Here is a 70,908-nt window from a genome sequence, read left to right as displayed (position 1 = left end):
TCACTTATTACACTGACTCAGGAATCACTCCTCTTCTCGGAGCGCTGACATCAGCGTGTGTGACCTCATTCCGGATTTTGTCTCACCTGATTTAATTTTTGGGAAATTGGCTCAGCACATAAACCCCAGTGACAGTGACCACGGTGTCCCTCTTGCCTTATCGACTGTTGGAGCTGTTAGTCGAGGTTTCCTGGCAGCCTTTGGGGAAAAAAATCTTCCCGGAAGCCCGTGATGATGTCACTTCCACCGCAGTGCGGCCGCAGTGCCGGTCTGATGTCACCGCAGCACCGATGCAATGCCACGACACTGCCATAACTGCCTGCTTCATCACCCAGACCCAGAACCACACCCTAACTCACTACATCCTGCTCCCCAAAAGGTCCAATCACAAACATGGGACCAAAACCAATCATATACTATCAATTACTTTCATAAATGTTGAGTTTGATTACTGCTGGACTCCATGTCTCAAATATTCAAGTCTGAATACATGACCCAAACTAGACACTTGCTTTCACAAACAGTGAGTTTTTTGGAAATTCTTGCATGCTTTTTCCTGCTTTGCAGCTGAGGGGTTCTGAGATGACCTCCTGTGAGAGTAATGTCTACTGCCCATGGGTCTGTGGTTCCTGTCTCCTCACTCCTCACACACACATCCTCCTCCATCTGCACACTCACATCCTGCTCCATCCACACGCTCACATCCTGTTCCATCGGCACAGGAAACCCGGCAGCTCGTCCCTCTGTCCTTATTTCCAGAACTCTGCCTTAACATGTCACTGAGCCACTGAGCCTCTAATCCCGAGCTCTATTTCAGGAAGTAAGAAAACATGGAAGCACTTAACCAAGTCCTGGAAATGTCAAATTCAATCTCCTTTCAGCATTCTGCAAAATATCGAACTGTATATTATTATTTGAGCTTATGAGTTATTTTCCCTTCAGAAATGCTTGTCTGTGATTTGCTGTTATCAGCAGCCCACCCCTTATGATGTCACATGAAGTCCGTACTGGATGATGTCGCCGATGCCCTGGCCGATAATGACTCAGAGCTACAGCCTCAAGGCTGCAGTACCAGCATGTTCAGCAGTAACAGCTCATATTGCTGGAGGAAGGATTCTCTCCATCAGACTGTGTTACCGATGGCGACACAGGGATGGACACCATTGTTTTGTTGTTGTTCAGCAGTTTGATGTGTATGTAACTGTTGTTTTGTGTAAGGTTTATATTCTGTTCCTCTTTCCTCCATCTCTACCCCACTATCACCCCCCTATTCGCATTCACTCAGAGCCTGTGTCTCTGCCTGGGGCTCTGTGGCGCCCCCTGCTGTCTTGGAGTTCATGCAGTTGATGGAAACATCACATAGCTGACGCGGTAAAGACCTTTTCTCTCCTCCGGTCATGAGAGAGGAGACATAACCAGGTGTCATCGGACACTGGGCCGGTTGCCTTGAGCCTGACAGTGGGACTCGGCTGTGATGTCACTGATGTCCATTGCCACAGGACGACGCTGGCCTGGCCTCTGTACCGATACCACAGTGGAGGTAGGAAGGAATTTCCCAGAAAGCGGCTCTGACCGGCAGCGAACCGGACCATCCCATCGCCCACGCCTCGCCCTAGCATCTCTCTGCTGTAAATCCACTGAGCCGCTGTCAGCAAGAGGATGAGGCTGAGAGCTAGCGAAGGTGACGCACGTACACTGTGGTGGGACAGAGGGGTCCCTCTGCATGAGACCATCACCGCGCTATTGGCCTGGGACCGTCGCGTCCCGCTCGGAGCTGCGTGTCGGGGTGCGGAGGGTGGTCTCCACGCAGGAGGGCATGACCCCTGCAGACAGAGCTGCTCTTCTTACGCTCGTTTCTGTCTGCTCCGTTCATGTGCCGAACTTGGTTTGACTTCATTCTCAGAGGACAGAGAGGGTTAGAGGAAACACAGAGGACATAGGGGGAGCACTGTTTGCACTAGAGTACAGGATTTATTGACCTAGCAGACATCCACAAAATGTTTATTTAAATTATACCTTCCATGTTCTGTGACCCATTTAAGGTAGATGATTTCGAACTGGAGAAACGGATGTAAAAAAAGACCCTGCGTAAGGGTAACAGCATGGCATCTGAGGTCTGACCTACTCAAGTGCCAAGTCCGCTCTACTGATGTCAAATATATGTGCTGAAAAAAACTGGAAATACTTTAGCATTGACCTTCAGGGACTAAAGGTCACTGACCCCCTCCTGACAGGCGAGGAGAGAAGGGAGCCTCCAGGGAGGCATTCTGATTGGATGAACAGCTGGACACACTTGCTGGACAGTCTCCTCTGATCAATCTTCAGTCTTGGCCTCCCTCTAGAGACCACTCCTGCTTGCACCATTTAATCCTTTATCACACAGAAAGATACTAACATTCATTCTCACGAATATCACAAGGAAATGAGTAAGATAATTCTGCCATACATTCCTTTTCCAGTTGAGAGCCAACATACTGTAGTGTAGCTGTTTTCTATTTTGCTTTCACTTTGAGGACACCCGTGGCATAAAGATTTAGTCTGGTTGTGTGAACCCCTGATGTTGATAGCATAATTTCAATTTCAATGACCATTATTATGAAGTGTAGACTAAATTATGACATGGTCCCCTGTGGTCTGTCTGTGTACAAGCACATTTTATCATTTGTCACTTTCAAACCGCACTGAGTTTAGTGTGATTTAAAAACGAAATGCTTTGCAGCAGCCAGACTTTGCTTTTTCATGCGACTCTTTTCTGAGACACACACATCAGCAATACCTTCCCCCACCCCCCCCCCCCCCCCCCCACCCCCCCATGCCCACACACAGACACACACACTCCCCTCTTTATTCCATAAGTACCCATTCGCCCAGACTGATGTAGGTCAGTTCCTCTGGCCTCACATTCAAATGAATACAATTTTAAGTCGATTTCATTGAGCTGAAATAACTGCAAGCCTGCACTTGCTAATGAGCTCTTGACAGTTTAAACAAAAGAGGAATGGATTGCTGACCATTAGAAGACTGTGACAATTACTGGCCTAATTGAAAGGAAAATATCCTTGGGACACATTAGCACAATACATGTCATTATAAGCGTGCCCATAAAGATGTGTTTTTTTTCCACAACCTCCCCCTCATACTCACACACACAAACACACACACACTCTCACACACACTCACACACACACACACACACACACACACACACACACACACACGCACAAGCACACTATCACATACACACACACACACAGTTGTAATTTAAATTGTACTGTATTGTACCTCAGAATTTAATATTAATATAATAATTCTGATTATATGTCTCAAAATTTTCAGTCAGATTTGAATGGGTTGCTATATTCAGCGCTCTCAGAAATTACTTTAATAAGCACGCATACATTAGATGATAAATTTTCTTAGAAATATTGTTTTAAAATCTGTAAAAATTGTACAGTATTTTGTAACACTATATTTATTTCAAAGTGGCTCATGACCCTAATAGCCATGGTCTTCAGTCTGTGGTATACACTGCACACCTTCAGTGATCAGTTTAGAGACCTGAAATACATGTGGGACCCACACAGGAACCAACATGCACAACATACACAGCATGATCATCACAAGTTTAACTACACAAACTGCCAGACTGTGTGAACTGTGCAGTCTGTGAGTACTGTGTAACTGTGTACAAACATAGTAAATACACTGCACTTACAGAGAGACAGTGTAAATACACAGGTATCTATCCTGTGTATTATCCTTCTATCCTGTTTCTGTTCCTATGTAATTAGGGGTATGACTACATATGGAGGGCACTATGTCTGTGTGTGTGTGTGTGTGTGTGTGTGTGTGTGTGTGTGTGTTTATGGGTATGTTATTAGTTGATTTTAATATTTTTAAACTGCAAAGTCAACTGAAAGTCAACCCGTGTGCAGGACCTTTGCCTACCTGAGCTGAAAGTAGCCGTGCTTTAGGCGTTCGAGTCACTGTCACTGCCAGGTCTGTCCTACTCTCCTCATTACCCTTATTTTGGTAACGTATCTATTTATGGCAGTGAATCTATGTTCATTTAATTGCCTATTTAAACATTTCTGTATTGATTTCTCTAATTCTTGACTCCAGTAATTAATTGACCTTTCATTAGGTTACAGTGTCTGAGAATTGGAGGGAGGACACACTATTTATAGTGCCATCTGTATGCCATAATCGCGTGAGATTGACATTATTTTGACTCACGTCAGATGAGGAAATGCATCCCCTATCAGCACCAGTCTGTAATTAGTCTCCAGAGATGGTAGATTTCTCTCAGGTACCATTATGCTGAGCACTGCCTTGATGCATTAGGCAGAAACCACACAATATTTCATCAAAAAAATTACAAACCTCTGTTTCCCTGCAATTAAACCCTTGCAATTAGCCAGTGAGCTATCCAAACCCCTGCTATAACCATGAGATAATTATGCAATACATACCTGAAATAATAATAAGAAAATGATTTAGATCCATGGTAGGGCTGTCATAATTCAGACACATGTGTTTGATTTATTGCATTGATTAATGTTATATATCAGATGTATGTCTGTGCATGTAGCTTTAGTGGTTTTGAAAAAAAAGGCAAATCTATGACATGAGACAGATTAATAGTGAATAAAATGCCATGAGCATCTTAAAGTAGATACACTCTGCTTGTGTGTGAAATGCAGTGTTTGATAAACTGTGTTCCCCTTGGTGTGGAGTGCTCCTGTCAGCTGCGCTGTCTGCCTGAGGCGAACAGACGAACCGCAGCCTCGGTGAGCGCAGTGGGCGGAGCCTCGCGTTTCATCCTGAGATGCAGCTCAAAGCTGACCTGCAAACAGAGGGGCCAAAGCGTCAGAGCAGATGTGAGGATTTGCAGATGGAAGCAGGGCTGGCCGGGGGGGGGGGGGGGCTTCTGCAGGTGGGGGCTCCACAGCCTGCTTTGTCTTCTCTGTGAAAGGTTCTTGTGAACACAGCTTCAACCACCTCGAAGATCCTTTGGTCCAAATGGTGCTCTGTGAGCAAGCTACTGAAAAAAGGTGTTTAAGAAGTGTCACCAAAAATTCATCCATATTCTTTAGAAATAGGAATACAAATACTTGGACAGCTAGCAATATGTAAATATGATGTCAAAACTCTTCTGCAAGATGTATGGCATGATTGGCTAGGAAGGGGTGAGGGAATACCTGTGTGCTTTTATAATGTGTTTTCTGTAGAAAATGACCACTGTCCAAGTGAGCCAAGTGTATGTGACCAGAAGACTGTAAATGGAACTATACTGCATAAAAATTTCATTGACTGAAGTATCGGGATCAGAGGGCACACTTTAATGTTTGAACAACAATATTTTTACTGTGTTCTGTCATTATTTATTAATAATCTGTCTGATTGTTTGCCTGAAGAGGATCCATTCCAGGGTCGGTTCTTAAAACATGTTACACCCTTGGGGGTGTCATCACCTCCAAGGTGTAAGGAAATATTCCTGAAAAAGCAGTATATAGATATATGATCTCTCTGACTGTCAGTCAGTGTGTGTACATGGCCAACAGAGGCTAATCATTGATTCTGCTCAGGAAGCTCAGGACTTTTTTTGTCAGGAACAAATGTGAAAAACAATAGTGTAAAAACTGTAGTGTTTATATACAACAACAAAGACGAGCAGTTTTTCACCCAGACAGGGGCAACATAAGCCCAACTACAATGGCATAGTGGATCAATTGTGATCAATACTACCAGTAACGAGCATTCTGGGGATATTGCACAACACATTCTATTGGGTTGTTGATTCTATTAAAACACAAAAAGACTGAGAAACTCTTGATGATCCACAGTAAAGTCAACCATCCAAAGTCAATACCTTCAGCAAATCTAACTCCATATAGGACATTTCCATTTAAGCTGTGGCCTGAATATCTAGGGATTTTAGTATATTTTCCTTAATTACTTAATTCTTAAATCCTTATATACAATATATTAATGGGAAGGTAGAACATTATTTCTGCAGCCAATGGAGAAATTGACCACATTAGACAAGCATTTGTACAGCAAAATGATAAAGGAATAGGACAACAGGGGCACGGCAAAACCTCACAGCTCGATATGTCTTAGCTGCACATTAGCGTGTCGGACGAAGGCTCTCCCGCGATATCTTTGATAAATAAATGGTGTGAGCGCAGATAAAGAGCAGGCCTTTTCATCAACGTCGCATTGCTGTCTGTGATTTACACGGCAAGTGAAATCCACGCCGGCGTAAAGGTCGTCAGTCGCGAGGCGTCGTCCCCGGCAGCGCGTGTGATATACGGCGCGTTAAAGCGCGCGCGCGGGGAATAATCTCACGCGACACGGGAGCGTGCCACCTGCGCGCGCGCTGACGGAGCGCACCTTTACTCTCCCATCAATCACCGCGCTTTACCGCCGCCGTCACCGCCACCCGGCGGCCGCCGTAAATCACCCGCCCGCGCTCCTGTTGCCAAGAACTTTTGAAGGAGAATCTCTCCGACCGCCGCTCGGATCCTGCTTTTTAACGGTAAGGTGAGGAGAAAGGTCTGGAATAAATATATATTTAAAAAAGTGTCAGTTGGAAAGCAGGAAGAAAAGAGCTTTGGTGGCAGGTTGTGCCAGAGGTTTTGAGTTTCTACGCTGTAGGAGGAACTGCCGTTGGCTCTGTGCGTTATTAGTGACAGTTAGCTACAGTGGTGTTGACATTCTAATGTAAACCAGACCCTGGTGTCTAGGACCACTTGTCCTAGACTGCTGTTCACTTAGCCTTTCATCTTTTAATCATTAAATGTCAGATCTTTGGTGATTTTTCTTTAAAATATATACAGATGCAGCTGCAGATTCTTGCATAAACGAGTTCGACCAAAAAAACATTGCTTTTTGTTGTAGTATAGCGTATAGATGAGACAGTTGTAGGAGGGGCCTGCAGGAGGTATGAAGTCCGGACTCCATGCTTGACTCCAGGCTGTAAAACAGGTGTGCTGAGATGACCTCCCCTGAAGGGCGGCTTCATGACTTCATTACGAGCTGAATCTGAAATAAACAAAGGTTACGGCTCAATCATTATATTCAGTTATAAAAAGGAAATGGTTGCTTATGATTAATGTTTCGAGGCAAAGGGGGGTGTGGAATCAACAAGGGGTTGATAGTCTGTGTGGAAGCACACTTCTTCCTGCAGTCTGTCATACTGCAGGGTGCGGTGCGGTTTAAGGCAGAGGATAAGAGAGTTGCCATTGTCTGCCGATGGCGCTGTTGCTGCTGCCTCTCAGAAACAAACCCTACAGATTTCCTCCTTCAGCGCATCTGTCCCGAAGACCAGTCTTTGAGAGATTTGTGTCTGCTTTGAATGAGCCATACTGAACCGAAGAGGAGATATTCAAAAACCAGAATGGTTTTTGGATGTCCTTGTCCTGTTAGTTTTGCACTTTGTCTAACATAACTACAGCAGCAGCTGAAATAGCACCTCTCTCTAGAGAACAACAAAAACACCTCCAGATGGGTCAGACCCCAGAACCCCTGGATCCAGGCCCAGGGCCTTGAACTGCACTCCCCAGGAAGGGACACATTTTAATGCAGACATTTAGTAATTAATACACAAGTCATTTTGACCTCCATGCGTGCACTGTGAAGTACTCCTCATGGTCACACTCTATGTAAATATATTACTTTTCCATTAATGTCAGACAGATATATATATACATTTTCATGTCATTTCATACTTATATGTTACATTATTCCTTCCAGTTCTTATATAAGTCTTAAGTCAAAAGACAAAAAAATTCTTTTGTTATTCACTAGCGCTTGTGTAATGTTCCTGTTTTTCGGTGTTACTGGAGGGACTGTAATATGAAGAAACCTTGCATATTCTGTCTCAGCAGGGATGTCTGGGTGTCTGTGCACATGACTGATTCAGTGTAGCGGCATTTACACGACTCCACCGTCGCCTGCAATCTTTGACAAACACCTGCGTTCTTGGAGCAGAGCTTGCGCATACATCAACAGATCCAGAGTGATTCACCATGTAAAACAGTGTTGCTTGTCTGAGACCAGCTGCTTCGGTCGGTAAACACATTTATCCACAGATCTAAAGCGCTCAGAGCGCGCGGGGCCGAGGAGCGGGCCCGCACGCCATCGCTCAGCCTAAGTAATGAGCGTTCGCAGTGTGCTGTGCGCGGAGCTGACGCTGAGACACAGTCCCACAGAGATACAGAGGGGCTCCTCCTGCAGGAGACGCAGTGTGTGGCGGTGATGGCGCCCGGGGTTGATTAAAGATGACCTTGAGTGGGGAGACAGTTCTGAGAGCAGCTAATCTGCAGAGGGAAGAGTCACCCGCACGAGCAGCAGGGGGGCGCAGGGAGAGAAACGGCAGCGAGGAAGGGAAAGGAAATCAATGTGGCGAATCCAGGGCCAGGATTTTTATCACAGGACGCTGCGGGAGAGGAGACCGATTGATCAGCCGTCCCCGAGCTGTATTGGCATATCTAACAATATTAATTGAGAAGAAACGCCTTGCTGACGGGCTGATCGATCAGCCAATATCATTAAATTGAAATAAACGGCTGCAATGAAGACAGATTTATGTAGTCTCGTACAGTTAACCTTGGTGTGCCCTCAATGTGAAAGTGTGGGGATTTCAGTGGCCCCTAAGGGTGACTCTTACGTCTGGATTCATTACCTTGATTCATTCATGCCCAGGGGCTTACAAGTGTTATCACAAATGTTATCATATATTTTTAAAAGCAACTTTTTTTTCCTGGTGAAACCGCCTTGGTGGGTGGTGGCGGAGGGGGTAGGAGGTGACAGGTTCTGTTGCCAGGTGTGGCACTGCACAAGGTGCTGTACTCTTAGACAAGGTCTCTGCACTAAATAAACATTCAACTGCATAAATCAACGGCATGAAGGAAAACAAGCTGTGTCAATCAGCTGCGCTGGATAATGGCCTTCTGCTTGGCAAAAACAATGTAAGGATGAAGTGTTTTTAAGGAGCAGAGCTTGTAACCGAAAGGTTGCTGCTTCAATCCCCACGGGGGCACTGCTGCTGTAACTTTGGGCAAGGTACTTAACCCAGAATTTCCTTAGGAAATATCTAATGGTATAAACGGATGTAAAAAATTGTAACCTATGTAAGTCACTCTGGATAAGAGTGTCTGCTAAATGACAATAATGTAATGTAGAAGCTCTTTCTATAAAAATGTGTAAAAAAAAAAAAGCCAAAAGTTTCCCCTGCAACCTTCCTTTCCTCTCCAAGAGGCAGGTTCACCTGGGCTTGTCCATCTTCTCACACCTCAGTCAGGCCTGCAGTTTCCATCCTTAATTCTTTGGCTTTGAACACACTGCCCTCTAAGGAAAGCGATTAATCACAATTACTTCTCTTCCTGACAGTCTGTCAGTTACCTGGACATGCTGCGGTATCTGCCTCCTCTGTTGATTTCTTCAACTTTGAAGGTAATCGATGAGTCTATCCATCGGGGGTGTTTTTAAATCTACAGAGAATGAATGCTGTTATCTGCCCAGACTTTGCTGCTAACCCATCTGCTGACGCCCGCAGATAAAGAAGCAAGGATGCTGTTTGATGTGTTTTGAGCATTCTGCGCTGTGTTCGTGTGCCCCGGGCCTGCCTCTCCGGCCTCCGTCTTGACTGAGGTGCAGTTGTAAAAATTAAGCTCTCCACGAGACCACAGTGCTGTCAGAATGCACTTCTCCGGGTAAGTCCAGCTAGGTGCTCTGATCCTGTTCAGAATCTCGTTTCACTTACAGAGGAGAGAGCAGCACGCTAGAGGACACTCCATAGCTCGTTAGGATGAGGACAGTGATTGTTTTGATTGCCAGTGGAAAAAAAAAAAACTCTGCATGCTGCTTGTGTAGATTTCAATGCTTTGGCCTTCTGCTCATCTGCAACAGTCGTACCAGCACGCTGACTCTGCTGTGTTTTAAGAATTTTTTTAGTAACAATAGTAGCTGGGCTATACTAATCTACTTGTCACACATCTTTAGGCAAGTTATACTAAACTGGCTTTCACAAACACACATAAGGTCAAGAGACTGTTTCGTATCATTAAAAAAACATCTCAGAGAAAAGGGATGGTATGTATTTACAGATTGAGTCTGATGCAAGGTGCTTTGTTGGACATTCAAAACACACAGCAAGTAACCAGTCTTTAAAAGGCAAATTTTATGGATGTCTGCCTTGTTCAAACAGGCATTTTCCCTAGGTTTCATTTTTTTCATGAAACTACCAAATGCAAAAGACTATATTTATTTGAGGAATACTAACATGATGAAATATGCTTTGCACAGTCAAAAGGACAGCTTGCAGCAGCACTAGGTTTTGGTATTTTGTAAACCACATTTCTGTTATTCTGAATCTGGAACTCTGTTAAGCTTTAAAGCATACTGGTAAGCATATTCAGGAAACAGTCACATGCGGACAATGTTTTAAAACCACAGAAACATTTCAGATCTCACAGCGGAATAACTTTGGCTGGTTCTCTGTCTAATAAGAATAACAGCTACACCTACACTTGTGCAGTGTTTGTTCTAAGCGTAAAATGCAAACCTGTTCTTCTTTCCTCTCTTCCTATCCTTTTTTTTTTTTAGATTGCTGTCAATTGTTCATGAGCCGGTAAGCTCAGCAGTTCCCTGGTGTCTCTTACAGCATTGAATTAATCTGCTGTCAATGCACCCCATACTTGGCCTATCAATCAGCAGAGAGTGCAGAAACTAATCATTTATTGATGAAATGGGCCAGCCGTGAACTCCAAACAGCATTCGTCTTATTTATCAAACCACATCAAACAGTGAGCATCCAAACAGGCTTGAAAGCAAAAAAAAAGAGTTTTTATCCTACTTTTTTGGCAGAAAGCAGATGGTTATTGCTGAAAAAAGGCCAGGGAGTAAGAGAGAGAAGAGAGGATACAGGAGAGGAGAGAGGAAGACAAAGCATGAGAAACAGTCAGAAAACCTCACAGAAGGTGATGGCAAAGCTGTAGGTGGAGAGGCCGTTGGAAGGAATAGTTCCGCTGAAGGCAGGTTTGCTTTTGCTGGGATTGTATTTGCTGTAGGCACTGAGGTAAGCAGCCTCTGTGCTTTTCTTTGGAGGGTTGGAGAACCAGACATTTCTTTTTTATGTGTGATCCCCCCCCCCCCCACTGTGGCGATTTTAGACTTTAGCTTGGGGAAGGTTAACTGATCTCCTCTGTGTCTGTAACGAGTGCTCCCTTCAGGCAGCGGATTCATTAGCCCTCTAATGCAGGTCTTTGTGAATAGCAGAGCATTACAAGCTGGGAATTTTCACATGCAAAAGGAACGTTTTTTGTATTCCTTTTGAATTCCAAGCACTCTGAGTACATTTCAAAAGACATTTGAACCCATGTTGGCAGGAGATAATTGCACAATTGGAGATAATGCATTTTTCCTCAGTGTACTAGACTTTCTCACTTCATTGTTGGATATTTCAAATTCGTGGACTTGCAACAAACCTCCCTTCAGCATCTGAGCTTTCAGTAAGACCTCTGCAAAGGCTGGGCAGTTTGTAGCTCTCTGCTTCCCCTCCCTGAGACCACAGGCGTGAGGTCAACATGGACTGCATCTGCCCAGAATGAACCAGAACTAAAAAAGCAAAGATGAACTATCAACGGCCAAACAGAATAGAAGCCTAAAACAACCTGCATAAATGCAAAACCAAATGGGAAACAGCAGAGTCACGGACAAATCACAGAGATAAAGGGTGGAGTTACCAGGGTTGAGCTGAAAGCGGTGTTTCAGGGGAGGAGAGGGCCTGAAGGGTATCCTCATCAACTCGAGCCGTACTTTGGAAAACACACACCCTGAGGCCTACTCTCACTTACCCCCACAGACTCCGCCTCCTGCAGCCTCTGCCCTGCCCGTGGAGAGTCCCTGCCTGCCGTAATGTCCGTGCACTCTCGCTTACTGATATATGCACAGAAACGCGTGCTGAAGATCAGCCAGTGTGTCCTTTCCTTCCCTGACGAAGGCAGTGTGGCATAGTGCTTAGGAAAGGGGCCTCATGACCGCAAGGTTTCCCGGTTCCCTATTGGGTACTGACATTCCCGCCATCAGCACAGAGCACAGCTCTAGCTACATACGTAGTTAAGCTTATGCAGCGGGAGATTAATAATGCAGTATGTAAGCTATGTTATCTGTGCTATACGATGTACCTGTTGACAAAAAATACCATTGCAGTAATAATAACGGGGGTGGAAAGGCACAGGTAAATTATCTAAGTGTCACTGTACTCAATGATACAGAGACAGGTAACTACCCTGTGATGGACTGCTCTCCTCTCCAGGGAGACTCACCTGCATATCAGACTGCTTCACTCCAAGGAAAGGGTGATATGCTCAGACATTACCTCATACATATTTAGTATTAACTACGGCTGAGAGCAGTATGAGGGTTTCAGAGATGCCTACAGTATGTGCATAAAATAACCTGGTTACACAAAGTGAAGGGAAGCAGTGAGACAGCCACGGAGCCTGATAACTCATGGATGTGCGTGAGGAAAGGCACTGGGTAAAAAAAGCTGTCTCTGTCTCCCCCCTGAGGTCAAGAAGGGAAAGCAGAATTGCAGTACAGTGTCTGTTTCACAATTTCACAGCTCACAGCTCAAAGGTGCCTCGCAGTGATCAGACCCATACAGAAGGAATCTATAAGGACAGGAAACAGAGGAGCTTTTAATACGCAAGCTGTGAAAAATCTCATTCCTGAGCAATATTTCTTGTCCTGTTTCAGCTCACATCTCGTTAAAACATGATGAGTAGTGAATATAATCATGCCTCTCACGAGTGGCACAAATGCGAGGCTCTAAATATTCATGAGTTGGAAATAACTCAGTTTTAACAGACTAACAAAACAAATGAGTTTTCCATGAACATGGCTATTAGAAATTTGCAGTGTTAGCTGCAAGCCAAAGGAAACTAACACAAATCCCTGATGGCTTTGAATGCCAATTTCCACTGATGTCCTACCAAAGTTATCTTCCATTTGCCCATTAATTTATTTCACATTTCAGCCGAGTTGATGAGGCGTGATCAATTAACTCAGAACGCGACACCTGAGGGAGAAGAAAAAACAAGCCTCTCCCTCCCGATAAATCACTGGCTAACACAAAGCCGTAATTTGTCATAGTTATAAACAGACGTCAGACATCTCACTTTGACCTTTTCCTCCGTACAAAGCGCCGACTCCGCATTTTTTCGCTCGTTGAAAGCGTACGCATGTAACGCTTGCGTTGAGCGCGGCTCTGGCCTGGACCGTCGACAACACATTCTGCCACCGCGACATGGACAAGCATGAGTGAGAATAAGCAAATATAATTAATCACAATACAGATGGTCCCACTGTGGACGAGTGAAGGATGCTGGCGTGATGCTGTTCCCCCAGTGAATCTGCACAAGGACATCCATGACTGCACTCTGAAAGCCATCCTCACACATACATTTCTAATTGGGTGGCTGAGATGCATCAGAAGTTGCCTGGATAAAGAACATCACTGAGGACTTGAGAGTGAAAGTGGGAGGGCATGTTCTGCTGGATGTAGCCAGACATTGAGGGGGCTGTGTGCCTCCCATCCGCTGTGGAGGGTGAACAGTGAGAAGGGAAACCATTAGCAGCCTGAGGAAGCTGGGACACTCATGCTGGATGTGCTGGCCTAATTACAGAGACTCCTGAGATATGAAGTGGAGCCTGCCTGAAATACATTCTCTATATTACGCACTGTGTGTTTCAATATGAAGCCACTCCACTGATTGGCCCTTGGGCTCGAGAGTCCTTACTGCTGTAAGGATCCTCGACTCCTCGAGGAACTCCAGCAGCCACTGATGTACCTCACACACTCACACACTCACTGCTTACACACACACACTCACACACTCACTGCTCACACACTCACAGGCTCACACACACACACTCACACACTCATTGCTCACACACTTACACCTAAGTACCTGTGATTAGGGGTCATCTGTACAGAGCCTTTTCATATGCTGTGGAATTAACCCAACACTGAGAACAGAGTCATATCCCCAGTGTGTCTGAGGCACCCTACAATGAGGCTGTCCTTCAAACTATCTACATCTCTCATCTCTCACGCTCAGCACCTACTGTCAGCTCATCCAGATTATAACAGGATCTGTGGTTCTGCATACGTCCTGCATAGTACAAGGGATATGAACCTAATTTAAAGAACACAGCAGGTCCCCTCGTCACACTGTAAAGGACTGAGCAATGTGTAAGGTTTTGTAGATGCGTGGTTTTTATTTCTTCATTTTAGTAGATACCTGTACTGTTCATTCCACAGACATTAATAACAATGTGTGAATGCTGACGCACCCTCACATGAAAACTGAGGATTGTCGCTCTGACTCTACAGCCACCGCCACTGTGCGCGGCCTTTTTGCTGCGACCGTGGCAGCACATGGTGGTGTCACAGCTTGGAGGCTAGCTTCCCAGCGTCTGAAGAGGGGGGCGCTTTGGGGTGACCCCACAGACGCAGCCTGCTGATACCCCCGTCTGGGGCGATGACCAGGCGGACGTGAGTGACAGCTTCAGCCAGCTCCAACACCTCCCCGGAGAACAGGTGCCTGTGGTGGGGTCTGAGCTGCAGGAAGGAGAATTTCAAAGAATTAACATCATTTTTATCAGTAGCAGCAGTAATAGTAGCAGTAGGAGTACTACTGATATTATTGTTATTATTATTAGTAGTAGTAGTAGTGGTGGTAGTAGTAGTATTGATATTACTGTTAGCAGTAGTAGCAGTGTTAGTAGTAGCAGCAGTCATTATTCATCATTATGTAAGTGGCCACAATTATTTTTTGTCTCACATAGGTTTAATGATCAAACCATTACTGTAAAGGCTGGATATATTGTGCCTTTGTAGCTATAGTAGTGAATGTATTAGAGAATGTGACTTCTGTGCAGTGATCTCCTCTGGAAGGTATTCCAAACTGAAGCTAAAGCTAGCTGTGTTTCGACACAGTGGGTTTGTGCTGTGGCCTCGTTTCATGCAGGTCTCTCAGTGAGCGCACGGGTCGACATCACTCTGCCTTTAGCGGCTGGCACATCTCTCCAGGGCTGGCAGGTAACCAACGCAACACAAGCTACATTTTACAGTGACTCGTCTGTAACTCGATTATTGGAGGAAAAAAGCGTAAGGCAGGAAGACCTACTAGCAGTCACTGTCAAATCACAAATCAAATATCCGCTCAGTTGCCAAGCGCTGATTTAATTCATACTTTCAATTTCTGCTTTTTAGTGTCACATCTTGATATGCATTCAAACGTGACAGATCTTCTGGCATATACTCATGTTTCTCATGAATATCTTAACGCTGCCAACTTACTCCCAGATATCACTGCTGTCACATAAAGCTCAGTAAAATATACTGCCTGCTTCGAGCTGATTTATTTTACAGTGTGAACTGAAGGGAAAGCCATTGCTATACTGCATCAGCTACAGTCTCACTCAAAAGTTTGGACACAACTTTTATTCTTTATTTTTACTAATTTCCACATTTTAGAATAATAGCGAAGACATCAAGACTATGAAATAACACAAATGGAATTACGCAGTGACCAAAAAGTGTTGAAAGCAAATCAAACCTATCCTATAATTTAGATTCTTCAAAGTAGCCAAAAGTTATTTTTTAAAAAATCTTATTTTTGGAAAGAAATTCATACATAGACATCAAACTCACCATTTATAATTATAATTCATTTCAACCATTTATGCATAAGTCTTTGGATAAAAATGTCTTTGAACGCATGCTTCTCATTATCTGAATCAGGTGTGTCCAAACTTTTGACTGGTACTGCATGTCAGGAGTCTGGGACAGAGAGAGCATGTTCCAAAAACTGCTCAACCCAAAGGGTTCGAGAGGAGACTTCTGTTCCTCTCCGGGTGAACAGTGCTAGCGCTCTCATCAGTGATTGTCCAATGAGAGAGGAGCAATCGCAGGGCGTGTCAGACCTTCTGGGGAGGCAGCAGATTCCGCCACTTGCTTCCCTCAGCGTCGGCCCACCTTCGGCTCAGGTGCTGCTCCTCTTCCTCAGGATTCAGAGCACACCCCTCAATTTTACAGGAATCCGGAAAATTCCCTGTTTGCAGCACAGGTGTGGACACCTTCACACCTCAGTGAGACCCTCAGTGGACTGCAGTATCCATACTGTACAAACCTCTCTTTCTCTCTCTCCTCCCCTAACACCCCAGCTCTCTCACTCTCTCACTTTTCATGCTTTAATGGGCTGTTATTTTTCTACTTACAGATTAACTTTGTATATATATATTATTTACAATGCTGAAAAATAGAAACTTTAAGTAAATAACTACTGTTAAGTGATACTAAAACTGATTAGGCTATCAGAATATGTTAACTCAGGTTAACTGTGATATTAGTTCACTGGCTCACCTTTGAAGTGGTTGGTGTCTATCTCAATACTGCTGATGACCCCAGGGTGACCCAGCCTGAACACCGCCCACTCGCTGCCTGGAACCTGCAGAATGCCCTTCTCATCCACCTGTGGAGTGGCAACAGACACGTCCCAGTGCGTCCGCTTACGCTAACGCTGCTAATGTTTCCAATGCTGCTAATGCTGCTAATTCTGCTAGCGCTGCTAATGCTGCTAACATTGCTAATGTTGCTAACTCTGCTAATTCTGCTAGCGCTGCTAATGCTGCTAACATTGCTAATGCTGCTATCGAATCCAGATCAGAGACACGGAGCTGCAGCTGCTTCCTGTACCTCCAGGACCTTCGGCCTGTCCAGCCGCCTGGCTGTCTCCCATCCGTCCGCCATGTTGACTGCCCTTCCTGAACCTGCCGAGACAAAACGCAGAGAGGGGCAGCTGGGACGCTGGGAGGAAACAGCACACTGCACCGAAGGCAAGGAGCGTCATCGCAGGAGGAAACAGCACACTGCACCGAAGGCAAGGAGCATCATCACAGGAGGAAACAGCCAAGAGGAAGTGCTTGGTTGGGCATACAGTACCGAGCCTCTATGATGTGTGGTAGAGGCTGTGGACTGGGTGTACCTCCATCAGTCACGTACCTATCATGTTGCGTGGGTGACCAAAGTGGGCGTTGCTGTATCCCAGACACACCCCACCATTGGCCAGTGCCACCAGGTCCACCTGGTCTGAGCCGGACCCAGCAGCCCGCTCCTTCTGACCTATGCCATAGACACGCAGGCGAGCAATACCTCCATCTGCAGAAACATTCCCAGCCTGTCAGCTAACTGAGATTAAACGGGAAAACGCTATGGAGCATACGCTGGCACACAGCATGCTGTCACGGTTTATGTGCAGATGCATATCCTGGTGCTGAGAGATGTGGAGGTGTTAGCGAGATGCTAAGGACAGTGTTTAGAGTTTGGGAGGTGCAGGGTGGTGCTACCTGGGTACATGTTGAGCCGCAGGTGAGTGACCTTGCGTGGGGGGGTTACAGGGAAGTAGTTGTGGCAGGAGTCAGAGTAGCCTGGCTTCAGCTCCGTCACCGGCACCAACTCCTCCCAGCTCTCTGAATGCAGCTGCCAGTTACAAACAAATTAATTACTGCGGGCACGCATGCACGCACGTACACACACACACAAACACACGCGCACGCACACGCGCACACACACGCGCACACACGCGCACAAACACACACAAACACACACACACACACACACACACACACACACACACACACACACACACACACACACACACACACGCCTGGCACTGCTTACCTGGGCAGCAGCTTGAAACTCCTGCTCTGAAGCTGCCAGGCCTGCACGGTCCCCCTCAGGAGCTAAAGCAGGGATCTCATCTGGCCAAAGGAGGACACACACTCCTCATTACCTGTCTGCCTCACACCTCAGTTCAGATGCAGTGCATTGTGGGTGAGGGGTGGCTCACCATAATATCAGAGTTACAGGGGAATCATTCATGCTGTTAGCCCCTGCTAAGTTATTATGTGACCTGTGAAGTTATGGCTTAAAAGGTGGCATTTAAAACGGTAAAGCACTTTTAATGATTGTTCATCAACTCTCTATATGTCAATAAAAATGGCAGCTACATATATCTTTACACAATGAAGGATGCAACATTACCTTTGACTCTACGGATCTAACGATGTAATAACTCTATGACAGAAGGTGAATCTGTGAGAACGGTCTGGTATAAAGCCCCTGACCAGTGGAGGCTGGTGCTGCATTTGAAAGACCCGTTACCTGGCCTGAGACAGGCTCCCTGAATGGAGACGGAGGGAGTGTAGTTCCCGGTGAAGAAAGACGTGTCCACATCGAACCCGTGCACAACCCCAGGAATGCCCAGCTGAATGATGCACCAGTCATGGCCTTAAGGGAAGATCACATCTACATGACCATGCAGACCTTAATGCATCACACTGTCATGTTCTGTTGGAACATATGGGCTGTGCTGCTGCCTGTATTTATAAAAAAAACCCTACACATGCAGGTGTTCGCTAATCGCCACACACCTGGGATCCTCTTCCTCCTGGTCTCCCAGCCGTCCATCCACTTCCCGAACTCGGTGAAGGCTGCAGCGATGAACACCGGGGGCTCCCTCTGAGACCCGCAGGGGGCAGAGAACACTGAGAGGCCGCGCTCACTTTCAGAGCTCAGCTCAGAGCTGTCAGCATTTCAGTTCTCTACTCCTCAAAACCAAACACGACACGAAGGTGTACTGTACCTTTAAGAGGTTCTGTGCTGGAGCAAACCATTCGTCTGTGGCAAAAATCACCTTGAATGAGAGTAACAAAAACATTAAACTAAACTATATAGTTTAATATTAGACTGAAACTATAAGGCTTAACTTTAGACTAAGCTATGCAGTTTAACATTAGGCTCAACTATACTTGTAAAGGAGGGCGGCCCCTTTAACTGAGGGCGGCCCCTTCCCTGTCCATGCAAAGCCATACGGACGATCAGCCAATCGGAGCACAGCAAGACGAAAGGGGAGAAAACAAGTTAGAGCAGGACACCAAATGGCGATCGTGAGAAGCCATTAAGTTACCTTTGCGTAGTTAGTAAAGTGTTACACCTTTTCCTGTGTGCGTTCATGACTTTAAAGTAAGTAAATTTGCTTACTTAGTTCTCTGTTACCGTGTGCTGTAAGCTTGTGTCTTTGTTACCCATGTTACTTCTCACTTACTACCGAGTACAGCGGGGATAGCCCCCCGAAGTTGTTTTCAGTTAGCGTAATTGTTTAGATGTTGTTGCGCTTAGAGTAATATTTTCAGACATCCACCATAATCAGTAATGTTGAGAAATTAATATTATAACGCGTAGAGACGATTAACACGCATAAACTCTACTCTACGTGAACGTAAATATGTCCCGGTGCGTAGTATGCAAGCTTACGCTGTGTGACTGTATCGCGCCCGTCTTGTATAGAAGTATGTCAGTTATGCCATTTCTGATTGAACGATTGTACATATCATAACCCTGTGTAGTTTGCTGTGTTGCTTGCCCAGCGTTATGTGTCTGTATAGTGATAAAGTTATAATTGTATAATGCTGTATAACTAATATTATGTATATCTGCCTTTTGTTCAGACCACACACACATACCCTCAAATACCTCCAAACCTGCAAAGTGATCAAGACTATGCCAATACCCATTAAACGAGTTTAAAGGATCAGATGTGCCCTGTTTCCCTGTGTTCTGACCGACACTCCGTGGCGACGGCCAACCCCCACCCTTGAACCAGTACACACCCTCCACCACAAAATTGGTCCTTCGAGCCGGATTGGGCCGTTACCATGGCAACCCCAGGGCACAGCTCCTTTAGCTCTCCACCTGCATCCTGCCAGCGCCCGCGCAGAGCAACCCAAAGGCCGGTGTACCTTGATGACTACCTCGTTAACTACGCCGGTACGCCAGCCATGCGGTCAGTTCGGCGCAGAGAACCTGCAATAGGTACATCCACCCCCTTCAGTCCCAAACCCCCACAAGGGGCAGCAGGTTCACCTGACGACCTCATGCAGCAGATAGTGGAGATCACAAGACAGCAGAGTGAGACTGCTAGACGCCAGACAGAACTCTTGGAGCGTGTCCTGCTACAAAGTACCCCAAGGGCATCCACTCAGTCCTCCAGAGCATCATCACGCCATCAGACACCTCGGGCCCAGATCCTGAAATCAGAGGAGAGGGAACAGCCGAAACCTGATGTAAGTCCACGTGGTGCCTCCTCAAACCTTCCTCCCTGGCAGCAGTCCCCTAAGCTTCCAACCTCACTCATTGAAGAGCTGTCTCAGGAACTGAGGAAGACCCACCTGAGTGGCCCGCATCTCCTGTCGCCACCTCCTCTGAGCAGAGATCCTACCCTCTCCGACCATCGCTATGCATCGCCATGCTGCACCCCATTGTCGGAGAGAATCCAACAACATGGTGAAGCCCATTTCCTGATGCGGCCATTGCCTCCAACCCCTGTGCCGAAGCAGAGCCCACTAGAGCCATCTCCCTTCCAGCCTTCAGTGGCCCCAGAGCCCCACAGTCAGTCTACGTCCGCACCTAGGTCAGTGCCACCACACCAAGCATATCCCGCTGCACCCGCAGCTCCTGTTCCAGTCGGTGGCAGTCACTGGCCACCAGATCCAGTAGCCTTCTCCCAGCCTCATGTTAACACCCTACCCTATCCATCCGCCCACTTTCCACCTTACTGGTTTCCAATGGTAGAGGGACCCACCTTTCCTGACTTCACTGAAGAAGAAAGGGCACAATATGTGGAGCTCCGAATGGCTCTGAGTAATCTTCTCCATCCCAGCCTGTCAGAGAGGTACAAGTACTCTCTCCTTCTCAAGCACGTGAAGGTTCCTAACGCCCACAGACTTGTCCTGGCACATGCAGAGTCATCCATGCCCTACACCAACGCCTTGCGAGCACTAGACAGAAGGTATGGACGACCCTATCAGTTCGTGCTTAAAGAAATAGAGACCCTTGAGAACCTACCACCCATCCGTGCTGGAGATGAACGAGCCTTTGACGAGTTTTCTCTTCGTGTGCAAGCTATAGTGGGAATGCTCAAAGCCCTGAAAGATGACGGCGTTGAAGAACTCCACAGTGGCTCCAATGTGAAGCGCCTGCTGAACAGGTTACCTCGCCCTCAGCAGCAGCAATTTCGTAGACAGCACCTTAAGAATAACCCTGACAAGGCGAAGTTTTCCCTCCTTGAGTTCGCTGATTGGCTGCAGCTGGAAGCCAACTGCATGGAGTTTGACCCAACTGACAAGGCCTCTGCAGAGAAAGGGCAGTCAAAGGAGCAGAAGGCTGCACCTCGGGGTCAGAAGAAACCCACCTCCATACTGCATGGAGCAGAGCAGCGGAACACTGCAGAGCAACCAGACAAGACTGCAGTGGTTCCGCCTAAAGCACCCACCAAATCCAAGGTCTTCTGTCCATACTGCCAGTCTACTACTCATTACCTAAGCCAGTGCACGGCATTTGGAGCGCTCACCAAGGACCAGGCTGGCAGCTGGATAAAGGATAACAAGCGTTGTTGGAGATGTGCTCGGTCTCACCTGGCCAAGGATTGTGACCTCAAGAAGCCCTGCCGTCTCTGTCAGGGAAAGCACCTTTCTGTCCTTCATGACATCAATCAACGGAGTAGTGATGCCACCAAGCAAAGTAGCAGTCTCTATAACTCCACCGTAGAGACTCTTTACCTGGACCAGCCCCGCTGTGGCGGCAGAGTGTTCCTGAAGGTCGTTAAGGTCATCCTCTACCACCAGCGGAAGTCACTGGAAACTTTCGCCATCCTTGACGATGGCTCAGAACGCACGATTCTGCTGGCCACGGCTGCACAACACCTCAGCCTTGGAGGAAGCCCAGAACAGCTGCAGCTACGGACAGTGCACCAAGACATCAGGACACTGCATGGTACGTCTGTGACCTTTGACATCTCCACCGCTAGCAACCCACAGAGGAAATTCAAGATCCGCAGAGCCTTCACAGCAGATCAGCTTGGCTTAGCAGAGTACGACTACCCAGTAAGTGCCTTAAAGGAAAGATACATGCACCTCAGAGGAATACCCATACCCCCTCTCTCCAAGGCACAGCCCCTACTCCTCATAGGCGCAGATCACCCAGAGCTTGTCACTCCAGTGGAGCCAGTGCGTCTGGGCCCGCCAGGGGGCCCAGCAGCAATCAGAACCCGCCTCGGCTGGACCCTGCAAGGCCCATCTAAACACCTACAGGAGCGGCTCCCAACATCCCAGTGTCTGTTCACATCCATCTGCTCTCCATCCACTGACCTACATCATCAGGTTGAAAGGTTATGGCAGCTGGACGTCTTGCCCTACCGAAGTGAGAAGCTGGTGACCAGGTCACGACAGGATCAAGAGGCTCTCAAGATGCTGGAAACACAGACCATCCATGTGAATGTGGACGGAGTACACCGTTACGCCACCCCACTTCTACGAATCAAGGACATGCCGGCATTGCACGCACCTAAGGAGGCAGTGATGTGTCACCTCCGTAGCACAGAACGTCGATTGGCTAGAGACCCACAGCTGGCTGCCAAATACAGAGAAGAGATCCGGAACCTGGAGAAAGCTGGCTACGCCATCCAAATACCACCCCAGGAGGTTGAGCTGTCCGGAGAGTCATGGTACCTTCCCCACCACATTGTGTCCCACAATGGAAAGCACAGAGTAGTATTCAACTGCTCTTACACCTACAATGGACAGAATCTCAACAAGCTGTTGCTACCTGGACCTACACTGGGACCTTCTCTCCTGGGAGTACTGATCCGCTTTCGTGAACATCGAGTGGCCATCAGTGGAGACATAAAGGGGATGTTTCACCAGGTCCGCCTGCTCCCCAAAGATAAGCCCCTCCTACGATTCTTGTGGAGGGATCTGAAGCCAGAGGCACAACCGGCCGTGTACGAATGGCAAGTCCTTCCATTCGGTACGACATGCAGCCCGTGTTGTGCGACATTTGCACTGCAGCAACATATCTTCACCCACTGCCAACCAGGTGACAAGACTCAACAGTCAGTTGAACGGTGTTTTTATGTGGATAACTGCCTGCAAAGCACTCCCTCCACTGACGAAGCACGTGAGCTGGTCAATGAGCTGAGGTCCCTGCTGGCCACAGGTGGATTTGAGATAAGACAGTGGGCCAGCAATGAAACCTCGGTTGTAAGCCACCTACCAAAGGAAGCTAGATCTGAGAGCACTGAGCTGTGGATCTCCCAAACCCAGACAGACCCACAAGAGATGACCTTGGGTTTAAGCTGGCACTGCCTGCCTGACACCCTCCATTACCGCCATCGACCCTCCCCCTACCAAGAGGTGACAATGCGGAATATATATCGCGTTTTAGCGAGCCAGTATGATCCCCTGGGATACATACTCCCCTTCACCACCAGGGCCAAAGTTTTGGTGCGACAGCTATGGGTGAAAGAAAGAGAATGGGATGACCCACTTCTCCCCTCTGACCTCCTACAAGCTTGGAAGACATGGGAAGCGGAACTGCAGCACCTACCCTTGATCACCCTATCCAGGTGCTTTGTGTCTGCTGACCTGGATGTGCCAGAAGTCAGAAGAGAATTGCACATCTTTTGTGATGCGTCAGAGGCAGCTTACGGATCGGTAGCATACCTCCGTACTGAACATCAAGGAGAGGTACAGCTAGCATTTGTCCTTGCTAGATCCAGGGTGGCGCCGAAGCGCCTTCAGTCAATGCCCAGGCTGGAACTCAGTGCCGCACTCACCGGGGCACAGCTGGCCAAGCTGCTTCACAGCGAGCTCTCCCTGGAGATTAATAACACAATCCTATGGACGGACTCAACAACCGTTCTTGCCTGGCTGCAGTCCGAATCGTGCAGGTTCAAGGTGTTTGTGGGAACGAGAGTCGCAGAGATTCAAGAGCTCACAGACGGCCACACCTGGCGCTATGTGGATTCAGCCAGCAACCCTGCGGACGACGTCACCCGCGGCAAGACTCTTATGGATTTAGCGCAGCCAAACCGATGGAGTCAAGGGCCTCAGTTTCTTCACTTACCGCCTGAGTCGTGGCCTCAATACCCGGCTACTGAACTGACAGTTGATCCAACTGAGCTTCGCACCGTTAAGTTCTGCGGTCTCATCTCGGCAGCATCTGACCCGTCACTACCAGATGCCAATCAGTATTCAACCTTTGAAGACCTTGTGGAGGCAACTTGCAGGTCCCAACATGGGGCGGCAGGCCAGACAGGCAACCCAGGAGCAGCAGACTACCAGAAAGCTGAAGCAGCACTGATTCGGCAGGCCCAGAGGGACAGCTTCCCAGAAGAGTTTCAGGCCCTCAAAGCTGGTAAGCGTATCCCCTCCTCCAGCCGTGTCCTCACATTGTCCCCAGAGTTTGATGTCAACACTGAGGTCATCCGTGTGGGTGGGAGACTGCGTCATGCTGTAGACATCAGCCCTGACACCTTACATCCCATAGTTCTAGATCCCAAACACCCTGTCACCCGTCTCCTCATAAAGCAGTATGACAGCAAACTGTGCCATCCTGGCCCAGAAAGAGTCTTTGCAGAAGTGCGAAGAACCTACTGGATTCTCAGAGGAAGAGAAGCCATCCGACAGCACCAGCGTTCCTGTGTCGAGTGCCAGAAGTGGAGAGCTACACCCAAGATCCCAAAGATGGCCGACCTCCCTCCAGCCCGCCTTCGCCTCTTAAAGCCAGCCTTCTACTCCACTGGAGTGGATTGCTTCGGACCCTTCATGGTAAAGCGGGGGAGATCCAGTGAGAAGAGGTGGGGTGTAATCTTTAAGTGCATGACCACACGTTGTGTTCACCTGGACCTACTCTATAGTATGGATACAGACGCCTTCCTTATGGCACTCCGACGATTTGTGGCCCGCCGTGGAACCCCGTTTGAACTTCTCTGTGACCAGGGAACCAACCTTCGAGGGGGCGACAAAGAGCTGCAGGATGCCTTCAATGCCATGAGTCCAGGTCTCCAAACACTACTGGCCAAGCAGAAGATCAAGTTCCAGTACAACCCCCCTAACGCACCACATTTCGGAGGTATGTGGGAGCGTGAGATTCGCTCTGTCAAGGCCGCTCTCCACACCATAGTAGGAGCTCAGACGCTGACTGAAGAAGTCCTCAGGACGCTCCTGACCGAAGTTGAGGCCATCCTGAACGCAAAGCCCCTCGGATACGTCTCCTCCGATGTAGCTGATCCTGACCCGGTGACCCCTAACTACTTGCTGATGGGGCGGCCTGATGCTTCTCTGCCACAGGTTGTTTTCCCAGAGTCAGAGCTACTAAGCCGACGGAGATGGCGTCACACTCAGGTACTGGCAGATCAATTCTGGAGCTACTTCATTAAGAATTACTTACCCTCTCTACAGCGACGACAGAAATGGACCAATGACACTGATGACCTCACTCCTGGGACCGTCGTGATGATCATGGACCACCAGCTCCCTAGAGCACTCTGGCCTGTTGGGCGGGTGGAGACCACTTTCCTGGAGCAGATGGCCATGTTCGTTCAGTGGACATTCAGGTCAAAGGCAAACGCTACCACCGCCCCGTAGCTCGGCTCATCAAGCTCCCTGCCATCCCTGACGATGACAACCAACGGGCACCTCCTACCCAGATCACACCATCTACAGGAAGTACATTCACACAGTGAATGTAGGGGCGGCTGTAAAGGAGGGCGGCCCCTTTAACTGAGGGCGGCCCCTTCCCTGTCCATGCAAAGCCATACGGACGATCAGCCAATCGGAGCACAGCAAGACGAAAGGGGAGAAAACAAGTTAGAGCAGGACACCAAATGGCGATCGTGAGAAGCCATTAAGTTACCTTTGCGTAGTTAGTAAAGTGTTACACCTTTTCCTGTGTGCGTTCATGACTTTAAAGTAAGTAAATTTGCTTACTTAGTTCTCTGTTACCGTGTGCTGTAAGCTTGTGTCTTTGTTACCCATGTTACTTCTCACTTACTACCGAGTACAGCGGGGATAGCCCCCCGAAGTTGTTTTCAGTTAGCGTAATTGTTTAGATGTTGTTGCGCTTAGAGTAATATTTTCAGACATCCACCATAATCAGTAATGTTGAGAAATTAATATTATAACGCGTAGAGACGATTAACACGCATAAACTCTACTCTACGTGAACGTAAATATGTCCCGGTGCGTAGTATGCAAGCTTACGCTGTGTGACTGTATCGCGCCCGTCTTGTATAGAAGTATGTCAGTTATGCCATTTCTGATTGAACGATTGTACATATCATAACCCTGTGTAGTTTGCTGTGTTGCTTGCCCAGCGTTATGTGTCTGTATAGTGATAAAGTTATAATTGTATAATGCTGTATAACTAATATTATGTATATCTGCCTTTTGTTCAGACCACACACACATACCCTCAAATACCTCCAAACCTGCAAAGTGATCAAGACTATGCCAATACCCATTAAACGAGTTTAAAGGATCAGATGTGCCCTGTTTCCCTGTGTTCTGACCGACACTCCGTGGCGACGGCCAACCCCCACCCTTGAACCAGTACACACCCTCCACCACAATACTGCTTACCATTACACTAAACTGTAGCGCTTAACATTAGACTCAGCAATACAAGCTATATGGCTTAGCATCAGACCACACTATATGGCTAGTATGAAATGCCAGCCATTAAAAAAGAGCCATACATGTGTGGGAATTTTTTCTTGTCATTCTTTGGTCTTTTTCAATGTATTTGTATTCATATTTATGACCTTTTTACATGTTTGGATGGAGAGCTTTTTACCAAACACATGGTGTTATTAAATGTAATAGTGTAATATTACATTTAAGAAGGTACTTTCCTGCAGCATGCTGGTGCTAAACTCCCCTGTTTTCCTCCTGAAACTCTCATTCTGTCCCCCACACACTCCCCGCCGCTGCTCATTGCTCACCTTTCCCCCAACCACCTCGCAGGCCAGGTTATTGAACTGCAGGAAGACAGGCTGGCTGGTGGCCGGCTTCTCTGCTGGCCGGGTTGCCATGTTTTCTGCAGTGACCCGCAGTGGATTACAGCCGACAGGAGGTCCACTGCAGTCAGGGAGACAGATCACCTTCCGTTCCCAAACTCACCCTCATGTTGACATGCAAAACAGCAAGCTCCAGCTACCTCAGAAACAACACCACCTGAAATGGACCTGAAGCCCTACAAATAATGCAAAATAACACAAAAATGAAGTGTTAGCGCTGGTCTGGTACCTGTTGCCCGCTCTCCCTGGTCTGTTACAGGAGTGAGTCTGATCTCTGACGGGTCAATGCTCGCTGTCTCTGTGCTGGCAGTCAGTGACTGAGAGATCACTCCTCTCAGGTACAGTGACGTCAGCTCTCTGGGGACAGGCTTTAACTGGGGGCCTGCCGCTGTGTACCTTTAATATCAGTGAAGTTGAAAACAGGCCTGTCTCACTGCAGTCTGACCGTAGTAGAATGAGAACAGAATGAGTACTGTTACTCTGTCAGGACTGAGAACAGAATGATTATTGTTACTCTGTAAGAACTGAGAACAGAAGGAGTATTGTTACTCTGTCAGGACTGAGAACAGAATGAGCATTGTTACTGTGTGAGAAGGAGACTTTTATATCTCAGGAAGGCTGCAGATCTAATTGTGGGTCTCCAGCCTCTTTATTTCATGCTTATTATATCCCCTCCACTTAGGGGACAGCAGATGTTGGTGGATTGGCCTTGAGACCTCAGGCTGCTGAATATGGATGACCATAGTGGCAGCTTCTCTGGATGTGGCAGTAGCCCTGAGTGTCCAGGCTGCAGTTCTGCTCCTTAACCAGCAGGTGGACCCGTGGTGTCTGCTGTCCTTCTTGCAGCAGCGCCAGCTGAGATGCAAATAGCAGGGAGCACTTGTATTTCTGTTAGGTATTCCATACCTAAAGTCCATGGTCCACACAAGCCAAACAGCAGCAAAGAGCCTCAAAGGGTCACCTTTCAGTTCAACACTGTCAATGCCACACACCATGTGACCATCTTACATGAAGAGGGTAATAACAGTCACATTTCATAATACAGCAGAAACGGTGACATGGCAGTTAGCCATAGCTTTCTCTGGTCCAGGACAGCATGCAGAGAAAAACATTGAAGTGAATGCAACATTGCTCTGCATTATTTTTCACTGATAAAACGCCCTCAGTGTGGTTACTCCTGGGGGTGAGGGGTGAAGGGGCAAGGCTCACCAATGAATGATTAGACGGCAGGTTTGAGCTGCTCGGGCTGCAGCGTCAGGCGACCTGTTGATTCAGCGCTGTTTGTTTTCAGGGCCTGCTGGTCCTGCACAAACACAGCGGAGAAGCACAGGGCAGAGTGTGCTGCAAGCACTGCTCTCTGCTGGAAGCACTGCTCTCTGCTGCAAGCACTGCTCTCTGCTGCAAGCACTGCTCTCTGCTGCAATCACTGCTCTCTGCTGCAAGCACTGCTCTCTGCATGTGCGCCACTTTTCAGAGGAAAACAGCGCTTTCACAGGGAGGGTCCGTTAAGGGACAGACATCTCCTGAATATGAAGTTAAAAATCTTACTTCTACCTGTTTACAAATTTGTTTCATTCCATTGCATAATAACTGGATATGAATTCCAGTTTCAGGTTCCACTGGATGGCTTTTTGGCAGAAAATAAAAACATCCCCACAAGGCATTTAATGTAGTATGTATTATCTGCTCAGGGAGTCAAGCTTTTAGTCTTTGTTTACATTTGTAAACACACTCTATAAATGTTAACATATAATAGTCAAAAGTGTTGAAAATAGTAAAAGGTTTAAATCTGATGAATTAAGAAACACATTCATATTTGTGTAACTCAAACTCTACAGTTTTACAAATATCAGAAACTGGCAAAAGGCATACACAACAACTGGCCACAAGAGGGCGGTAAACGCCACAGCGGCCTCACAGAGGAAGCAGCGGCATGGAGCGTTTCACGGCGCTGGCAGTGTACCGCTGGCAGCCCGAGCACCAGGCCTCACACGGACACGGGGACAGGGGTGGGGTCCGGTGCTCCTCAAGGCAAAGAGTGGTTCTGCTTTCATAACCGCCTGTTTACCTTTAAGCTCATTTACATTTCAGCTCATTTGCATTTGGAGTAACAGGTTAATCCTTTATCCGGTTCAGGATTTCATTTGGAGTGATCCCTCATCCGTTACTGTTCCAGTTGTCTGAGGTTCATATTCTAGACATCTAATGATTTCTTCAGAAGGATAATTTTAAAATATGAACTTTTAATTGTTATTATATTTGTAGTAGCTGTATTACTGTAATATATTAAAAACTTCATACTACGCACCATATACTCAACAGTAAGTTTTTCTTTCATGAATGTAGTACATTTCCATGATTATGAACATCATTGTATACTGCCTGATAACTGCACCACAAACTGGATGAAGAATAAATCTTCAGCAGGGAAATAGTATCACTGTGAAATCTAGTATTTACTTAATGCAACATTGGTAAAATAAACACAGAGGCAATGGTGTAATGTTCTTAAGTTTATTATTTAGCGGGGCAAGCATTTGCAATTTACATCACCACCACCAGATGGCGGCATTAGCCACAAGGCTATTTCGAGTTGAACCTCAGCACGGGGTTTCAGAGAAGTTTATTAGACGAGACCACAGCTGTCTACAAGCTACAGATTCCGCTGTCTATAAGAAGCGCAGATATTTCGGTCATCCATCACACATTTAACACAGAGGCTGCATGAAAGCTCATCTCTACTTTTGTTGAGCAGTACGCTAGTTGTAATGTAATGATGCCGGTGTTTAAGCGCTGCACTCCGCCTGGCTGACGCTGCGGCTCAGCGGGGCGCTCAGCGCAGAGTGGCGCAGCTGGCAGGACACGGAGCGGCCGGAGCTCCACTGCGCGGCCGGCAGAGAGAAGAGGCTGCTGACGGAGTAGGTGCCGTCAGACTGGCGCTGGCTCTCGCTGGTCTGCACCTCGCTGCCTGTCGCAGCGCGGCCGTCGCTCGTCCAGGACACGGTGACGGAGTCAGGGTAAAAGCCCTGCGCCAGACACACCAGGGTGGCCCTGCCCTCAGCCAGCTCCGTCTGGGACGGGGGTAACAGGGTCAGCGTCGGGGGAGACGAGGGTCGAGCTGCCAGGGAGGGAATAATGTCAGGACAGCAATACAACTGCTCTGCAGTGATATTTGGACTATTTTGAAACATATTTTGCAGCTCTTACATCAACAACCGATCGAGCCATCAAACCATACAAATATGATACCACAAGGATCACAGATAACAGAGAAGTTAAGACCTAAGTAAGTTTAAAGCGAGTCAAAAGCATATCTGTATATACGACTATATGATATACGGTTTTATTCTGGATGCATACCATTTTTCGCACTGTTGTAACTGGCTCCTTACATTATAGCCAGTTACAAGAGTGAGAAAAATAGTATGCAGCGAGAATAAAGTAGGAATACTTCGCGAAAAGGATGAAATAATATTTCTATAATGGAGGCGAAATAATCTTTCGAGACAAAATTCTAAAGGGTGAAAGGTTGAGGATTCCCCCATGAACGCCATGTCGTTCTCCTTGGGTTATGCAGAAGTTTGCTGGCGCTGCAGCTGAACACAATCACTGGAAATAGGGTAATCCTTTCGACTTAATTCTCGAAATATTAGGTATTTCATCTTTTCCTCCAGATATTTCGACTTCATTCTGAAAATATTGGCTATTTCGTGTTTTTCTCTAAATATTTCGACTTTAATATTCAGAAATGCATACCATTTGTTCCACTAATATTCTTCCGTGTTAGGAATATTCTGTATTCCATAATAGAAAATGTGGGATTTCTTGTTTTGTTGTTAATTTTAATAAAAAAGAACAAAAATAATCAGCGGAACGTGTAAGGTGAATAAGTGAGCTGCGTTGCTATGGATAACGGTAGGCCTATCTCCAGACCTTTTAATTAATGAACAAGATCTTTCATTGTTCAATTTTTGCCTTTCACTCATACTCATTCTTCGTGTAGAAATGTAACATTATGTCTTACGGTCTATTTATTATTTTTGCTTATTTTCCAGTTTTATGGGGTGAAGTACAGAATAAATTTGCATTCAATATAATGAAATGGAGTTTGTGGGAAATTAATATACATCAGCTATTCAATCAGTTACAAGACACCACCATCTACCAAAGTACTACACATATAACACAATATATACCTTTAGGCATTTTGTAACAGAGTGACATTAATGAATGACTGCATGTTTTATAAGTAAAATTTTAAAGAATATATATAAAGCACTATTTGTTTGAAAACTATATTTTGTTGTGGTTATAGTATTCCTGGTGATTGTGTTTCCATCATAAAAAACCAAACTCACCCACATTCAGCATGGTGCCCCCTCCGAAGGTAGTACCTCACAGTGATACACAGTCTGACAAAAACCCCTCTCAGATCTCCAGCAGAGAGCTCCATTCACTATCCCATACCAGTCTCTCTATTATTAGACAATCCTAACATCAACAATCAAACAATCCTAAATCCTAATTTTAAATTGTTTCTATTAGTTATAGTATGCTACCCTTCTCAGATTACAAGCATAGACCTCTATATACTGCTTAATACTAGTATCTCTATTACTACAGTGAGTAACAGCATTGTGTCCACTGTTAAGTGTGCCATCTAAAATGTTTTGTTTCAGAAAAGTAAAATTAGACATATGTAGTATCTACTTTTATATTAAATTTGCTCTTCCTATAAGGTATTTCAGTATTTAACACATACTTACTCAATATATTGATCTTGGTTCCTCCTCCAAAGGTAGTGCCCCACAGTTATGCAGCTCAGTACAAAAAGTCACCTTGTTAAACAGCTCCTCTCATCCTCCAGTACTTGACAGCCAGGGGAAAATGTGTATAAAAATCAGATCCAAATCTCCTGGAATAAGGCTGATTCCATGGCCGTGCTCTGAGGAATCCACATCCAGCTCAGATCAGTGTGTTCAGTTCCAGGACTGTGTGGATCCCATTGACAGTCCCATGATGGTTTTTGTACGAGTGTCTCTGTAAAGTGTATCACTGTGGCCCGAGACACAGCCACCCACACAAGCGCAGTAGTATACCGCTTCATCCTCGGCCGTCACCCCGTTGATGTGCAGGTACTCATAGCTGCCAGACTCTGAATACGTGAACCTGCTTGGTAATCCAGGTGCCCGGGTTGAATCCACCAGCAGAAACTTGGGACCGCTGCCAGACTTCTGCTGATACCACGAAATAGCCCAGCTACCAGAACTTACATGGCAGGATATTTTAACGTTTGATTGCAGAGACACAGACAGGGATTTCTCCTGTGTCAGCAGGGCATCCAACCCTAAGGATTTAAAAGAAAATAAATTTAATTTTGAAAACAATTACTGACCAGCATACATTTCAATACAAACATGATTTGTCTTTGTCTTTGTCTTACATTTGCATTAATGTATGTGGATGTCAAAATTGTCACTCTTCTTTAAAATAAAGAACCAAAGTTTTATGAAATGAGTTAAAAGTACTATCTGCTGTGAGCAATCACATGGTACAGTCTGACCTCCACAACCTCTTCCACTACATCTCCACAGCTGTAGAAGTATATTGCTGTTACGGCATTAGAAGAATGTGAGGTATTTGCAGCAGTGATCTCAGTGCTGGCAGAGCCTTACCAGCAAGCGTGAGCATCAGGACAGTGAACAGAGCCTGGACCATGCTGACAGAGGGGTCAGAGCAGTGGAGACGCGGTGGGGAGAGACACAGTGACTATCTGCAGGATGGCCGGGACCGCTGCTCATATAAACCAGCCCAGCCAACCGAGACCAACCCCCCCCCCAACCAACCCACAATCAACTGCATCACTGACCGACCCCCACCCCCAGGAAACACAGTGTGGTTATTCTCATATGCTGAAAGAGTTCATCTTTCGTACTTCTGCAACTACACTCAATTCTGAAAATATCTTGTGCAGTATAGAGAAAGAGAACTGTTTGAAATTTGAGATTGGAATTAGAAATATGAATAAAAACACTATGCAATGTATGATGTGATCAATGTCTGTTGATAGAGTTGTTTCAATATTATTAATGGTAATAATCATTTAAATATTCCTTCCATCCCAAATGTACGATCTCAAAGCATTGTGTTATAAAGGGGGCTCCCCCCTTTTAAACACCACGGAAATGGTAAAAATATAACATTTTTGGAAATAAAACCAGGAAAAGCAGCACATTTCTGGCTGCTTCCATGCGGAGGCCTTCCTCTCGTGTTTATGATTTGGTGCAGAAGATCCGGGAAGCTCAGAGGAGAGGGTGGGGGAACAGAGAGAGGCTCACTACAGGTCAAAATCATACAAACCAATACAGAAATTAAAGTAAAATCTCTGCAGATTCTCCATGGTGGCTCTAATGAACTGTCTTTACCATCTTCCATCCATTTAAACTGATCCTAGCATTGGCAAACAGGAGGAACAGCTAAGCCCCAAGCCTTGACTCTGCAACGAAGGAACAGTATGGGTAGATAACAGTAAGTACTGAAGGCAACCTTACATCAGAGAGAGGGGGGAGGATGAGCAGGTGCCAGGCCAGGGTGCTCTGAGAAAGCCTATCTACAGGAGGGCCAGGTTTCACTTCTGCTTCCTGTCTCTGTCTCAGTGCAGGTGTTCTCTCGGTCTGACTGTTCCAGTCCGGGGCTCTCCCCCACCCTTCAGCTGTGCCAAAAATACACCCCCCTCCCAGAGCACAGGCAAATGAAGAGGAAATCAGTGCCCTGCACCGTTCAGACAGACACTTACTGCAGAAACATGGTCAATTACCTCTTCAAACCATTAACCACTTACAACAGTGGCAATATGCATTTAGGAGAGTCATCCTCCTTATATAATAAATGTTTGAGGTAGAAGAACAATGTTATAAATGTGTGCATAAATTATTAAAATAACAAATGAAGTAATTAGACCTTTTGTTATAAATATTTTTTTTTTTCACAGATGATATCTCATTACATTTTTAGATCTTACAATTCTTAGAATTTCCTCTATGACTGAAGTGGTTCCACTAGTGTGAATAAATTATGCTTCTGTATTTATGGCAACACATTGTACTCAGATACATGTATAAACATATCTGTTACAATTCGTACAGTATCTCTGCTAAAGGGGCAATGGAGATCATTTTGTTTATTCTGCACCACATGTAAGATGTCTACGATTGAACAATGCAACACCAGAACATGCAAAAAAGCAAAAAAGTGAATCTGAAGCCAAAAACATACCAAATCTAAATGCCAAATTCTGTTTTTCTAAGGATGTTCTTATGGTTTCTCTGTATAATTTTCTTACATTATTCTTATGTTATTTTGTAACGTTGTACATTTTTATTTGAAAACACACATTTTCACTGACTAACAGCAAATTTGAACAAGAAGGTTTAACTTACAAACATTCAAATGCAGTGAAATGTGGGACTAAAATGTTCCCATTTGCCAGAAAATGTTAGTCAATTTTTTGCTGAATCCACATATACAATAAAGAATTATCTTCATCACCGAATGTCTGATGTCTACTCAGAAATTTTGCTGCCTAAGTCTGGTTGTCTCATACTCATATTTGTACTTATATTTTTGTACTGGGGACTTTTAAAGTGGGGTTACCATTCTCTGAAGACGAAAATATAGGAATGAAAACAGGTAAGAAACTAAAAATGAGGAAAGCTTTTGGCAAACAGGGAATTTAAAATTCAAATTTTAATCTTATATATATATATATATATATTCTTTTTAAATGTAACCATAAATCTTTAACACAAGATGATACAAAAAGTTGTAAGCAGCAAGAGAGGACATCTACCTAGACAATTTTTGCAGTGTAACAATATTGTACCCACAAGGTAATAGAGCAAAATATGCCAAATAAATAAATAACTATTTACTTGACTGGCATATGGTAACCTTTTCATGTGATAAAGTTTTTCTTCTGCATCATATATTAATCTGAATAAATTCCCAAAGTTCTTCATCCACTTAATCACAGCTGCAATGGTGACTTAGAAAAATACATACATGTTCAGACATGCCCCCAGCTTGAGTTTAAATGATTGGTGCTTGGTTTTGTTCAGAATGTACACACAACAATAGAGTTTCCGGTTCTGAATGAACATCAGTATACCTACTTACGGAAATTAAGTAAATAGTAATCACTTTCCCGCCATTTCCCGCTAGCTCCGGGTCAGTCCATTACACAGGTAGATTTACCTGTGTGTGTGTGAACAACTTTCCATCATGTGATCATGTGATAGTTCCTTGCATACATAGACCACAAGCGGCTTTAATGATTATTATTGTAACATTATGTTATACCGTTTTGACTCAGTGTCTTAGAGTTGAGAAATGAACTATTGAACTACACATCCCTCCCCCCTTTCCATGAATAATTTTCCCTGGACACAGGGTACAGTTGCAGGTACACATCAGCCAAGACACCCATCACTGTCGTGAATTAATACAGACAAAAGGCTGAAATAAACTGAATGGGAGAAACTCTGCAGAAAGGACGTCCTACGTGCATCACTTGTGTGGTTTTTGTTTTGCGTTACATAAATCACCGTAGACGTCCTCACCAGACCCAGGATGGCACCTGTGAGAGACTCCAGTACGGCCGCGCGTCGGGCAGGTCGCTGAATAATGTGGAGTTTTCGTTACAGAGTCTGTGCACTGTGGAAATGCAGGAAGCTGTGGCAGAGCCCTGAGGTCTTTGCAGTGGGTGTGGAGGGTTTAGGTTAGTGCCAGCTTTGTGGGAGGAATCCCAAAAATGCATTCCATGTTCCAGCTTGTGTCAATTTTGCCTCCTAATCTATATCAATGCTCTGATGAAGGGTTCCGACCCACATGTGAGCACTAATGAGAGTTGCATTTGTGCAAATGTAACAGTGTGTGGGAGTTTCGTTTCTCCTACGGTGTGGGGCTTCATGTGTATGGCACTGAGTGGTTATCTTCTCCAGCACACCTGTAAATAAAAAATGTCTCATTTCTTTTCGAAAGTGTTCTCTTTCTCTCTCTCTCACTTTTGTTTCCTTTCTGTGTGAGTGTGTGTGTGTGTGTGCGCACACGCGTGTGTGTGTGTGCATGTGTTGTGTTTTCGAATAACCCACTTAAGTCAAACACAACTACTGTATCTAAAACTACAGAGTTTCTTCCAGCCCAGCTGTTAGGTTTCTGTGTGGGGGTGGTATGGGGATAAGAATGAAATAAAATGCTTCTGCAATGGAGACAGCATGTGACTCCACACTAACAGGCAATTCAGAGCACACCATAGTTTCCTTTTGTTCCGAATTTGAATCTGTAACATCCTGTTTTTAGCTGCCCTCTAGTGGCCAAAACCAGTAGCTTCCACGTAAATTCAGTTTTTCTGCATAACATTGCAATATCCCAATATTCTCTATCCCCACCCCACTGTGGATGTGCAGAATAAGCCTGCATATTTTCAAAAGTGAATTACAAAGCTGCTAAACAGCTTTTTTTTCCTCCAGGGCAATATACATAACATTGGATACACTGTGCATTAAATTGATAGTTTTCTGAAGGGTACTGAAGCAATATTCCTTTCAAAACCCTCCTTGTTCCTCTCTAAGTTTCCTGACCACTGTTCTACAGCACAGAAATCCCTGCAGTCCTGCTCAGAAATATCAGTCTTTTGCTGTTTTGGTGTCACACAGTGAGGGTCAACAGTGTCTGTCCTAATCATGCTGTTTTCCTCTCACTGTAGCCTCTGCATTCGTGGAGACAAACAGGACAGAGATCATTGATAGGGTGAGGCTGGTGGTTCCTTTAGCAGACGACCTGCTTGGGAAAAATTTCATTAAGGATGAACAGTATCAGAGAATCCGCCAGACACACCCAGCCCAAGAACAGACGAGGGAGCTCTTTGACGCAGTGAAACCTGGTGGACACAGCGCGTACTTCGCCTTTTACCAGACCCTAAAAAAACACGAGCCCTTCCTCATCAGTGATCTGGGTAATATAACCCCCATTTCTCATTCCACATCCCATATTCTGCCATTCTGGTGCCACAAATGTACTTCTTTCAGTTTCATACTCTGCATAAAACTACCAGATCTGCTGAAAGAATGAATAATTATGTTAGTTGTCATAACAATTTTAAGTACCATTTGAAAAAAAAAATCAAATGGAGACCAAGAATGTATTTCTATTATTTCTATTTATTTTGATTATTGATACAGAGATTACCACTTCACTTCTGACTAGATCTCATGTTAATGTAAGTACAGTACATGACCCTGTGACTCCAGAAAAGATCTTTGGTCTGTTATGTGTTGCAGAATCTCAGGGTGAATTCACAGTGGAAAAGCCTGGGTTTCGAGGGAAGGCTTTCCTTATCCGGGTGGCTTCAGTTGCTGTTGCTGTTGCTGCTGTTTTCCGAATCTTTTCAGATTCTCCCCATGGCTCTGGGTGTACTCTGGGTAAATACTTTGGGTTCTTTGCATTTATAGTGACTCATAGTTACAACCAACACAGTCTGTCTGCATTATCAGTTTTCACAGGATTTTTATTATTTCAAAGGTGTTTTAGCATACTTGGAATACAGTTGCATGAAGTCACTGCCTTGCTCTATAGGCCCCATTTTGCAGCTGCTATTCCACACTTACCACCCTGTTACTTAAACCCTGGTAATCTCAATACTTTGCCCATATTTCCAATATATTTAGAAACTCTAGTAAGAATTAGAAGCCAAATTCTCATTACTATATGACTTATCCATCCTTGAGCAGACAGTTAATCTTTCCTGAAGAACTCTGCAGTTAATTGAGTTTGAAGTTTTTAATTATTGACCTATAATGCAACTGAGTTATTTGATATTTTTCAGATCTGAGAGGTTGCACCTTATCAGGGATGGAGAATGTTATTGATCAGCCAGGAAAGACTGAAAGTTTAATGCAAGCACTGCATGGAATACTGAAGGACACAGAAAGAGAGAAACTGGAGGCTTGGCTGAAGACAAAGAAGAAACTGAAACATCCCAGCATGCACCACAAAAGAGTCAGGCAGATATTGAACCACTATAGTGTGAGAGCATTCCTGGCAGATGGAGATCAGAAGGAATTCCCCTACCAAGTCATGGATCAGTTCTTTCTGGAGAAAACAGGTTCAAACCAGCACCTCAACACAGCAGAGCTAGTAACACACAAACAGCTAAACCCATGTGAAGAGAAGACCCACTGCAGAAACTCTACCGCTGTCAGTCACCGCCAGAAAACAGGGAAGAAACGAAAACAGAAAAAATCCTCGGCCCCTAAGGAGGAAAGCGAGAAAAGGGCTTTGCAGCACTGGGCACAACGGCAGATTGCCACAGGCAGCCTGGGCACCAGCCAAGAGGAGCTGTGCAAAATTGCAGGAAGCATCAAAATAGTCAACTACAGGGAGCACGAGCAGTACCCCTTCCTGGTGGTGGAAGACGTCAGAGTCTTCCAAAACCCCGAAACTGGCAAGCACCAAATTATACACATTCAGGAGGTCACCAATGAGAAGGTGATCAATTCAAAGACCAACCAACTGAATGTGGAGACCAGTTTTAAACTGCAGTTTCAAATGGGGATTTTAAACATTTCTGAAACAGTCCTCCTTTTGCCTGGTGGGAAAGAAATGTTAATCACTTATGATCATAAGGGCTTTGAAAATACTGTGGAAGCACTCCTGCGATTTCTGCAGGAAGCGTACCTTCCAGCTCTCGCTGTATTTAAGAAAATTCAGAGAGAAAATGAATTGTACTAAATCAAAATATTCCAGGTGACCCACAGAAGAACTGTTGTTTTTCCAAGTCAAGCCTAAAACACTGTGTTCTACTATAGGCAACTCCATTGAAGTTCAAGCTGCTTTTGTTTCTGGAACATCAGCACTTTTAGTATTTATGTTTTATATGCACAAGATGACTTGGATATTGTAATTATGGACATAATCTAGACCATAACAATGGTCATAAAAGTCTTTCCTGATTGGTGATTTAACTGTGAATTAGATCTATAAGATCATCTCAGGTGTCAAGTTTTTTTTATCTTTTTATTTCCAAGTCCCTTAAAATGATCCTGAATGTGAAAATATAATTAGAAGCAGAATGTTATCATATGCTCTTAAATTATGTGTAAAGAATATTGTCTGTGTTGCCCCATTTAAAATCTGTATTTCCTGCATATGTGAGGGTTTTAGCAAGTTCTTAGTGTGCAAAGCGAAACATTCAATGTGAGAAGTCTCATGCCATTTATTTCTATATGCTTATGCTTATTTTACTGTTAGAATACACTGTTGTTTCATATGCTATTGTTTAAATAAACACCTTATCATATACACACTTATTTTTTGATTGGTTTTGTGATTTGATTCCACTGGATGGTTGACATTTTGAATTTTGCTGTCCTGTGATTTTGGAGGACAAGCGTGTGATATTTTAAAGGAAAATTCAGGATCTGTGGACAAATAACATGACACATACCTATTTGTAGTCTCCAGACCTGTTTTCTAAAATGTAGACCTTTTTACATATTTGTTGTGTAATCATTTATGTGTAGTACAGAACGACAAACCATTTACCCGTGACGATAGACATTCAAATTAAAATGTCCTTTAACAAATAATCCAGTGATTATGACTTCACGTAGGAAAGTTAGATCAAGGCCAATCTAGTGTTATTTCTTCCAGCATGCTCTTTGTGACATTTTAAATGTATAGGCCTATATGGTTGTCAGTGTTTTTATATGGAGAGAATATTTGTCAGTGTAAATGATAGACCACTGTTACAGACCACTGCCGCCAGCATCAATCCAAGTCACACAGCTCCTCCACCAACATACAACAGAGCCCGTTAAAGTTCCGTGTATTTGTTGGCAAACCAAAACTGTCATGAGTCACAGTTAGCGTTAATCTAACGTGAAAACACAACTTTAAAACTAAACGACACTGGTAATACAATCATGTGGTCCTGACGGTGCTTAAGGCTTTTCTTCTCTGGCTGCCTGACTGCTGCACTCCGCCTGGCTCACGGAGGGGTGCGGCGGGACGCTCAGTGCGGAGCTGCGCAGCGGCTCATATTATGAATCAAAATTCAATATAAACGCTTGGAAGATTCAACCATATGTTGACTGACTTTGCTTCAAAACGTTTGACTTCCTCAAAAAATGAGTCATGTCAACATATTTCAGGTGAAATCGGACGACAAACATCATGCATCATTTAATTCAACACTGTTTATAGTCATCATTTCGGAGCAAGCGCCGTATAGATCTACTGATCTTCACGCTATTCAGATGGGCCGATTATAGACAGCAATGATCAGATTTTGCATCCATATAATACAGATAAAGGGATTTGCATCGTATCAGCTCTGACCTGACCCCAGCGAGCAAGCAGTGATCACCTGCAATGACAGTATACTGGCGCCACCCTGAGGCGACGCATGGTATTACCAAAGTGTCTGTCGTACGATAGCATCACGCCTTTTTACTTGCAATGAGGGTTTTCATATCTTTATTAAAACTTCGGTATTATATATTGCTTCCACATCATCAGTGACAGCAGCAGAATTAAACTGTCTCTGTCCCTGCTGGCTGCGATAGTACACCATAGCCTGGGGGACAGATAAGTGTCACATGCTCATTTAAATGATTAGTTATTCTTTTGCACTTTTATTAATACTATCCATAATCCCTGAAGTTTTAACTGCTGTAGTGTCAGTTAAAATATGAACTCTGCCCTGCATAGTCAGTTATTGCAGTGTAATGCAATGGGACATCTCAGCTACAGCCAGCTATTCATTTTTATGGCTTGCTAGAAAAAAAAAACTACATCCTCTCATTTTAATTCATTCATTTGTGACCTCAGTGAGCAATGAAACTTGCTAGTGTTTTGAACACTTTAGGAGTTTGTCACACCGTTTGGACTGACCTGCATCCTGTAAATTAACCCAGAGACAAACAAGGTCAACTCAACCCAGAAAGTCCCAATTCAGCATCATGTTACACGTCAAATAAGCTCTGTGAGAGCACCGCTTCAGCTGAACCAAAACATGTGAATGCCACAAAAAGGTGTATCACTTGCTCCAGAAGAAGAGTGTCAGTAAAGGGGGGGGGGGGGGGGGGGGGAGGGACAGGCGGGCCCGAGTGACCTCAGAGCCAGAACACTGAAAACACAGGGGCCACAGTCACAACACACAGGACTACCCGGTGCGTCCCACACACTAAAGCTTAGAAACCCCAGCTGGAGAAGACAGAAGTAACATTTGACAAACAATTCTGCGTTATACGATAAATGACAGTAAACAAATTTATTTTGTCATTTGCACTTTACAGTTGGAATTCCGGGAACTCAAATACAACATCTTTGCCTGTGAGCTTCTTGTAGACACCGGAGAAGGTCTCGACCTAAAAAAGAACATCAATCATGAGGCCGGTAATGGCGAAATATTTAACATAAAGCAAAGACAATTCCACCACAAACAAAACTGTCCACTACACTGACAACCATGTGACATTGTTTGTTACAGAATGTAAACTGACCATGTTTCAAACAGAAATAACAGATTAATAACTTAAATACTAATCTTAAGATTCAATCTGTGCACTGCATGGTTTACCTCCCCAGTCATGGCCCAAGGGCTCTGGGAAGATGTAGGAATATACAGGACGCTGTCCTCACCAGCCCGAAGGCCGGGGACATGCTTGATATCCAACGTCGTGGAACGGGACTGTACGTCATGGCACTGAAGTGCTGCGCTCCCATACGCCACACGGACAGAGCCACGTGAGAGCAACCTCACAGGATGTCCACGTTGGGGGAAGGAAAAGGGAAAAAAAATCTCTAGACCACAAAACTTGTGAACTTGGACTCACTTTGTGTTCAACATTGTTTTGCTGCGCCTTGTCGAGGTGGACTTTGATGAGCCGACTGCTGTCCAGTTTCACACGGATTCTCTTGCCAACGATTTCGCTGGGGAAAACCAGGTCTTCAAGAATTGCATCATGCACAGCGGTCAGTGTGCGGCTGGGGAAAAAAAAACCCAGATCACAAGGTAACGTTTCAACTTCAAACCTATACAGCTGCATTTGCATTTTACAGTTCTGTTACAAGCACACGTCACATGGTAGTTCCATATGATCATTGAGATTGACTCCTAAGTACAAAGGACTGACCACGTATGCGTTTCAGTACTAAACAATTGCAACGTTCTACGTAAATGCTTTTGCCATTTTCACTGCACTACAATCGATTCTGAAATGGTATTAAGGACACACATTCACCCAGCTCTTTCAGTCCAACAAATGAGTGTGCACTGCATGGTTTACCTCCCCAGTCATGGCCCAAGGGCTCTGGGAAGATGTAGGAATATACAGGACGCTGTCCTCACCAGCCCGAAGGCCGGGGACATGCTTGATGTCCAACGTCGTGGAACGGGACTGTACGTCATGGCACTGAAGTGCTGCGCTCCCATACGCCACACAGACAGAGCCACGTGAGAGCAACCTCACAGGATGTCCACGTTGGATTGAGCCATCACATTTTAAAACAATCAATGTGCTCCAAAAAGAACTGATGATCATATTATGCACAACAAATCAATTTCAGATCCCCACCACAATATCAAATCTGAAGGGAGCTCCTGACAGAACTAGGGACATTTTTCCTGACTAATACAATTTAAAATCTCACCTCCTGGGACGTTTCTGCTTGTTCTTCGTGCGGCTTTTCCTTGTTGGCTTTGGCAGAATTCTCCTCTGTAAAAACGTGTGGCAAGAGCAACTCAACTTACAGTACCACTCAAGACAACAACCATTAACAGCATTTGATCCCAAATGATGCCAAGGTCTAATCAGGGAATAGAAGCTTAATGTGCACTGCATGGTTTACCTCCCCAGTCACGGCCCAAGGGCTCTGGGAAGATGTAGGAATATACAGGACGCTGTCCTCACCAGCCCAAAGGCCGGGGACAAGCTTGATGTCCAACGTCGTGGAACGGGACTGTACGTCATGGCACTGTGAAGTGCTGCGCTCCCATACGCCACACGGACAGAGCCATGTGAGAGCAACCTCACAGGATGTCCACGTTGGAATCTAATCATTTTCTGAGCAAAGTATATCAATATACAGCGTCAGATCACACAGAAACGCAGGACATAGACTTATGAAGAGGTATGAAAGAGGTGCCATACTTCCTGCTCTGATGTGGAAGCTTCTCAGCTTGCACGCAATAAAAGAAATTAACTTTAAACAACGCAAGAAATACAAAACAGCAAAAAAAAACTCAAATAGCAACAGAAGTCAGTATACTCCACGCACAGGGACAATCCAACAGGCAGACAGCGAACCTGACCTCACCTGTGCAATGAAGACCACATGCTTGCCACTGAATTTCTTCTCCAGCTCTCGTACGAGCCGGACCTGGATCTTCTGGAAGGACTTCAGCTGGGGCACAGGCACGAAGATGATGATGGCTTTTCTGTTCCCAGCAACTTCAATTTCCTGAGAAACAGTCAATTACACTTTTAATGCAAATAGCCTCTGACCATTTTAATCCATGTGAATTTAAGTATTCATCTACAACATAACTAGCAGGTCACAGAATCTTATTTGTGATTAACTCCAAGAAGGAATCTGTGCACTGCATGGTTTACCTCCCCAGTCATGGCCCAAGGGCTCTGGGAAGATGTAGGAATATACAGGACGCTGTCCTCACCAGCCCAAAGGCCGGGGACAAGCTTGATGTCCAACGTCGTGGAACGGGACTGTACGTCATGGCACTGTGAAGTGCTGCGCTCCCATACGCCACACGGACAGAGCCATGTGAGAGCAACCTCACAGGATGTCCACGTTGGGGATCAAACCAGTCATTAACAAGTCTTGCTTCTAGCAGAAGTTAAATGTATCTCATCTTACCACAACCTACCTGAGTCTCAACTAATGCCACAGGTTCAAATAATTACAGCACATTTGCATACTCTGCCCATTGACACTACCAAAGAAAAACAGAACACCATAAAACTAAATGGCAAACACAAGGCCGTACCCGGCTGCTCGAAGAGCTCTTACTGACCTTAGCCGCAGTGATGTTCAATTCCCGCAGCTGAGCCTTCAGGTCAGAGTTCATCTCCAACTCAAGCAGAGCCTAGAACAGAAACCCACCGACAGCACATGGCAGTCAGCGAGCTGTCATCTTTACCAACATGGAAGTGTCCACACTGACCAACACATTTACTCTTGACCAAAATTTGCTTCGTAGGGTGCAGTCTCTCTTACCTGGGAAATGCCAGACTCGAACTCATCCGGCTTTTCGCCGTTGGGCTTCACGATTTTGGCGCTGGTACTGAACATGGCCAATGTCTGCGTGAAAGGTAAACAAAGTTTTAAAAATATCTGCATAAAGTCTTTCAAATTACACCAAATCAAGGCACAGCTAATTACAGCACAGTGCTGCTTACCGCTAGCAGCGAGGCACCAATACTGAGAGCACGCTGAATATCCAGCTACCCATGACTCCATGAGAACTACTGGCATACATCAAATGACTACTTAATCTGTATAAAAACAGCCTACTATTTAATTAGATACCCTTGATTCCGTTTATTTCGAAGACATAAGGAAATGTAATCGACAAACGATTTAAGTCCCAAACCCAGCAGAAACGCATGCTCAAAAAATCAGACAAGCGGCCAGTTAGCTGGACGGCTAGCTGCCTGCTGCCTCTCGACTGGTAATACTTAATAATTATCACCTCCCCCCAATGCATTTCAAACGTCCATAAATGCGCGAATAAAACGTACTTCTGAGTTTAAAAAGAACCAGAGCAGAGCATCTTCAAGCATAAGCTTTTACACTGCCATCCATACACAGGCCTAGGGTTTTCTGTACCCTTCCCACTGATCACTCATGTCAACCAATGTACAACTATCTCAGACTTAATTAGAGCCATCCACGCTTCGAAAGGCGATCATCTAAAGTATCCGTTGCTTTTCAGCAGGTGTGTGAGCCTAATTCCACAACATAATGTTTATTTTAAACCTTTTAATGTAAATCATTCGATCACCGTATAAACTGTAACAACCAACCTCAGTCAACGTCGGCCTGGGAAGAGGCCGGATTCTCGCGAGAGGTCGGTAAAAGCGCGTTCTGGCTGAAGCATCATGGGAAACGGCAACCCGGAAAAGGCTGAAGACATGCCGCTAGCGAGATAGCTCCCAGCCAGCAGAGGGCGCACGTGTGGGATTTCTGTTTCCGAAAACACAAACATCGCTTTGAACGCGGAAATCGCCGATAGAACAGGCCACTTCCACTGTCTGGTTAACTTAGCGACACTAAAGTATGTGCTAAGAGAGAATGTATGGTAGATTTTGATGAAAACAACCCACTTGACTAAAGCAGATAGTAAGCCAATTATTGGTGTTTTGTTGTTGTTGCCAAAACTGCAATGCTGTGAGTGATCTAGCCAGCTGTGTGCAATTGTAACGCGATCGAGTTGGCTAAACATGCCGTATTATACTGCGCATACAATGCGCATCAATAGCTAGCGGGTTACACGTTGCTTTTGTCAAAGGGTGATGTTAAAACTGACTGCCCTTTATAGCATCGCACGCAGGGCAGTCTGCATAGGCGCCGGAGAGATGGTCAAGGGGAAATACTTCTACGCCGTGAAGAAAGGACACAGACCCGGCGTTTACAGCACCTGGTACGTTCATAATGGTCCTGCTTGTTGGTGATCTTTCTGGAGTACACCATCCAGAACGCTGATAACATCTCTGATTTCTGACAATTGTATTCCAGGGAAGAATGTAAAAGCCAAGTAGACAAGTTCCCTTCTGCCAGCTTCAAGAAGTTCGCTTCAGAGGAGGACGCCTGGGCTTTCGTTAGGGGCCAGGCGGCGGGGATATCTCCGGCGTCAGATGCAGGTAATGAATATTCTGCAGAATTTGCTCGGGTTGTCGGCTCAGAACACGTTTAGTGATCTCTCTCATGGCGAAATTTAGTGTGAATCATAACCAGGGGATGGATATTTTGTGAAAATCATTCACTAGTTTTGTTCATTAGCTACGTATAAATGGTCCATGTAGATGACCATAAATAATGATTACAAAAGGGTTTGCAATATTTAGTGTGGTAAATGGGAAACGTGTAAATTTTGCAATTAAAAGTACGTAGACTACCACATGCTAGACAACCTTTAGCTCGTATTAAAATAAGTTAGTATTCGTTAGGCCTTTGCTTTGTGCTTATGGTCTTTCAGGAAATGGCAGTTGCGAGGTAGAGCTCCCGAGACTCGCACCGGAGCCCATCTCTTTAATACCGCTCGGAATCAAACGGCCCTGCGGGGATACGGATGCAGGAGAGGAGCCCAAGAGATTCAAACGCGCGGCGGAAACATCGGCCGCCGGCAGCGACGGCTTCACCCACATGGGTAAATGGCCCGACACAAATTCCCCATTATGAAAGCTGATGTCCTGCAGTGGACTGACTCTCCCTCGTCAGATTGCGTCGCCTGTGCGGAATTAGCGTGTGTATGGTGTATCGCTCAGTGTCAGCAGCTGCTCTCCTGCTCCGGTTGATTCGCAGGGGATGCGGTGGTGGTGTACACCGACGGCTGCTGCTCTCGTAACGGGAACACTGGTGCCCGCGCTGGCATCGGGGTTTACTGGGGACCAGAGCACCCGATGTAAGTATAACTGGAGTCCAGTCATGGCTCCTGTCTGTTAGATATTCATGTAAAACTTTCTGCATCGTGGATTTGGCACGCGACAGGAAAGGTACCTCAGTAAGTGCCAGCTCATGGCAGCCTCCACCATTCCAAAAGGGATTTGATCCCATGAACTTCTGATAATCGGTCCAGAGCCCTTTCCTTGACCACCGTCCTACTGATGCAGGCTGTTTTGCTGCTCTGTGTACAAATAATGGTTTATATTAATAATGGTTGTATACAAATATTACCTTTGACACCAAAATAAATAATATTTCATACCTCAGCCTCACCTATATAATTCATAATTCATAGTGAACAGGAATCAGACATACAATTCTGTTTTAAAATGTTAGTAATGCATTTCCACTTTTCAACGCAGGAATGTTTCCGAGAGGCTACAAGGGAGACAAACTAACCAAAGAGCGGAATTACAGGTAGGCGTTTGGTCTGTGTTCCTGTGTATCCCTGTGTTGGTGGTTGGTGCAGTGGCAGTGTGTTTTATTTATGTTAAATTAGGAATCCGTTTTGTGTCCTTGCGGTGCAGGCTGCATGTAAAGCTCTGGAACAGGCCAAAGAAGCGAACATTAAGAAGCTTGTGCTCTACACAGACAGCAAGTTCACCATCAATGGTTTGTGTGATTTATTTCGAACCAAGGCCTTTGGTGAAGTGCTGGAGTTATCATCTTGCCTGTGTGCATGCACTCCCCTATACGTGTGTGTCAGAAGTAGCACTGCAGAGAGTCCCTATTACGAATAAAAGCAGCCTGTCTGCAATGCTTGTTTCTACAAAGGTATCACAAGTTGGGTGAAGACGTGGAAGGTTAATGGATGGAAGCTGAAGGCTGGTGGGAGGGTCATCAACAGAGAGGATTTTGAGCAGCTTGATAAGTTAAATCAGGAGCTGGAGGTAAAATGGGTGAGTGCTTCTGTGTACAGTGGATGCAGTGTTCAGTCCTGCCTGCAGGAATAGCCAGCTGCAGTGAATTGTTTCCATGGCGCCAGCCTCCCGTTACTGTAGAAGCAAGACTGTGTGCTGCTGTTAGGGAGATGCCACAGACTGCTGAGGAGGAATTCCTGCTTTAAGGGGATGTCTCTGCGGCTGTCTAAATGAGTTCTAGCCTGCAACGCACACACACACACGCATGCACGCACTCACACACACACACACACACACACACACACACACACACACACACACTTGCGCCATTGCAGGTGTCACAGGTGACAATGATCAGGGACAGAACAAGTAACAGGTTTCTGAGAGGTGTCCAGAGCGCAGTAGGAATAAAGAACAGAATACACCTGTCCATCTCTCTCTCTCTCTCTCTCTCTCTCTCTCTCTCTCTCTCTCTCTCTCTCTCTCTGTCTCTCTGTGTCTGTCTGTCTGTCTCTGTGTCCCCTGTCCTCTGGCTCCAGATGCACATCCCGGGCCACGCTGGGTACAGGGGGAACGAGGAGGCTGACCGTCTGTCACGAGAGGGAGCGTCGAAGCCGTTAAACTGACCTGGCAGAATTGGGGCGCCTGCACCCCCACACTGATGCAACAAGCAAAAAAACTCAACTCCTTATCCATCAGGAGGCGAAAGAAGCGAGAAAACAGCTTCTAAAGTGAAAACAGGCAATCATTTATGAGCATAGGACATCTGAACAAAGCACTGCCCACAGATTCTACATATAATGTAGTGCCCCTGAAGCAGAGGTAAACTGTAGAGGTGGGAATGACATTTTAGTCATTCATAGTGCAAGCAGTGTGCTGAAATCACGTCCATTGTCTTTTAATTGATTTAAACGCTATAAAGTGAAGGAAGCTCTTTACTGTTCAGAGGCACAAAACCATGCTGCTTTAATGTTATGGGCTGGGTATGCTTTTTCTTCCGCTTATAGCCCAGAAGTGGAATATTTTACTTTGGTCTAATCCTGTTGTAGTCTGACGGTCACACCACACAGAGTAATGGTAGCCTGTGACTGTGCGCTCTTCTCTGTTTAAGCACTATAAGGGTTTGAGTTCAGTCTGTGTGTTTTACTCTCTAAACAAATGTCACCGGCTTTAGTCTTTGGGATTTGCTACACCTACGTATTTTAATGGAGTGCTGGCAATTCAGAGCAGTTAATTTGTATGTTTTTGGTTATTTGTTTAATAAAGTTGTATATACTGTACCTATGGAGTGGTGATGTCTTTGGTTACAATGACTTGTTGACTAGTGCTGTAATGTTGACCCCCCCTCTCTCCCAAGTGAAGATATGTGAGAATAGCAGTCTTAAGTGACACTCTCTTTTGACTATGAATCCAGGAAGATCATGTAAATGTAGTGATAACTTTGATGAAAGCCCCTGTGTCACTTGGGTGTGTCCTGTGAATGAGGATGTAGTCTCTCCCACATGTCATGTTTAAAAGAGTGAGTGTTGAGAGTGGTCCTGATTGGTCTGCGGTAAACTCAGGCCTGAGCAGCAGTGTACACAGTGGCTGCTTTTACAGAGCAGTGTAGCGCGGTAATCCCGAGCGTGTGGACCGTCTGCGGTCATCACCACCCTGACCGTGTGGACCGTCTGCGGTCCTCCTGTGTAACTCATTATTGCTTGCCCACTCTCAGATCTGAAGGGGAGCATGTGAGATACCTACACGCTGTCGGGGAGCTCGTTTCCTGAGAGAGAAACACATTTTTCATGTTAAAAATCCCAGATTACAGAGACCCTTGTGCTTCCTGCCTTCCATGTGCCTCTGTTGTCCACGGGTGGCAGGGAGCAGGCTGTGAAGAGGGCTGTTCTGAACAGATATGACCTCCAGAGCTGAACTGAGACTGAAAGCCACAAGGACAGCTTTAGAGACAGCTCTGGCAAATCACACTCCTCTCTCCACCAAACCATCAATTATTTCTGTGTGCTTGTGTGCGCGTATGTGCGTGTGCGTGTATGTGCGTGTATGTGCGTGTATGTGCGTGTGTGCGCGTGTGTGCGCGTATGTGCGTGTGCGCGTGTGTGCGCGTGTGTGCGCGTGTGTGTGTGTGTGTGTGTGCGCGTGTGTGTGTGTGTGTGTGTTGGGGCAGTGTGACACTCCTCTCATTAGACTGTCTCTTTATGGCTCAGAACTAACTCATTAGAGCACCCACCTCATAAGGCAGAGAAAAAAATTGGCAGCATTCAGAGAATAACTTCAATGGTGCGAACTGAGCTCTTTGTTGCTCAGCATCAGGATGAGCTGGGAGCATGAAGAGGAAATGTCAATCAAACAGTGACAAAGGAGAGATCTGTCATCATGGCAGCTGTAGCCTGTATCAAACTCCTGTCTGCAGCTGCCTTCCCTGTCTGATACTTCAAAAAGACACATTCAGTCAGAAAATCCCTCTGAATAATATTTCATTTTGGAAACAAAGACACAGTTGTTTTTTAATAAACAACACAGATACTTTTAAATGCCGGCTGATCACAGTGCAGTAATTGAGCTGTGAGAAGAGACAGCAAAGATGAGAGTTAAATGTGTGAAAAAGCGTCAGAAATAAGGATTCTGCTTCCTGCAGCTCCTGTTTTCTCAGCCATAGGACACTTATTTAGCATTAGCGTATTTATTGTGCAGGAAAAAAAAGATCAGAGGATTTAAAGTGAAGTTTGACCCCAGGTAAACCTTCTCAATGTTTTCCTTTGTCAAAGAGTTTAGGCAGATAAAAATGCATACCTTGCAGGAATTACTCAATATCTGGAGGGAACGGCATCTGTGTTTTGAGGGGAAGACTTCATTTCCTGTTGGAAAAATGTAATATCTCAAGAGAACTACATATTATCTTGAGGGAATGATTATCTCTGTATCCTTATCACAAGTCATTCCCTCATTATGAGCATGATGCTCTCTCTAGATAACAGATAGTTCCCACAGGAAAGGGATCTTGGTCCCTCAGGTGAAATCATTCCCAGGGGATATATCTTTTCTCTGCATGTCACATTCTAAACATTTTAAACAATAAGAAACATGTTAGAATCTTTCATTCATCTTCCTGTACTGAGCGCCATGTATACCAGTATATAGAGTCACATATCAGGGTAAAGTGTAAAATCTGGCTTGTACTGCGTGGATGGGCACCAGGTCGCAGAAGTGGCCCTGTGGGATCCCGTCACGCTGTTCCTGTATTGCCAGTTCACAGGTCTCTGACGCCAAGCCTGCAGTCTTTGTCCCAAGGAATCTCACCAATACCAGAGGGGCTGAAGTGCAGTGAGGTGCGCATGCATAACACGGCTATCACATTTCCATTGCGTGAGGAAGCCATCTTTACCCAAGCAGGATGAGGATGGGCAGCAGGGTGGTGGAACAGTGTCATGCAAGGATGATCCAGCAGGGGGAGCAGTGAGAAAGCTTCCTGGATGCTGTCAGAGCAGCCCCATGCAGCAACACTGCGGTGAGTCACTCCAGAGCATCCCCACGCAGCGACACTGCCGTCAGTCACTCCAGAGCATCCCCACGCAGCGACACTGCCGTCAGTCACTCCAGAGCATCCCCACTCAGCGACACTGCCGTCAGTCACTCCAGAGCAGCGACACTGCCGTCAGTCACTCCAGAGCAGCCCCACTCAGCGACACTGCCGTCAGTCACTCCAGAGCATCCCCACGCAGCGACACTGCCGTCAGTCACTCCAGAGCATCCCCACTCAGCGACACTGCCGTCAGTCACTCCAGAGCAGCGACACTGCCGTCAGTCACTCCAGAGCATCCCCACGCAGCGACACTGCCGTCAGTCACTCCAGAGCAGCGACACTGCCGTCAGTCACTCCAGAGCAGCGACACTGCCGTCAGTCACTCCAGAGCAGCGACACTGCCGTCAGTCACTCCAGAGCATCCCCACGCAGCGACACTGCCGTCAGTCGCTCCAGCTGGGCTGCAGCAGTGGCTGCGTACCCCTGCCCACATCATCACGCCTGGTCTGATTGGTCTGTGCAACACTACAAATAGTGCACCATTCTGCGCATCTGCACCGGATTGGCTGAGACCCACGGCTGCTCAAACCCTCCCTCAGTCACCGGTAGGATTTGGCTCTGTCGCCAGCAGGCCCCGCCGGGGTGCTGCTGACACCGTCTCTCTCTGGTCAGCGTAGGCCTGAGCTGAGCCCCAGTGTGATTTTCTGGCCTGTAAGTGATGAGTGCAGCCGCCTCTGCAGCTGAAGTGCCGATGTGTCTCTGATGCAAGGGAACTGGCACGGCAGAGCCATCGCAGAGATGGATTGTGATGATGTCTTGATCTTGGCTACATGCTGTGACTCCTCCTCCCCCAAATCGTGGCCTATCATTGATTATACTGTATTTGGCTGTAACATTTTGTCTGCTGAGAGACTGCCAGCAGTGAATCTCTAGATAGAAAGCAGAATTGTGCTGGTTCAGTACAGCCTCCAGCAGGCCAAAGGCACAGAGGAGCTGTTCTTTTCATAAACAGGGCATGTTGGCTCATCCTTCTTTGGGTTTGGCGTTTTTTCTTTCCAACGGTATTGATATTCAAAAAGTTAAACTACTTGTGCCCATTCGCCTCTCTAACTAATGGCTGATATAATGCTCGTGCTACATTCAGTCACCTGAGCTTTAACTTTGCTTATGAGGCATATGCCTGGTTTGACATGCCTGGTGATATCCACACTCATTACTGAGATAATTAGGAGGTATGGCCCCAAGGTGAGGGATGAGTTGCTAATTGGCCACTACACACTCAGTTATTTTATAACAAACTGTAGGATTGTGTTCCATTGTGACTTCAAGCCAAGGTGGCAGTTCATTCCAGAAGAAAGAGAGGGTGCTCCATGTAATAAAGTCAGACATGCAGGGCTGAAAGTGAGGCTAGCTGGGCAGTTACAGTAGCTAACGAGCTAGCTGATGGATAAGTTATATAACCACAATTTTACCAGTGTATCGGTATGATGTTCTGATAGATCATGTTGATAGCCAGCTAGATAGTATAGCTACCCATCAAACTCTGGCCAATGACCCTGACTGATCTGACTTCGTGATTAGTATTTAAAGAGAGGGGAGGTGAGAGGCATTCATTGATTGAAAGCAATGCATGTTATTGTGTATGCCTGATGAGTCAGACTCCGATAAATTCTCAACCAACCATGCACGCGCACACTTTTTGTTTTTCGTTATTGGTTTGGCACGCGCACAGGTGAGCATCTGACCGGAAGAGGGGAGAAAAAACCCGCAGCGGCAAATTTGAACAAGACGGAGACGCTGGTGCCCAGCTGAGTGCGGGGACTGTGGTCCGGACGCTTTGGCGAATGCTGTCTTTTTTTGGCCGGGTATACAGTATACAGTGTGTTGTGTTAGCGTCCGTGGTCGCAGCGCACGGACAAACCACCGCTCTGGCTCCGGCGGCTGCGGGATCCCCAGTGTCGGTAAGGTCACCTTCCCTGCCTCGAACGGGGAGGTCCGCCCGGGACACTCTCCCGGTACGTTTGTTTCGTTGTTTTTCTGCACGTTCGCACATTACACAGGTCCAACAAAAAGGTTCTTTTCCACTGAAACCCAAATGATGGGAACACTTCAGGTGCTAATCGAAAAAGTTGACGCAAATCAGAACTTGCTTGAGTAAGCGCTCAGCGGGAGCTGCGGAGCGTCGCAGAATGCTGGTAATGCAGTGTGTTATTTTGCGCTCTCGGTATTTTTGCACTGTGCTGTTTGAGGCTTTCGCATCAGTAGTGTGTGATGGATGCGTTCGCTTAGGTAGCCTTGGAAACGTAATGGAGTGATGAAAACGTGCGTGGAGAGAGACTGAAATACATGATTTGATTAAGCGCTGGTGAAAGGGATGAACCCTCAGACTGCGGTTCTGTGCTCTTCTCCGACAGCACTCCAGCGGTGCGCAAATTAGCGTGAGACACAAGGTCTGCAGCAGCAGCAGCACAGAGCACCTGGCCTCTGCTGAACCGGAGGAGGAAAGAGTCCCGGAAACCTGTCTGTGTCCTCACCTGGAGGTCAGGTGCTGTTACTGAGAGAAACCAGAGTGTGCAGTGAGGGCTCTGAGAGTGACCGTCTCTCCCGGGAGGCTGGTGGGCAGCCACTCCCTCTGACCCCCATGGCTGTGTTTCGTCAGCAGCCTCCTGCCCCGCGGCTCTGAGCTCTGCGGCCCCGCGGCTCTGAGCTCTGCGGCCCCGCGGCTCTGAGCTCTGCGGCCCCGCGGCTCTGAGCTCTCCTGTCCCCGCGGCTCTGAGCTCTCCTGTCCCCGCGGCTCTGAGCTCTGCGGCCCCGCGGCTCTGAGCTCTGCGGCCCCGCGGCTCTGAGCTCTGCGGCCCCGCGGCTCTGAGCTCTGCGGCCCCGCGGCTCTGAGCTCTCCTGCCCCGCGGCTCTGAGCTCTGCGGCCCCGCGGCTCTGAGCTCTCCTGTCCCCGCGGCTCTGAGCTCTCCTGTCCCCGCGGCTCTGAGCTCTCCTGCCCCGCGGCTCTGAGCTCTCCTGCCCCGCGGCTCTGAGCTCTCCGTCCCCGCGGCTCTGAGCTCTCCTGTCCCCGCGGCTCTGAGCTCTCCTGTCCCCGCGGCTCTGAGCTCTCCGGCCCCGCGGCTCTGAGCTCTCCGGCCCCGCGGCTCTGAGCTCTCCGGCCTCTGAGAGGACGAGGTGAAGAAGGAATGAAGCCATTAAAATCAGCAGCTGCTTCTCTGCCCGGCGCGCGGGTCCAGTCAGGCTGTATTAATGGCAGGGTCAGCTCAGCGTGTCCCTTCTGCAGCTCGGACATTCATCATCACAGGTCCCTGTAATCAGGTGCCGGGTTCTTAGCCAAGCGAGAGGGGGCCGGGAGGGGCCCGGGAGGGGCCTGGGAGGGGGTTGAGAGGGGGCCGAGAGGGGGTCGGGGGCTGGTGTTGAATGAACAGTCGCCCTGTGAAGGTTTCTGCCCTGGGTTTCATTTTATGTGCGTGCCTTGCTTTGGTTTTCAAATTGTCTTTGAGTTTATTCACAGATATTATATTTCCATAATCAGGAGCTTAAGCTAGCTGGCTACAAACACAGTGCAGATGCATCAGCGGCCACACAGAGAAGAGCCTTTACTTTACCTTTACTGACCCGTATCTGCTCTGCGTGGCATGCACCGGCACGGCTGTGGCACAGACACGCAGGAACCTTTTAAACGGTGGCGTGTAGAAGGGGATCTGAGTCTCTCCATGACCCCCCCCCCCCCCCCACCCTCCCCTTTGTTATAAGGCATCCGATTGGCTGCACCCCCTTTTTCATGGTTTGTTGTTTTAGTGTTGTTTAGTTTAGTCATGTTTTGGTTTCTTTTGCTCTGGTGGGGTAGACCCTGGTTCTGACGCTGTAATGAGAGGTCTTGACTTCCTTTTTCTTTCTTTGATTTGCCATCCTGCTTGCAATTATCTGTTATAGTTATGACTTACGCTGCTTAGTTTTTAGTAGTTTAGCTGGTAGCTCTCTGGATTGGTTGAATTTTTGCTTTTTATATCAAACTTGGTTTTATTTCCTTGTTATTGTAATGTGAGAGACCTTAACAAACGTTGACGTTACGTGTAGCATTACCTTTGTGGTTTTCTTTATAAACTAGTGCCTGCGCTCAAGGGTATTAGCTACATCTGTTTAGCACAGCAATGTTGGTGGCTGTTTATGAATTTCAAGAGTACTAGTACTCACAGTGGCTAGTGCTCATATTTATCTTCTGTGGTGACACAGCAATGGAGATGTGAGGGTTTGAGTCTGTGCTCCTGAACATATACAGACTGCGTTCTGTTTGGTCAGTGATGTCCTTTCTCACTCAGCCTCTCAGCACCTCTTATGTTGCTAATTGCAAAGTAAGATGTCATTGTTTCAGCAGCATTCCCACTGATATCATAATAACGTCCAGAATTTGCCACAGAATGTTCAAAGATGATTTTAAAATTGTTTATGTAACTCCAGAAATGCTTGTAGGCAATCATATCAAACATAAGGATCAAATAAAGATAACTAGATATAAATGGATCGCTGGTTAGCCAGCCATTAAAATGGCTGTCATGTCATTCTTATTCTTTCTACATTTGTAGTTAGCTGGCTAACTGGTTCACTGTCTAGGTAACTGTCATAGCTAGTTACTATAGCAGCCTAAAAGGCCTGAGTTGCTGCCTTTACCCGAAGCCATAATGTGAAGTTATCTTAAGATTTGCTAGGAAAGTAACTGACAAGTGGGTAATTAGCAACTGTCTACCCACAACTGGAGCCCATACATAAATAATGACTTTGTTAATGAGCACCAGTGTCACTGGGCACATGGGCAGACATGAGAGGTGCCTGGGAGGCAAGCTTATCAGAGCCTGTCGCAGTCATATGAAGCTTTTTTCAACATTGTCTGACATCCTCAACCTATCATCTGTCACTTTGAATGAAACTATGAGTGTAGTGATGACGTTGTTCAGTCACACGTACTGACTCTTTGTTAATGTTCTCGTGGTCTGTGTTTTCCTGCTGTAGATTACAGCCAGAGTGGTATAAGGGTTTGCATTTTTACTGTAAATTTTGACAAATTTCAAACGAGATTTCTGTAAGTAAAGGAACAGCTTGCGATCCTGAGTAAAGGACAGCACTGAGTTGAGTGCATGGTAGTGGGACAGAGATCCCCCTAAAAACGGTGAGGTTTGGAGGGAGACCATCAGTGGGAGGGGGGGGGGGGGGGCACAGTTGTACAACTCCACTGAGTCCACAGCCGGTTTTCCTACCTTAGAAGCAAAAACTTGATGTCATAGCTGCTGTTTGGTCACATAAATGTTCCTGATCTCCGGTGCAGATTGTCAGGGCAGAGCAGAGTCAGAGCTGCTGTGGAGCCCCGGTGGCATCAGGCTTATGGTTCTCCTGATGCATCAGGGTGCAGTTGCAAGTTGGGGCCAGTAGGAGGAGCCACATCCCCAGGAAAGATGCAATACAAAGGGGAGATTTTCCTTTTTGGACAATTATGGTGGTGTCATTTCTGAGTTCATACTCCTTGTCTTACCAATTTCCTGGTTGTTTTTGTCCCTTTTTGAGTCTGCCACTGAAAATGAGACAGTTGACTTTTCTTATGAAGACATGGATAGTGAAGAGATAAGTAAATACGGCATTAGAAAATCGGCATGGTAGGTTGAGGCTGTTATTGTTATAAGCGTCATTGCAGTTCAAAAGGGGAAGTATGCTTAATGTGCTGAACATCAAACATGAAGGGAAGAAAGGACCAACCACCCTTATCTCACAAGAAACAAGCCTCCAGCAAAATAACGTCAAAAAATAATTTCTTTTTTTTTGCCATTAGCCTTGCAGTTGAGTTGTGCATCGTAATTTAATGAAAGTTTTTTTTTTTTTTTTTTTTTTTGAAAATGATAAGGAGTCTTGCTTTTATAGAACTGACCAGAGTGAACCCCAGCATTTCTGTCTTTGGAGATACAGACGCAGCATCGTAGCAACGATAATCCACAATGCAGTGCAGAGCCAGGCATCTGGTTCGGTCTGTCTGGAGCTTAGTGAGGTCTGCCATGCTTGCTGGTGTGTGACATGTAAAGGCAAATCTAATATGGAGACAAAATCACACACAGCTCTGGAGACTTAGAGTAATAACCTGGGAGTGAATACAGAACAAATCACAAGCGCATCAGACAATGACTGTGTGAATCTCCAGGGACTGTGCAGAGTGCAGGTGAGACCACAGACAGACAAACAGAAGAAAGCGTGAGATGGGCTGTTCCTGTCGGGGAAGCGGCAGCCTGCTGCCAAGTTAATTAGGTCCCACAGAGATTCCAATTGGATGGAATCACCCAGAATGATTCCATGTCTCTCAGCGTGTGCTTAACTCCAAATTTAAAACCGCAGAGAATGGGCAGACGAGAGAGGAAACCCGAGGGATCTCGCCTCTGACTCCGTGCGTGAAAATAAAGGAGCCCGCACCGCAGCGCAGGATTAGCTGGCTGGCACATGCTTCCACACTCCAGCCACGGCTCTGCCCATTGCGCATCACATCCACATCAATCAGTGTTACAGTGATTGGCTCAACAACTGAACCCTAAGCAATCAGCCGCTCGCTGATTGAGTCCACCGGCAGACGCCGCTTCACTGGACCTTAAAGCAGAAATGCTTATGGTTCATTACTGATCACAGGGGCATTCTGGGATAGAAAACCCAGATGAAGATATTTTCAGAAATTCAGTGCAACTCCACATTCCACACACACAACTGGCCGATATTAAAAATCATAGATGAATTAGACGCAGATATTTCTATGGTGGGCAGAAATTGGGACTCTTCAGAACCCCACCGTCAGAAGCCTGTCTGTCCCCCTGCAGTCCAGCGCGGCATGCGGCCTGCCAGTGGCAGCAGCAGCAGGGGCGGGTTATTACAGAGGCATTATGGGAGATGTGTTTGTCTTTAATTTTGCCGTGACCATGTCTGTTCAGAAACTGCTCTGCTGTCTGTCCCCCTGCCTAAGCCACTCTCTGATACCCTGTGATACCCTGTGATGCCCTGTGATGCCCTGTGATGCCCTGTGATGCCCTGTGATGCCCTGTGATGCTCTGTGATGCTCTGTGGAGCAGTGAGCAGAGACGGTTCAGGGAGTGGAAGTTTTCCTAGGAGCAGAATGTAAAACACTGTGATTTTAACTGGTTTGGAGAACAAAACATTAATGAAAACTTATCGAAATCCACAGTGGCAAGCTACAGTAATCGGCTGTCCCTCTGTGATGCAGCATTGAAATGACCTTTTATTTAATGGAGCACAAGTTGTAACAACAAACATAATGTGGGTTGCCTTCTATTTCAGCTTTTGTGCATGTTTGTGTATTGTATTGTATCTGTATTTCATGTGTGTGCATACACTCTACCTATTCATGATGAAAAAACATATATCGTGAAATACATAAGATGTGGTTTAGTATTGTTCTGATTAGTCAGGAGCTTAAGTGCCTCAAACGCAAAGAGCAGGTGGTTCACCTGGTGGTTCTCTGTGGACGAACGGGCAGTTATTTTCGATAAGCTTACAGTCTGTTCCCTGAGGCTGCATAGCAGTGGGGTGCAGTCAGATGCAGGGTCCCCTGTAACCCAAGGCCAGATCGCCACCCCCTGCGTATGACCCCGCAGAGTTCCCCCTGACACGCTGACCCTGACCGCCCGACCCGATCACAGTGCCCAGAAAAACCCATCGGACCTCCAAGAGGCACTCCAGTGTGTGAGCCTCCACGGCTGGAGCCAGGTGAAGCCGCTGGCCTGAGGCTCACTGCAGAAGTGAGCGCACACGGAGGCCATGCAAGGCTTCCCTGGATGCTTTTAGAAGGACATAATTGCACTTGTAAATGCAGGACTAACACAGGGATGGCAAGTATATTATCTGAGGGCTCTTATCCATGCTGTCTATCCACGATAACCCTGCAGTCTGACTCCATATAAAAAGTGCTTGTGTAACTGCAATCATAGAAAGATAATTTGAATATAATACCTCATAACCACAAAGATAATCGCCAGACTGGAACAATTTGGCCAATTCTTCCATTTTTTGGTAAGTAGCTGTCTTGGAACAGAGCCCATTTTGGTTGGTGATCTTATTATTCCATAAAATGCTTTTGGACTGTTGCTCCAAGCAGTCAAGCATGGCAAGTGATCCTGTGAGCTCTGTGGCTATGGTTCAATATTTTTGATCAGAATATATTAGAGGATGAAATCCAACCCTATAGATTCATGTTAGAAGCAGGGAGAACAGAGGTATCGGTCAGAGATTTGACCTTGTGCATAAAACAGAAATTGGTCTTAAATTACAGACGAGTTTGGCTGCTGCAAAAAAATGAACGCAGTGAACTCAATTGATCTTAAACTGGGAGCCCCAACGGAAAAATGCAAAAGTTACTGCAAATAAGAGTGCATTTATAGACAGGCAATAAGGTGTCTTGTTTACAAAGATGGCCAAATAATGAAACAATTAAGATCACAAACCTGATGGCAGAATGATAAAGCACATCATGTCTCCTGAGATTGCCTTGGAGAGCCATTCTGAAAACAGCATAGCCATGCTAATATTCATCTCGTTTGTCTATTGGGGTAATTAGCTACATCACATCACTGTAGCTGCGTCCCTGTCCGCTGCTCTGTGGATCATGGAATGTCTTTAAAATGCAGAGTGAGAAGTAACACCTTTTACCTGGTTCTCACTGTGTTTGTGCCACCTGATACAGTGCACTAAACCATGGTCACTAACCTGTGTTCTCATCGGTTTTTAAAGTATTACATAATATGACTCCTATCTGGAGTAACAAAGATAGAATTAACGTGATGCATGTGACACAGTTGGCTGTTCCTTATCCACCCAGTACAGATCTCCTGGGTGGGGCTTCATTCTGAGCGAGAGTCTGCCCCAATGCAGTGCTCTTTGGGGAATAATAAGCCCCATTCACACTACAGGGATTTAAGGGATGCAACCGGTTCAGACCAGAAATTTCTCAGATCACAGTGCAGGGCCTCAGCTCAGTTAGCATGTATGCCTGTTTTCCCTTTTTTACCTAACTGTCTGTAATCACAGCTTGTGCAGGGAGCTCATCTCACTGTCATGATCTCTGCACCTGGGTGGGAGAGCAGGGTAAGGGAGACGTGCCTTTGCAGGAGCAAGCCAATGTAAGTGTTTTTCACCATTTCAGTCTCGCAGTGCACCAGGAAAAAACTGGCTTCCTTCCAGCAGGGACAGGGATGTGTTGCTGGCACCTTGTGACTTGTATGGGATGATTTGGTTGGACAACATTTAGGAGATGCATCCGATCTCCAAGTGCGGTCTGCTTCCTGGTGCATTGTGGGATTTGTAGTGTGAAAAACTTCCACTTTGGTTTGACTTTGAAACTGCAAGTTTGCCAGTTTGCCCTAATTCTAAGGTTACTGAAAAAAATCATTAAGGAGGTTCACTGTAGTTCTGGATAAATCATTGTAGCTAGCTGAAATGGATTTGCAGTCTGCCTCTGTTGCTGGCAGTAACAACTATCTAGTGCCTGTATCTACCTAGCTACCTTTTCTAATTGCATCCAGCTAGCTCAGGTTATACATATTTTTGCTGTTAAATGTGATATCTATAAATGGCTACAGTTATTGTCTTAACATGAAAAAAGTTGGCTAGTTACTGACATTATTAATATGCTCACTGTGCCGATTTTATGAGAGTAGCTAACTAAGTAAATTAGCTGGCTATGTATTTGTTTGGTTACAGTATTACTCTAACAAGCAGTAACACCTTTTTGCTTGTGGTGTAGGGGGCAGGTCATCTGTGAATGGGCTTTGGTGAACTTGCAAACGGATCCTTCCAATCAAGTTCAAGGTTTTTTTTTTTCACTTTTCTGGTTAGTTCTGATTCTGTTTGTTTTGAATTTTCGTTTAGTGTGCAGTGGTTATATTTTGCATAAGTGCATTACCAGACATCCTTAATAGAGACCAGACAGTCAATTCTATCTGACATTGTTAAAGCTACAATGTTCTGCCAAGCCTGTATTATCATGAACATTTTTAAAGGGGTGTGGTCTAAAACAGAACATCTATAGGAATGCAGACAGCATTGGCAAATCCTATCCAGTGAACAAATGAGTTGAATACCTGGTCTTAATAGAATGTCTCTCCAGAGTTCACATTCTCATTAGGTTGAAGAAGCAGTTATGAATGCTAGTGAATCTGTGTCTTCTAACCTGTTGCAGTGGATATTTACATTTATTCATTTAGCAGATGCTTTTATCCACAGCGATGTACAAAAGTGCATTTAGAGGGCAAACAGGCACAAGGGCAAGATGTGTACAGGTCATACAACGCAGATAGTGCTGAAGCTGAGCACAGCGTCGGTGCGAGCCACAGCTAATCTGATCTAAGGTTACATATATCGAATACAATCACTGGGACACCCAAGATGTTACTGCGGTCAGTTTATGCCTGAGCTATGAGGAGAGTATCGTGGAGGTGGTTAGATATTAAGGAACAGCACGTGTATTCTCAGAGTGGCGTTTCAATTTTGCTGGATTGCTCTTGCTTCTTCTGCCCATGCTAATGTATTACGGAGGGAAAACTTGCATCACAGTCTGCACTGTGGGAGCTTGGAGGAGGGTTTGTGCACAGCAACAGTCTCTCAGTAGGCTGGAAGGGCTTGTTAAAATATACAAGGGTGTGCAGTTCAAAAAGGCCTCAGCCTACAATTCCAAGAAGTGAACTTTGAAAATGATCAGGTTGCTCTTTCTTGTAATTTCCTGAAGTAATTGCAAGTGCACAGACATATTCCAGGTCTCATCCGAGACCACCCTCGATAGAATCATTTACCATTTGGTTTAGCTAATGAGCTGCCTGTTCCAAAGTGTCCAGCATGACCTCGCTGTTGAGTTTAAGGCCAGTTTGATAAAGCCAGAGAGGTGTGATTTGTGTATTTCTTAACGCTAAACTAAAACGCTAAGCAGTTTCATAAATAGCCAAAGAAGGGGGGCGGGGGGTGACTGCGCGTACAGTGTTAGCCATTCACAGACGTTTTGGTGGTTGCTGAGCAACACCATTAAACAGAACATGCACAAACTCAACGCCAGAAGTTTATAACACAAAAATTAAATTGGCTTTGCAGACACTGTTATCTGCAGTGAAGTCCATAACTTACGATTTTACATGTTATCCTCCTAGGAGCTGCCTATTTACTGAAGCGATTAGGGTTTCAGACCTCACCCCTGGGTGCAAAAGCGGCACCCCACCTGGGTGGAGATGCCTGCCTGCTCCTTAGTGCAACACCTCACTGTTGCCCCTCTACCATAACCTCCAGTCCCTGCGACCTAATTAAAGTCCTGCCCCTGCTCTCGGCTTTCTGTGTTGTTTCATTCATCCTTCCCTCCAGAATGTATTTCAGAGGCAAACATGAGGGAGGGATTCTTTGAGTCGATAGTGACAGTTTGCTAGTAGCAGCTATTTTGGTGGCTTCTTTTCAGAATGAACTCCAAGCAGAAATCAATGCCTGCCATTTCTCTGGTTTTCTAGCATTTTTACAGTGCAGTTCACACTGCAAATGAAAATGGTCAGCGTTCGTTAGTTAGATTTAACTGTGGAATTGCAGTTCACAAAATGGCCATAATATATCTTTGTATTTAGCCAATTATAAGCTTTTTATAGTGGCGGTATTTCTGATACAATTATCTACATGATGACACTTTGAATGTTGCGTAGGATAGGCTGAATTGGCTATCCTTACATGGATCTAGAGCAGCCCCATGTAAGTGTTCCTCCTGTTTGTCTGAACAGTAATTGGGCAGTCCTACCCAAGCGCTGACATACAATCAGTGTTTCAGTGGAATCACTATAGTTTAATGTTGTGAAGAGAGGTGTTTGTTTTTTTTTATCCTCTTTCTATATAAATCGCCCAAGATTCCAACTGCTGTTTCACTAGTTAGAAGTGACTGTATGACAGACTGTGGGTGCTGGTAAAAGTTTAACATGTGTTGTGATCACTGCTGTACAAGGCCCAAGAAGCATCACTCTAACTGATAATAACGATCTTCCAGGTGAAAACCACACACCCTGTGATCCACACTCAAGTGTCTGTAACCTGCAAACCAACCAAGATCCCTGCAACTGCTTCAGTTGTGCACTTGAAATCAATTCTGATCAGTAATAAATGCCTTGATAGACCCTGAGAATCTTTCCGTGTAATTCTGGAATAAATGCATGGTGACAGTTGTGTGTGTGGGGGGGAAGCGTGTTTTCTGATGTAAAAAGCATGTTTTCTGATGTAAATTAAACAAACATCACCTCTTTTAGCAGTTTGCTTCTGAGAATCTGCTACTGCCCTCACAAACGGAGCGAGTGATCGGAACTTTATGTTCTAAAATCCGCAGTGCTGATTTTGTGTGTGTGAGATGGCAGGGGCTGTCGCGTGAAGAGAGGGAAGGAGGGAGTATCTGAGCCGTGTTGGTGCGCGGTACGATAAGCAGGACCCTGGCAGTGCTGACACTCCGTGACCTCTGACCCCCACACATCCCTCCCCATCACACGGAGGCACGTCATTCTCTTAGAATATGAAAATGGCGTCATTACTGAGGACACGATCAAGGGGCCACGCAGCCTCCGAGATGCAGGCTGGCATGGGTGAGGACACAAAGGAAAGTGCCTCCTCTCAACTCACTCAGAATTAAAGCTGTAAAATACTATCACTGCGTGACCCCTTATGAAGGTGTGTGGGCAGGCAGCGTGAGGCCGGTGGGGAACGCTTGCTTTTCTGTGAATACGCTGGGTAGAGTGAACCGCAAGGCCACTAGGGGGAGAGAACCTTGTTTTCCTGTTTTCTATAGTGAAGATCCACTTATGATTGATTGCAGTCATGTGCGAGAAATGAAAATAGTTCATCTGGAAAATTTCGTGTTTCACAGGTGCGTCTCTGAGGTCACCTTTCCATGCCAGTGAGGAAGTATTTTAGCAACATGCTGTAATTACGCGATCAGAAGAGCTAGCTTTGGAAACCATTTGTTTCCATTCTAAATTCAGATGAGATATGGCTATTTACATTCTTAATCCCTGTTACCTGCAGCAGTCTGGCGTACGTGGCCCTCCCTGTACAGTACAGTGACAGCACCTGCTGCAGTGTGGAGGATGCGCATAGAACAGTCCGGAATCCTCCCAGCACCCATCAATCAGCCCACAGACCCTGGAGCTGCTCAGTCACCTTGACAACAGAGCCCACGGCAACGTGGCCTGCTATCGATTTAAACCTTCTCTCTATCATTTTCTCTCACCTCTGTCTCTCTATTTCTTGCTCTTTCCATCTACCCTTTCTCTCTGTATCTTTCGCTCTCTTTCTCTCTCTTTCCTCTTTGTCTTTCTGTTTCTCTCTCTCTCTGTCTGAAGCCATCTCACATACAGTGGGGTATATCAGGGCTGACTGTCTTTCACTGTATTTGTTTTGAAATGATTGACGGACCCCCATCCTGCCGAGCTGAGGAATGGTTACATGGGGAATATTCCTCCATAAAAATAGGTGAAAAAAATCACATTAATATTTAATGATTTGTCATTGTTAATGTTTTACCATTGGGCCATCGTTCAGTGCCTGCTTCAGGTTTCGAGAAAAATGTGGGACTGTGTGAGTGGCAGCCTTGTCACCACGTCATGTTGTTGGGCGGCTTGGTTTGCAGGTGCAGAGTCTGCAGGGTCATCGCTCCACTCTGCTCAGCTCACCTGGCACCTTTCTCACCTGGCACGCTGAGCAGGGGTGCAGTGGTGAGCTCGCTCTCCGGAGAGCACAGAGCCCCCCCCCCTCCAGCTGACCTCCGTGCTGACCGTGCTCAGATGGTGCAGCAGCAGCCCCTGTGTCCGCAGTGCCCGGCTGTCCTGAGCCTCCTCTCACTCACCTCGCATCATCAGCAGCATAAATGCCAGCAACCGCAGCCTCTCAGAGCTGCTCCCAAACGGCGCGCATCCCGGCAGCTGTTGATTGGGTATCAGAGATCCCGGCATGTGTTGATCATTCAGAGCGACTTCCTGTGGGCAGAGGGAGAGTGGCTGATTGCTTTGCCTTTGTCCCGTTCAACAAACCAAAACGTCCAAGAGGCTCCACCCAGTGTGTGGGGCACCGCCCTCTCGTTAGGGCAAATTGGCAGACAGGGTCATTTCCATGGCGGAATGAAGATGAAGATCACACCTGCTGCTGTGAGGTGAAAAAGGAGGAGGAGGAAGATGAAGAGGAGGAAGAGGAGGAGGAGGAGGAGGGGGAAGAGGAGGGGCCGCCCCATCCTGCCCTCTCATCCCCTCACCAAGGAGACAGGACGGGCAGAGTTTCAGCATGGGCAGCATCTGCTCATTTACCCACAGGATGTACCTGATACAGGTGTGTGCCTACCAGGAGTGAGGAGCACAAAATGTACCTGAACATCTGTGGCAGCACGGTGAGCAGTACCATGAAGCAGGGTCAGGGCTTGGTTCTGGTCTGGGGGGATGCTTTTGAATTCGTGAATAAGTTGCCTAACCTAAACTGCTGCAGCAAATGCACAGGTAGAGAAGAAAACAGTGCATGAAAGGCTTAATAAGTGATCCTGAGCTGCTGATTAAACAGATCAGCTATGACATGGTGCTGTGGAGTCTCCCTGTGAAAGCACGCTTTGATGCACCTGTGTCTGTCCCAGACAAGGCCACATAATCCCCCATTAAGGGGCAGGGTCGCTGGGAGCACCTCAGAGGAGGTGTTGGGGAAGATGGGGGGATTCTCAGTGCGTCTGGCCTCCGAGGGGACAGAGCCCAATCGATGGCAACCCGAGACGGAGAGGAGGCTGGCTGCGATATGTAGGTCAATCGATACTCTCTGTAATGATGGACGGACCTCTGTGGGACAGACAGTCAATCTTCAGATGCGCGTTAAAATTCACGCATTTACTGGTGATATGTGATTAATCCTTGACTGCACAGTACCAATAGCCATTCAAATGATCTACGATTTTAGAGAACCTACTGACTGTGGTCACATGCAGACCTGCTTCAGATAAACACGGGGCATCCAGCATAAACACTATTTAGTGCTAATCTAGAAACAACTCTGTTAAAATGACAAAATATGTATTTTCACACTGAGCTGCCCTGAAAACAAAAGAACAGGCATATATCTGACACATGCTACATTTATAATTCTACACAGATGCATCATGGTCGCATACCACCAAAACTAACCTACAGAATCCAAGGTCATATGCTCATTACTTTTATTTAATGAGAATAACTGAAACCATTAAAGAAATTCCTTATAAGATTGAATTTATATTACTAGATGGACAGCTTTGTAAATCTCAATTTAGTCAATACACTATGTTCAGACTGGAGTTGATCATGTGGAATAAATGTGTGTGTGCGCGTGTGTGGGTATGTCCATTTTTACGTGTGTGCGCGTGTCTGTGTGTGTGTGTGCAGTGCTATAAGGCCAATGACATCAAGCACCTTGGAAGGGCAGTTAAAGCCGTCCCAGCATCAGGTCTGGATTTATAACCCCAATAAAGGCTGTTCCCTTCTCTTAAGGAGCAGATGCTATTTCAGAACTGGCCCAAGTCTTGAGGAAGACACCCCCCGACTCCCACTGCAATGGCGTCATGCTAACAGGAACACAGCTGAGAGAGATTAAGGCCCTTTTAGAAATGACTAATTAAAGAGGTGCTTTTGCTGACCAGGATCTGCGCAGCCAGGAGCAGTGTGGCCTGTTGGGGGCGCTGTGCCCATTGGAAAGGGAGTGCTCGCATAGGAAGGGATGGGCTTATGGTATGGCGAGATTCCTCCTCCGCTGAGGAGAATGATAATCTGCACTCACTATCCCCGTATGCCCCCTGTCTCGACACACAGACACACACACACGTGCGCACACACTCGCATTCCAGAGCTATCTCTCCCCACACGCCCCGCTTCCTCACACACACACACACACACACACACACACACACTCTCACAGCACAGCAGCAGAATGGGAGCAGAATGACTGACTCGAGTGTGCACACAGTCTTTTTTAGAGCGCTGGGCGGATGGAGAGTCTGGGGACTCCGTGTGCAGCGCGCGGTTTCAGGAAGGAGTGTGTGTCTCACGCAGGCATTAAAGGAGCCAGCCTGCGGTGCCGCGCTGTCTCTCAGTGTCGGGATGAAAACGCGCTGGGTTTGTTTGCGCGGTTAGCGGGGAGGGTGCTCTCTGAGCGCGGGTTCAGGGGTTCACTGCTCCTGTCACGGGGAATGTTCTCTCTGCGTGTCAGTCACACGCCCTCGCTGTGCTGGTGCTGTCCCCGGGGAGAGACGGGCCGTGTGTGGGGTGTGGGGCGCGTGACCGGGGGGGTGGGCTGGAGCCCGCGGAGAGACAGGACGCGGGAGTGCTCTGCCGAGCGGCGGTGTGGGGCGCAGGGCGCGTGACCGGGGGTGTGGGCTGGAGCCTGCTCCTCACCTGAATTCATAGCGTTTTAAACAGGGGAGCATCACACACCTGTGGGTAGCAGGGTTTCTTCTGCTAGTAAATAACATTGTAAATTAATAATGATGGCTGTTGACTCTGAGGTAACAATCGTTAACTCTACCTAGTGAGCAAGATATTCATTTATTAAGGTTGGTACAAAGGTTACAATTTTAGCTCCCATTGAGCTATTTAAATTGGACTTTTGAGTTTATCATAAATTTCCTGTAATTTGTGGACATATGCTGGAACTGTACCATTTGCTTACCCCTCAGATCACAGTGGTCAGGTCCTATAAGTAGTAATAGTGCTTCTTTTGTGCATCTCAAAACTGCAAGTGGATATCAGGCTGGTTACATATTTTTCCAATTTCTTTTCAGAGCAGGACTTCAAGAGCAGTCAGGGGCTTAAACACCGAACCATTAAAGTGTAACGTTTATCAAAAACAAATATCATCTGTATTCTGTAAGCTGTTAGTGTTTCCTGTAGCAAAAAGAAACAAGATAGCCATGGAACATTGCAGAAAATACAAATGAGGATGCGGCCAGCCAAAAATGCATGAGGAAAATGAAGGATTTATTAAAGCAACAACCTGCAAACAGATGTGTTTACTGGTTTGCAGTGTCTGGTCCCTGGGCATGTTCAGTGGAACTGGCCATTCCTGAGCAGCGGAGAGATGACCAAACGCATTCAGAAAAAAAAAAATGATATAACCGTTCTTTGTGGGTTCTGACCGTTGTACCTGTGGTGGAATTATACTTCAGGATGTGGCCAGAGCGTTAGGGTTTATATCAGCCATCCATAAACCGCTACCTCTACAAACAATGAAGGCAGGATGTGTGGAGAAAAACAAATAAGCCGGCAACTCAATAAAAAACGGGTAATTTGTGTCCTGGACATTCAGGAAGTGATTTATCAGCTTCCAGGGCTGCATCAGTGACCAGTGGGCAGAACAGTATGGCTCTGAAGTCATTAGCACTGAGGTGGTCTCCGGTAGCCATGTCATAAAGAGTGTTAGGTTAACTAGCAGTGCGCTTGCTAAAGATAGTCAGGAATTTTAACATGTACACCAGCATTCAGTCAGCTAGCCAATTAAACAGAATGGTAATAACACAGCACCCCGAGGGCCATATTTTCTGAGGGATTGCATGCGCATTGTGGCTGATGGAGACCAGGAAAAGCATACATAAACACCACCAGTTTTAAAGGGTGAAATTTGCAATGAGGTCTGCTTTCTCTGAGGCAGCGTCGCCGTTCGCTGTGAGTGGGAAGAAGGTGCTAAAACTGCTGAAAACAATGGGGATTTTGTACGTGGACGATGATGTCTGACGAGCAGACGTTCACGCCGGTGTGTGCTGTATAATATAAGTAACTGAACAAAATGATGGAACTTCATTCAGTTTTATCCATGAAGCTGACCTTGCTTGACATTATGTTATTGTCATTTAGCAGATTTTTGACACTGAACAAATGAAATAATTTTACAATTTCTATGACTGACGCACCTGCAATTTGAGCATCAATTATTTTGACCTCTTTCAAGATCTGTTAGATCTTTCATGTTGCTTTAGAATCATGCAGATTAAGGAGTTGATTTTAAATATTCATTTACAGCAGAAACATTGTTAATTAGTAGTGATATTCGTATGAAACATGTAGAGTTTTAATTGTGATTTAATTACTTCAAAATATGAGTCCTTCATTTGTTGGCTCCATCGTTTTGTCCACCTCCTATAAGTGTGAGTGTGTGTGTTTGTGCGCACGCGCGTGTGTGCGCACGCGCGTGTGTGCGCGCGCGCATGTGTGTGTGCGCGCATGTGTGTGTGTGTGCGCATGTGTGTGTGCGCGTGTGTGTGGGCAAATGAGCAGAATATGAATGCAAAAGCAGCCGTGGCTGCAGATATCAAGCAAAACCCCAATTCTGCCTGGCAGTGATGGATAAAGTAGCACCGCTCTGAATGATCACTTCATTAACTGTGTCCCAAAAGGGTGCGTCTCGTATTCACTCCCCTGCAAGCACTTACCCGAGCTGATGGCCACTCAAAGCATGTCACAAAGAGGCCACTTCATTAAAGCCTTAGGACTGCCTTTGGGATGGAGTCCAACCTGGCAGATGGGAGAACCAGCACCATGAATGCCTGTCTCAGCCCAAACTGGGGTTTATCTGTAATGACCCCATACACAGACTTAACAGGTCTCTTACTGAAGTCAGGAAGTCCTCATACCTGCACATAGTTTCAGTGAGGTTATGTGAAGGATGGGCTTCTCCAAGTTCCAGGCAAAGTGATGTATACACACTGACAGCCATTGTTAGAAATATTCAAGTATTTAGGTAGCTATGGGGCTAACATTATAAATATCATACATAACATATAAATAAAGGTGGCATGATCATGTTTATTTGGCATGTACTTTAATAAGAATTACTGTAAATATATTTCTGACTGGCCTGTCATTATATTTTGTCAAAAGACATTATCCAGAGTGGCTTTCAAGGAAATAGGACAAAGTAAATTTGCATGAAATAAGGCTTATACAGGACACATCTGATCACGTCTGAACACAAGGCAGCCCCTTACTCTGTGCCATGACAAGAAGTGTGTGCATGCTTTGAGGCAAAGGTACAATATACTATGCTCTATAGTACGCTTACATAAATAAGGGATGGTGAGCTGTACTTCAGTAGGAGAGCCAAGGTGTCCTGAAGTTGCAGAGAGGAGGGGCCTGGCTGGTGTGTAGGGTCTGATTGGATGGGTCTGATAGATTGGGGGGGAGCTGTTCCCTTGTCCTCTCCCTTGTCTGTAGAGTAACACCAGCATATTGAAACGGAAGCAACATGGGAGAATTTGGGAGCTTGCGGACCAGCTGAGTTACAGGGGCTGATGGCACACGCAAGGAGGGCAGTGAGGAGAGAGGACCAGGACCAGGGCTGGCCAGACAGCTGCCTGAGACCAGTCCACTGTAAACAGCTTTGGCCTACAACTCTCCCCTCCTTCACCTGACAGGAAATCAATAAAACAATACCCCAGCTGCTTCCTCCTGCTTATTTTTGCAGCCGGTACAGAATTACCATTCATTTTCAGACTCATCTCACAGTAAAATATTGGTTAAATAAAATCAGCTCTCTGTCAGCCAGATGAAGCCTAAGTCGTAAAGCTTTTTAAAATGGACGTCCCAAATGGCGTCATCTAGAGCGGTGATGTCACATGCAGAACCCTTAAGGAACTTGCACATGACCTCGCGTCCCCCACCGGCCTGGAGCTGGAGCTGCTGGCAGGACAGTGACGTCATGCTCTGTCAGATTTTGTTGGATTGCAGGGCACACAGACTGAGAGCCAACTGTCAACCTG

General features: G+C 46.1%; 3 protein-coding genes, 4 non-coding genes and 1 gene segment (V, D, J or C); 1 reads left to right on the top strand and 7 right to left on the bottom strand.

Annotated features, from left to right (window-relative positions):
* Positions 1–14,284: 14,284 nt before the first annotated feature.
* Positions 14,285–27,297, bottom strand: allc (allantoicase). The gene is made up of 12 exons (XM_036549929.1): positions 27,220–27,297; positions 26,916–27,051; positions 18,720–18,770; positions 18,508–18,595; positions 18,239–18,364; positions 17,756–17,835; positions 17,422–17,554; positions 17,078–17,233; positions 16,772–16,845; positions 16,439–16,547; positions 16,000–16,127; positions 14,285–14,632 (listed from the first exon to the last, which is right to left on the bottom strand). The coding sequence occupies exons 2-12, from the start codon at positions 27,003–27,005 to the stop codon at positions 14,459–14,461; spliced, it is 1,209 nt and encodes a 402-aa protein (XP_036405822.1). The 5' UTR covers positions 27,006–27,051; positions 27,220–27,297; the 3' UTR covers positions 14,285–14,458.
* A 2,479-nt stretch (positions 27,298–29,776) lies between these two features.
* Positions 29,777–32,708, bottom strand: LOC118792329. The segment is given in 2 exon segments: positions 29,777–30,108; positions 32,666–32,708. Coding segments are annotated over 2 exon segments (375 nt in total).
* Positions 32,709–41,304: 8,596 nt separating this feature from the next.
* rps7 (ribosomal protein S7) lies at positions 41,305–45,147 on the bottom strand. The gene is made up of 7 exons (XM_036549621.1): positions 45,095–45,147; positions 44,286–44,369; positions 44,083–44,154; positions 43,368–43,511; positions 42,702–42,766; positions 41,885–42,035; positions 41,305–41,416 (listed from the first exon to the last, which is right to left on the bottom strand). Exons 2-7 carry the CDS (start codon positions 44,358–44,360, stop codon positions 41,339–41,341), a joined length of 585 nt encoding a protein of 194 aa, XP_036405514.1. The 5' UTR covers positions 44,361–44,369; positions 45,095–45,147; the 3' UTR covers positions 41,305–41,338.
* LOC118792761 lies at positions 41,607–41,827 on the bottom strand. Its single transcript, XR_005005616.1, has one exon. It is a non-coding gene; the product is annotated as a small nucleolar RNA SNORA73 family (small nucleolar RNA).
* Positions 42,316–42,536, bottom strand: LOC118792765. Its single transcript, XR_005005619.1, has one exon. It is a non-coding gene; the product is annotated as a small nucleolar RNA SNORA73 family (small nucleolar RNA).
* LOC118792764 lies at positions 42,878–43,100 on the bottom strand. The gene has a single exon (XR_005005618.1). It is a non-coding gene; the product is annotated as a small nucleolar RNA SNORA73 family (small nucleolar RNA).
* LOC118792763 lies at positions 43,642–43,864 on the bottom strand. Its single transcript, XR_005005617.1, has one exon. It is a non-coding gene; the product is annotated as a small nucleolar RNA SNORA73 family (small nucleolar RNA).
* A 129-nt stretch (positions 45,148–45,276) lies between the features above and the next one.
* rnaseh1 (ribonuclease H1) lies at positions 45,277–48,817 on the top strand. 3 transcript variants are annotated; one of them, XM_036549835.1, is made up of 9 exons: positions 45,277–45,345; positions 45,610–45,711; positions 45,807–45,931; positions 46,267–46,437; positions 46,593–46,692; positions 47,096–47,150; positions 47,261–47,345; positions 47,508–47,632; positions 48,133–48,817. In XM_036549835.1, exons 2-9 carry the CDS (start codon positions 45,647–45,649, stop codon positions 48,217–48,219), a joined length of 813 nt encoding a protein of 270 aa, XP_036405728.1. In that variant the 5' UTR covers positions 45,277–45,345; positions 45,610–45,646; the 3' UTR covers positions 48,220–48,817. The 3 variants fall into 3 exon arrangements, with proteins under 3 accessions (XP_036405728.1, XP_036405727.1, XP_036405726.1); XM_036549834.1 differs by having other exon boundaries at positions 45,294–45,410; XM_036549833.1 differs by having other exon boundaries at positions 45,294–45,711.
* Positions 48,818–70,908: the final 22,091 nt, after the last annotated feature.

The sequence above is a fragment of the Megalops cyprinoides genome, chromosome 17 (genome assembly GCF_013368585.1).
Source record: "Megalops cyprinoides isolate fMegCyp1 chromosome 17, fMegCyp1.pri, whole genome shotgun sequence".
NCBI lineage: Eukaryota > Metazoa > Chordata > Actinopteri > Elopiformes > Megalopidae > Megalops > Megalops cyprinoides.
This window is presented reverse-complemented; position numbering and strand designations above follow the sequence as displayed.

Coding starts and splice junctions, on each gene's coding strand:
- allc (XM_036549929.1), bottom strand. CDS start 27,005: ATGGCAACCCGGCCAGCAGAGAAGCCGGCCACCAGCCAGCCTGTCTTC. Junction 17,234..17,421: donor GCGGCTCAACATGTACCCAG/GTAGCACCACCC, acceptor ATGTTTCTGCAG/ATGGAGGTATTGCTCGCCTG. Junction 14,633..15,999: donor ATCTGCTGCCTCCCCAGAAG/GTCTGACACGCC, acceptor TCCTTCCTGCAG/CTCAGACCCCACCACAGGCA.
- rps7 (XM_036549621.1), bottom strand. CDS start 44,360: ATGTTCAGTACCAGCGCCAAAATCGTGAAGCCCAACGGCGAAAAGCCG. Junction 44,155..44,285: donor TCGAGTCTGGCATTTCCCAG/GTAAGAGAGACT, acceptor TTTCTGTTCTAG/GCTCTGCTTGAGTTGGAGAT. Junction 42,036..42,701: donor AAGCAGAAACGTCCCAGGAG/GTGAGATTTTAA, acceptor TTTTTTCCCCAG/CCGCACACTGACCGCTGTGC.
- rnaseh1 (XM_036549833.1), top strand. CDS start 45,584: ATGTTAAAACTGACTGCCCTTTATAGCATCGCACGCAGGGCAGTCTGC. Junction 45,932..46,266: donor ATCTCCGGCGTCAGATGCAG/GTAATGAATATT, acceptor ATGGTCTTTCAG/GAAATGGCAGTTGCGAGGTA. Junction 47,151..47,260: donor ACCAAAGAGCGGAATTACAG/GTAGGCGTTTGG, acceptor CTTGCGGTGCAG/GCTGCATGTAAAGCTCTGGA.